Below are 68,973 nucleotides of genomic sequence, written 5' to 3'. Positions count from 1 at the left end.
TGGGAGGAAAAACTTAATTCAAAATGGTGCTAACCCAGGAATATGCTAGGAGCCCTCACGTAGGGATGATCCACTGTCCCCATCTCAAGACAGCCTGTAACGCGTTAACAACGGGGGGTTGATGTGGGACAGCCTGTAACATGGTAACAACAGGGGCTTGACGTGGGACAGCCTGTAACGTGGTAACAACGGGGGGTTGATGTGGGACAGCCTGTAACATGGTAACAACAGGGGGGGGGGGGGGTGATGTGGGACAGCCTGTAACGTGGTAACAACGGGGGGGGGGGGTGTGTGATGTGGGACAACCTGTAACGTGGTAACAACGGGAGGGGGGGGGTTGATGTGGGACAGCCTGTAACGTGGTAACAACGGGGGGTTGATGTGGGACAGCCGGGTAACGTGGTAACAACGGGGGGTTGATGTGGGACAGCCTGTAACGTGGTAACAACGGGGGGTTGATGTGGGACAGCCTGTAACGTGGTAATGATGGTTTCTGGGAGTATATGTAAACCTCCATTGATCACACCTAGGAGAACCCAGGCTCACTACCGTGTGTGTGTGTGTGTGTGTGTGTGTTCATATCAGCTTGAAACCATATCAGTTACTTACAGCACATTGTCTTCATGTCGATGGTCTACAGTGTGATGCCATTATAAACAGGATGGTTCGAGGCCCGGAATGCTGATTGGCTGACGGCCGTGGTATATCAGACTGTATACCACGGTATGACAACATGTATTTTTGCTGCTCTAATTACATTGGTAATCAGTTTATAATAGCAATAAGGTACCACTGGGTTTGTGGTATATGGCCAATATAATACAGCTGAGGGCTGTATCCAGGCACTCCAGTGTTGCGTCATGCTTAAGAACAGCCCTTAGCCATGTTATATCGGCCATATACCACACCCCCTCGGGCCTTATTGCTTAGTTATAAAATGGATAACTATCTTAGCTCCATAGATCACACTTAAGATGTGAACCTCCATCGCTCTGTGGCTAATCTTTGGGTTGAGCCCTCAGCCCTTCACACTCAACTTTTTGTTGTTTGCTGCAGTAGAGCAGGAAATGTGTCTGTCCTCTCAGCAGGACAGGCAGCAGGAGAGGTGAGGTAAGGGGGACAGAAGTGTGTGTGAAAGCCAGTGGTCCAGTTTCTGTTTGATCTCTGACAGACAGCAGAGGGGTTTATGAAGCTCATGGGGTGATGGCTCCTGATGTCCTGTGTCTTTTATCTGTCATGGACAGCAGGCTACCAAATGGCTCTCACACAGAGGTAGATGTGGTCGACACACACAGTCGTCATTGTACTAAACACAACTTGTCCTGTGATGAGGTGCCATTGTAAGGGGGATGGCACTGCTGGATTACAGTTAAGGACAATGCAGCTACTTTTTACACACGCTCTCTCTCTCACACATTCCTATTATAGTATTCAATCTGATTCATAGTGCTCAGGACTAGATTGTACCATATTACACAACTTGATTACTAGCTGGGACCACAGTAGTTGCAGACTACCCATGTTTTATATACATACTAGTTCCTGTACTGAACAGACATGTTTAATTTAATATTCCTACATTTTATGTTGTTAGGTTTTGGTTGCAGAGCAACTCTCTGTACATGTTTTGACATTTAATCTTAAATGGGGACATACAGTTCCCTCGATTGTGAATAAACTTCGATAGGCGACAACAAGAGGTGTCGCATGTGAAAATGTCCATGACAAGCCTCCCCATATTAACTCACTGGAAATAGAATGGTTAATCTGTTAATGTACATAGATTTTGTTTGTTGATATTTAAATATAAAAGAAGAGTTAATAACCTTGGCAGTAACTGTCTCAATCAGGGCTGGGGTCAATTTCAATTGAAGGCAGTCAATTCAGGAAGTGATTTTAATTTAAAATAAGAAAATATAAAATGTTTGAAATAGCTTTTATTCCTCATTTTATTGAGAAGTCATTGACAATAGAAGCAGTTTTTTTCTAAACTTTTTAGTTATTTAAGTTAACTCCAATTCAAATTTACCTCAGCCCTGCTCTTAATGCATTGTGGTAAAGTGCGGTTGCCATATTGTGTTCTAGCTGGTGTTCAGTGTGTATGTAGACTAGTAGAGAATCTATTCCATTCGCGCTCATTGACTGTGGATCAGTACATTGACTCTAACCTATTCTGCAAAATAAATGGAAAACAAACTGGAATAATAATAATTCCTGTTTTTCCCCTGTATTCAACTCAAATACTTATTTTGTATTTATGATAGTGTTGTCGCTTCTAAAAGCATGTTCTCAAGATGTAAATGTGTAGTAGGTGATTTGAGAAAAAACAGAGTGCTTGACTACTAGGTTGGTAACTTTCTGGGCAGTACACTGAATGGAGAGCTCCCTCTGGTGGAGAATGGTCAAACCCAATATAGCCCAATCATGTGTGATATGTCCATGGTTCTCAACTTTCTGCTATTATCATATATGTTCTGGAGCCATACGACTGCACTAAAGGTTTACACTCTGAATCCTGGCCTCACGCGTTAAGTGCGTCACGGATTAGAGGCATCGCTGTTTTTAAAGGCAACGTTCCCGCGTGCGCCGAACATTGCCTTGACTGTTAACGCTGCATATGTTGGCTTAATCGGAAATAGTCTTTAAAGCCGCAATGTTTATAACCCGCGATCAGATTGAATCCCGGCCTAAATCTATAAAGAGTAAGCTAGCTCTGTAAGGTTGTGGCTGGTATGTGTATACCACAGGCGAACACGGCATAACACCAGGGTAATTTGGTACCTCATGGTCATTCCTACACACACACAAACAAACACAGAGCCCGGCTGGATGCTTCATAAACTTTGAGGACCCAGAGTTGGGAAGGAAGCATGCATCCCATAAATCAGTCTGAGAATGACGGGAATACTGAAATACCACAAACTGACCTGTTTTAAAGGACAAAAAGGGAATCAAATAAAACACATTTTCATGAATTATTCAGTATTAACATATCCATATCCTGGAGTAAGGGAGTATAGGAGAGGTATGGAGAGAGGGACGAGAGGCAGAAACGCATGTCCTGCTACCACCCCTTTGGTGTGTATAGGGAGGGGGTAAGAGAGGGAGATAGGGAAGAAAGAGGGTCTACAGCATATTTATGATGGTCTTGTATGTTCTTCCATCCATGGTGGATATAGTGACTGGTGTACCATGGTTATAAAGGAGGTCTCTGGATGCTGTATTAATGTCATCGGAGACCTAGATATCAAACAGCTACATCCTTTCCAAGTCCAGCCATGACGGAGACATGCACTGAGGTCCCTGTACTGTGAAATGTATTTACATGAAATAAGATTAAGTTACTCATGATGGTCAACTGACAGGTTGGATGGTGTATGTGAGGTGTTGCAGAGCATGCTGGGTAAGTCATGTGACCCACTGGCGTTTTACGCAACACCCGCAAAGGGGGCGTTGGGCTCCCAGATAGCATGTCACATGCCATTTCAAAAACATTAAGAATGACAAGAAATTAGCTTTAAAACTGCAATATTTTCTCTCAGCCTCATGGCAAAATAAATTAGCTTAGGGATTCTTGAAAGTCGGGACAATCCTTGTCCAGCAGGGAACCTTTTTGTTATTTGAGCTTAACATTCACATTTAGGGGAGTTTTATAAGGAAGATATTTGTTTATGGAATTTTCTAAATACTTTCAAAATTATTAATTTCCATGTCGGCTCTATGCCTGAAAAGGATCCCAATTTCCAAAAAAAAAAAAAAAAACTGGCAATAATTTAATGAAAAATGATCTTATGTAGTTTCTTGCACTAGCCCTATGTGGCTTTAAAGAATATTTCTCTAAAAGATGTGTCCGGAAATTTGGTCAACTCCTAAGCAGGGTCATCTATACCATAAGGACCCCTTATTCATGTCCTCATTACATGTAGTACAACAAGACCATTAGTGGTCTGTACAGTTGACTTTTGATAGATTTAAACAAACAATATTGAAATCACCATGGTCACAACCATGAACTGTCAGCTCCATATGCCTGATAGATTACGATAGGATATTCATTTTGGTTCAAATGTCACATTTAATTAGGTTTTAGAGTTATAAAGCAACTGAGGAGAAACTAAATTGCTACTGTGTATACCACTTGAATGAAGTACAAAAATAAACATTTTGTGAACTCCGTAAACCATCAACTTGATCTGATTTTTGTCTAAAGTCAACAGAGTGCTGAAAGATATGACAGGAATGTTGTTTCTTTTGGGGATTTTCAAATCATTTTCCAGATTTTAAAAATGTTTTGTATTTAACTTTTATTTTTAGAGGCAAAAATATGTCTGTTGAGTATCAGTTGTCAAGTCTGTCAGTGGCTTGTTAACTCCGTCACTGATGGCTAACGCCCTTATGATACATGTTTTGTTGTCAGAATATAAATATTTGAATCACTGTTCTGCACCATATGCTTAAACAATTGAAGTAATTGCTGTGTAAGACCTAATGGAAAATGTTGGCCTCATAAATGTTAATGTCCTAAATGTAGAAAAACATGCCAAAATGCTAACTATATTAGCCCTGGAGCATTATATAGTGCTATAAAACAAAACAAAAAGAAGTTTGGCGATTTGTATTACATATTTGAATAATCAAATGTTAGAATGAAACAATCAAGGCCTTTAAACACTTGTTGGATAATAATTGTAAGTGAAATGCCATGTATGGTGTCTGACAGAGTAGACATTTTATGAAAACATGTTTAAATTATTTTTTTTTTAAATAGGTTGTTCCTTTACATGGTGTGATAGCTGATACTTTGGTCTATCAAAATATATATTTAAAATGCTGTTTAAGAAAGTTGAGATTGTCCCGTCTTTCAAGAATCCCTGAGCTCTAAAACAGCAACATTTTCTCTCAGCCTCATGGCAAAATGTGTTAAATAGCATGAGATTAGCTATACAACTGCACATTTTTCTCTCTGCCCCATGACTGGGGTTGGGCGGGAGCCTTGCTCAAATCTTGCGGACTGTGCTACGCCCCTGATGTGACCCTGCTGTAAACTATGTTTTCCAGGCTCCCTGGTTCATGGTGCTTCCTGTCTCCACCACGTCCCCGAGGGCAACTGCTCTTCAGGACTTCTCTAATGTCAGCACACAGCCGGACAACACCTGCAGATGGCCTGGCCTTGTTCCTGCACAGAGACAGGGCAAGGAGAAGAGAAATCGACTTCTTATGAAAAACTGTCATTTAGCATTTCAGTCACTCAAATGTCTATCATTAACATTTCAGTCACTCAAATGTCTATCATTAACATTTCAGTCACTCAAATGTCAATCATTAACATTTCAGTCACTCAAATTTCTATCATTAACATTTCAGTCATTCAGCATTTTAGTGAATGACATTTCAGTCATTGGCTTAATGGGAAACTTAATAAAATAACTTTCAGTCATTTGGCAGATGAGTTTATCCACTGTGACTGATGCTGACAGTCGGGCCATTATGAAAACAACTTGTCTGTCTGGGCCATTGAGGCCCGCGTCCTCAGTCTCCTGCTGTATGAATGGATAAGAAGAGACACACAGGAATACATGATAAACAATTATCTTGCACAGCATTGCCTTCAGTTTGCCACAAACGGGCAGTTGTATGATAACCTAGAGAGGACCAGAGTTTGTGTGGACCCCAGAATATTGCCATGAGATGTATTGATATGAGACAGTGATATAGTGGTAAAAAAAACAGGTGGATAAACGCTCATCGCCGTTCACGGTAAATAAAGTTCACGGTAAATAAAGTTCACGGTAAAGTTAAGCTCCATATTCTTTCAATGCATTTTTCTGCCAAAGGTAGGTAAACGCTTGTGCAAAATTAAAAAGGTACGTAAACTGTGTTTTCACGCATTTACTCAACTACACCACTGGTCGTAGTACAGACTGTATGCTGGATGTACCATCTGTTACATACATGCACACACACAAGTTTACTTACACAGACACTCACCGCGCTGCTCCACTAGTACACCCAGATGCTACACTCCTGCTGCTTGGCGTCGGTGGTCTTGAGAGCCAGCAGGTTCTTCCCAGACCCCAGGCCGTCATCACAATACAGCATCCTCACACTCAGGTAGAGAGGGTGGCTCTGCAGAACTCCCTGTACAGGATCCACAACAATAATACATATTACAAACATCATCGTAACACAGACAATCAAGTAGAGAGGGTGGTGCTGGAGAAGCGTCCAACATAGGAAACGTTGCAACAATATGTTCCAACTAGAAAGGTCAACCTTTCAGTAGAAAATGTTGCGGGACGCTAAAGCATTTATAACATGGACTCAATCACTGATCCATGGAGGCCACTTTGACTCCATACTTGGACACTCCCAGTACCATCTCCTCATCTTTAGGTATTAACGGCAGCTTTCTATCTTGCTTTGGAAGGAACACACAATGTTCATGTATAGTGACTTGTCAAGGAGGACACAGAGGCTGCCTCTGCCTCACATCCCTATAACATTAATCTCCATCACCAGAATCAAACGTTATATATTTTATTTTTTTCTTGTACATTTTGCTATTTTCCTCATGACTCCTACATACTTTGTTGACTACGAACTTTCTTTACCCAACCGTGGGACAGACTGTTTGTTCCCACACTCGGGACTCTGACTCTATTGGTTACGCAGACTTTTGGCCTCCCATCCTATTCTAACCCCCTCTTTCTTGATATCTATAGTATTCTCTCAGGTATGCAATCTGGTTTCCGTTCAGGTTATGGATGTGTCACTGCTACCTTAAAGGTCCTCAATGATGTCACCATTGTCCTTGATTCTAAGCAATATTGTGCTGCTATTTTTATTGACTTGGCCAAAGCTTTTGATACGGTAGACCATTCCATTCTTGTGGGCCGGCTAAGGAGTATGGGTGTCTCTGAGGGGACTTTGGGCTGGTTTGCTAACTACCTCTCTCAAAGAGTGCAGATCTGCAAATCTGCTGTCTCAGCCACTGCCTGCCACCAAGGGAGTACCCCAAGGCTCGATCCTAGGCCCAATGCTCTTCTCAATTTACATCAACAACATAGCTCAGGCAGAAGAAAGCTCTCTCATCCATTTATATGCAGATGATACAGTCTTATACTCAGCTGGCACCTCCCTGGATTTTGTGTTAAATGCTCTCCAACAAAGCTTTCTTAGAGTCCAACAAGCTTTCTCTAAACTCAATAAATCTTCTTAGGGCTAGGCGAAATTGGAGGGTGTGCTATTCAAAAAAGAATCATAAAAATTATGGATATTAAACATTTAGGTACATACAAGTGTCTTATATCGGTTAAAAGCTTAGTCTTGTTCATCGAACTGCATTGTCTGATTTTACAATAGGCTTTACAGCGAAAGCATGCCATGCGATTGTTTGAGGACGGCGCCCCAAATCAAAATATTTTTCAACCAGCACATTTTTAATCAAGCACAGGCTTGATTAAATATTCACTTACTTTTGGACAATCTTCCTCTGATTTGCAATCCAAAGGGTCCCAGCTATAACATGCATGGTCGTTTTGTTAGATAAAATCCTTCTTTATATTAGAGGTCGACCGATTAATCGGAATGGCCGATTAATTAGGGCAGATTTCAAGTTTTCATAACAATCGGAAATCGGTATTTTTTTTTTACACCTTTATTTAACTAGGCAAGTCAGTTAAGAACACATTGTTATTTTCAGTGACGGCCTAGGAATGGTGGGTTAACTGCCTTGTTCAGGGGCAGAACAACAGATTTTAACCTTGTCAGCTCTGCGATTCAATCTTGCAACCTTATGGTTAACTAGTCCAACGCTCTAACCACCTGCCTCTCATTGCACTCCACGAGGAGCCTGCCTGTTACACGAATGCAGTAAGCCAAGGTAAGTTGCTAGCTAGCATTAAACGTATCTTAGAAAAAACAATCAATCACTAGTTATAACTACACATGGCTGATGATATTACTAGTTTATCTAGCGTGTCCTGCGTTGCATATAATCGATGCAACGCTTGGGGATGATTTAACAAAAGCGCATTTGCGAAAAAAGCACAATCGTTACACGACTGTACCTAACCATAAACACCAATGCCTTTCTTAAAATCAATACACAGAAGTATATATTTTTAAACCTGCATATTTAGCTAAAATAAATCCAGGTTAGCAGGCAATATTAACCAGGTGAAATTGTGTCACTTCTCTTGCGTTCATTGCACATAGGGTCAGGGTATATGCAACAGTTTGGGCCGCCTGGCTCTTTGCGAACTAATTTGCCAGAATTTGACATAATTATGACATAACATTGAAGGTTGTACAATGTAACAAGTATATTTAGACTTAGGGATGCCACCCGTTAGATAAAATACCAAACGGTTCCGTATTTCACTGAACGAATAAACGTTTTGTTTTCGAGATGATAGTTTCCGGATTCGACCATATTAATGACCTAAGGCTCGTATTTCTGTGTGTTATTATGTTATAGTTAAGTCTATGATTTGAGAGAGCAGTCTGGCTGAGCGATGGTAGGTACCAGCAGGCTCATAAGCATTCATTCAAACAGCACTTTCGTGCGTTTTGCCAGCAGCTCTTCGCAAGCACAGCGCTGTTTATGACTTCAAGCCTATCAGCCTAGTGGCTGGTGTAACCAATGTGAAATGGCTAGCTAGTTAGCGGGGTGCGATGTGTTCCTGGTTCGAGCCCAAGTAGGGGCGAGGAGAGGGACGGAAGCTATCCTGTTACACTGGCAATACTAAAGTGCCTATAAGAACATCCAATAGTCAAAGGTATATGAAATACAAATGGTATAGAGATAAATAGTCCTATAAATACTATATTAACTACAACCTAAAACCTCTTACCTTGAAATATTGAAGTCTCATGTTAAAAGGAACCACCAACTTTCACCAATCCACTCGTTCAACATGCAGAGAAAGGAATCCAAAAAGCTACCGCTAAACTTTGTTTAAACAAGTCAAAATACGTTTCTATTAAATCCTCAGGTACCCTAAAATGTAACTAAACTATAATATTTAATACGGAAAGATGTTGAATAGAAAAGCAAAATTAGCAGGTGCATGCCCTCTTCGTGGCGCACGCACAGACTGATTTCCAACTCTGACTCCCAGTACTAAAACTCCAAATTCTTCCTCGTTTGGGAAGAAACAAGTCTGAAACCTTGAACAAAGACTGTTGACATCTAGTGGAAGCCATAGGAATTGCAATCTGGGAGCTGGATTTGGATATGACCTTATAAGTTCCATTGGAAGAGCATGAGCTCTCCAAAAAAATTCAGGTTGGTTTTTCTTTGGATTTTCTCCTACCATATCAATTGTGTTATAGTCTCATACATTATTTTAACATTTCCACAAAGTTCAAAGTGTTTTCTATCCAATGGTACCAATTATATGCATATCCTGGCTTCTCAGCCTGAGTAACAGGTTTGGTAAGAAGAATGCCTCTCCTCCAACGTGCTTCTACACCTGCATTGCTTGCTGTTTGGGGTTTTAGGCTGGGTTTCTGTACAGCACTTTGAGATATCAGCTGATGTACGAAGGGCTATATAAAAAATACATTTGATTTGATTTGTGTTATTACTACCTCTGGGGGTTGAGAGCTTGAGGTAGTCACCTCATACAAGTACTTGAGAGTATGGCTAGACGGTGCACTGTCCTTCTCTCAGCACATATCAAAGCTGCAGGCTAAAGTTCAATCTAGACTTGATTTCCTCCATCGTAACCACTCCTCTTTCACCCCAGCTGCCAAACTTACCCTGATTCAGATGACCATCCTACCCATGCTAGATGACGGAGACATAATTTATAGATCGGCAGGTAAGGGTGCTCTCGAGTGTCTTTACCATTCGGCCATCAGATTTGCCACCAATGCTCCTTGTGACACATCCCTGCACTCTATACTCCTCTGTAAACTGGTAATCTCTGTATACCCTTCGCAAGACCCACTGGTTGATGTTTATTTATAAAACCGTCTTAGGCCTCACTCCCCCCTATCTGAGATATCTACTGCAGCCCTCATCCTCCACATACAACACCCGTTCTGCCAGTCACACACATCCCTGGGTCGCTCCCCTTTTCAGTTCGCTGCAACACTCAAACTGGACCGTTTTTTGTCCATCTCTTCATTCAGACTCACTCATGGGCACTTTACTGACAGTTGTGGCTGCTTTGCATGATGTATTGTTGTCTCTACCTTCTTGCCCTTTGTGCTGTTGTCTGTGCCCAACAATGTTTGTACCATATTTTGTGCTGCTGCCATATTGTGTTGCTACCATGTTGTTGTCATGTTTTTATGTGTTGCTGCCATGCTATGTTGTCGTCTTAGGTCTCTCTTTATGTAGTGTTTTCTCTCTTATCGTGATGTGTTATTTTTTTTATCCCCGCCCCCGTCCCCGCAGGGGGCCTTTTGGTTGGCCGTCATTGTAAATAATAATTTGTTCTTAACTGACTTGTGTAGTTAAATAAAGGTTAAATAAAAAATATATATTTAAAAAAAATACTAAGCTAGTTTATTCATCTAAATCCACAGCAGCAAACTCATAAAGCAATTGTGCACCGACCTACGGGACTCCCAATCACGGCCGGTTGTGATACAGCCTGGAATCAAACCACGGTCTGTAGTGACACCTCTAGCACCAAGATGCAGTGCCTTAGACCACTGCGCCACTTGGGAGCTCAACATCTATCCAGTCTTCAGATCAACTAAAGGGCATCATCTAGGGCTGATGGAAGGGGTAAATACACATTTTGGGGGTTTGGAATGTAGCCCAGGACAGTGTAATGTATTGTATAATTATCCACCTTGCTCTTGGTACTGATCTTACTGCTTTGGGAGCTGCTGCGATGCTTTTTGACCTTCCGGAACATTGTTCACCATGACACCAGCACTCCTCCAGCCCCCCAGCACCGTCTGGTGAAGGCAAGGACATTAGCAGCAGGTAGACTAGTGATTAGAGTGTTGGGCCAGTAACAAAAAAGTTGCTTGATCAAATGCCCGAGCTGTCAAGGTAAAAATCTATGGGACTCCCAATCACGGCCAGTTGTGATACAGCCTGGAATTGAACCAGGGTCTCTAGACCACTTGGAAGCCCCAGGGCAAGTAAAGTGAATTGGCTTGTTATCTACAGAGAATGAGACGAACCCATTCACTTAGAATATAAATTGTGAAGACAGTGATACATGTATTACTAAGTTATTAGGAGACCAACAGCTGCCACAAAGTGAACACAAACTATTCAATTACTGTATACTATCACTCCCATTACAACTCCAGAACTTTGTCCAGCTTATTCAGAAGAGGCTATGGCACACGCGCACTTTCTCTTGATCCACTAGGCTGCGCGCCTGAGCCTGAAATGATGTCTGGAGTCGGCTGGGCCTCAATGAAAAACCATTGTAAATTGCCAAACTTTGTCAATGAATGCCATGTGTAACGGAAACCCGTTGCTAGGATAAACAATTTACCCCACCCATAACCGTATCGACGTATCTGCTCAAAAAGGTTGAAATTGTCGTGTATTTTTACAGAACGTGGCAAACTGGAGAACTAAGCACAAATACACACGGCATACCTCAGTTTGGAACTTGTTCTATGCCGCTGGACTGGCTGGTCAGTTATGGCTATGTTGGGTTGTTGTTCATCAAAGTAGCAGGGCTGGGGTTCTTTCTGTGTAGGCAAAACTCGCATAGACATTTCACTTCCTTTGCAGCTCCACCCAACACCACTTTAAAGGGGAAGTCACTTAGTTACAGTTGTATCAATATTTGACACAAAGCATCAACATGAATGGATACTTCTGTTTCAGGTGCCCCCAACACGAGTCTATAGTGTGACGCTGCTTTTTATAGTGATTGAATCGAGCGCTAAAACTAAAACGTCTAATAAGCGAATGTATGTCCAGTAACTATCAATCAAAATATACAAATAGTTTTGAACGATAAGCAAATAATTTAATTATGTCGGAACAAATTATGGGATGGTTTTCTTTCTCTGTGATGCTCTTATCATAGAGGTGCAGGGCAGGAGGTGGGTATTATGGTGGTTATTACCACTTGCCATTCAAAGGATGTCCAGATGTAGTATGTTTTGCAATTAAATTAAAACTAGGTGTATAAGTAGTGTACCTGCAATTGTGCCACAAAAGTACTATGCAATAATGGGATGGCTTTCTTTCCCGGTAATGCTCTTATCATAGAGGTACAGGGCTGCAGGTGCTTATTCAAAGGGAGGAAAATCATGGTAGGTTTTCGTGGCCCTTTTAAGCATTTAACATTTTTCCATCTGAACATGTATGTTTTGTAAAGTGGGTAACACTATAGGCTAACACTTGCAGGTATAATGCTTTACAACCTGTTGCATGTTTTGTGACCCTATGACCCTACCATGTGTTACTGGGTCAGCTGAGACACCTCACAGGAGATGTAGAGGAGTTGGATACTACTGGGTCAGCTGAGACACCTCACAGGAGATGTAGGGGAGTTGGATACTACTGGGTCAGCTGAGACACCCCACAGGAGATGTAGAGGAGTTGGATACTACTGGGTCAGCTGAGACACCTCACAGGAGATGTAGAGGAGTTGGATACTACTGGGTCAGCTGAGACACCTCACAGGAGATGTAGAGGTTTTGGATACTACTGGGTCAGCTGAGACACCTCACAGGAGATGTAGAGGAGTTGGATACTACTGAATCAGTTGAGACACCTCACAGGAGATGTAGAGGAGTTGGATACTACTGGGTCAGCTGAGACACCCCACAGGAGATGTAGAGGAGTTGGATACTACTGGGTCAGCTGAGACACCCCACAGGAGATGTAGAGGAGTTGGATACTACTGGGTCAGCTGAGACACCCCACAGGAGATGTAGAGGAGTTGGATACTACTGGGTCAGCTGAGACACCTCACAGGAGATGTAGAGGAGTTGGATACTACTGGGTCAGCTGAGACACCTCACAGGAGATGTAGAGGAGTTGGATACTACTGGGTCAGCTGAGACACCTCACAGGAGATGTAGAGGAGTTGGATACTACTGGGTCAGCTGAGACACCTCACAGGAGATGTAGAGGAGTTGGATACTACTGGGTCAGCTGAGACACCTCACAGGAGATGTAGAGGAGTTGGATACTACTGGGTCAGCTGAGACACCTCACAGGAGATGTAGAGGAGTTGGATACTACTGGGTCAGCTGAGACACCTCACAGGAGATGTAGAGGAGTTGGATACTACTGGGTCAGCTGAGACACCTCACAGGAGATGTAGAGGAGTTGGATACTACTGGGTCAGCTGAGACACCCCACAGGAGATGTAGAAGAGTTGGATACTACTGGGTCAGCTGAGACACCTCACAGGAGATGTAGAGGAGTTGGATACTACTGGGTCAGCTGAGACACCTCACAGGAGATGTAGAGGAGTTGGATACTACTGGGTCAGCTGAGACACCTCACAGGAGATGTAGAGGAGTTGGATACTACTGGGTCAGCTGAGACACCTCACAGGAGATGTAGAGGAGTTGGATACTACTGGGTCAGCTGAGACACCTCACAGGAGATGTAGAGGAGTTGGATACTACTGGGTCAGCTGAGACACCTCACAGGAGATGTAGAGGAGTTGGATACTACTGGGTCAGCTGAGACACATCACAGGAGATGTAGAGGAGTTGGATACTACTGGGTCAGCTGAGACACCTCACAGGAGATGTAGGGGAGTTGGATACTACTGGGTCAGTTGAGACACCCCACAGGAGATGTAGAGGAGTTGGATACTACTGGGTCAGCTGAGACACCTCACAGGAGATGTAGAGGAGTTGGATACTACTGGGTCAGCTGAGACACCTCACAGGAGATGTAGAGGAGTTGGATACTACTGGGTCAGCTGAGACACCTCACAGGAGATGTAGAGGAGTTGGATACTACTGGGTCAGCTGAGACACCTCACAGGAGATGTAGAGGAGTTGGAAACTACTGGGTCAGCTGAAACACCTCACAGGAGATGTAGAGGAGTTGGATACTACTGGGTCAGCTGAGACACCTCACAGGAGATGTAGAGGAGTTGGATACTACTGGGTCAGCTGAGACACCTCACAGGAGATGTAGGGGAGTTGGATACTACTGGGTCAGCTGAGACACCCCACAGGAGATGTAGAGGAGTTGGATACTACTGGGTCAGCTGAGACACCTCACAGGAGATGTAGAGGAGTTGGATACTACTGGGTCAGCTGAGACACCTCACAGGAGATGTAGAGGTTTTGGATACTACTGGGTCAGCTGAGACACCTCACAGGAGATGTAGAGGAGTTGGATACTACTGAATCAGTTGAGACACCTCACAGGAGATGTAGAGGAGTTGGATACTACTGGGTCAGCTGAGACACCCCACAGGAGATGTAGAGGAGTTGGATACTACTGGGTCAGCTGAGACACCCCACAGGAGATGTAGAGGAGTTGGATACTACTGGGTCAGCTGAGACACCCCACAGGAGATGTAGAGGAGTTGGATACTACTGGGTCAGCTGAGACACCTCACAGGAGATGTAGAGGAGTTGGATACTACTGGGTCAGCTGAGACACCTCACAGGAGATGTAGAGGAGTTGGATACTACTGGGTCAGCTGAGACACCTCACAGGAGATGTAGAGGAGTTGGATACTACTGGGTCAGCTGAGACACCTCACAGGAGATGTAGAGGAGTTGGATACTACTGGGTCAGCTGAGACACCTCACAGGAGATGTAGAGGAGTTGGATACTACTGGGTCAGCTGAGACACCTCACAGGAGATGTAGAGGAGTTGGATACTACTGGGTCAGCTGAGACACCTCACAGGAGATGTAGAGGAGTTGGATACTACTGGGTCAGCTGAGACACCTCACAGGAGATGTAGAGGAGTTGGATACTACTGGGTCAGCTGAGACACCCCACAGGAGATGTAGAAGAGTTGGATACTACTGGGTCAGCTGAGACACCTCACAGGAGATGTAGAGGAGTTGGATACTACTGGGTCAGCTGAGACACCTCACAGGAGATGTAGAGGAGTTGGATACTACTGGGTCAGCTGAGACACCTCACAGGAGATGTAGAGGAGTTGGATACTACTGGGTCAGCTGAGACACCTCACAGGAGATGTAGAGGAGTTGGATACTACTGGGTCAGCTGAGACACCTCACAGGAGATGTAGAGGAGTTGGATACTACTGGGTCAGCTGAGACACCTCACAGGAGATGTAGAGGAGTTGGATACTACTGGGTCAGCTGAGACACATCACAGGAGATGTAGAGGAGTTGGATACTACTGGGTCAGCTGAGACACCTCACAGGAGATGTAGGGGAGTTGGATACTACTGGGTCAGTTGAGACACCCCACAGGAGATGTAGAGGAGTTGGATACTACTGGGTCAGCTGAGACACCTCACAGGAGATGTAGAGGAGTTGGATACTACTGGGTCAGCTGAGACACCTCACAGGAGATGTAGAGGAGTTGGATACTACTGGGTCAGCTGAGACACCTCACAGGAGATGTAGAGGAGTTGGATACTACTGGGTCAGCTGAGACACCTCACAGGAGATGTAGAGGAGTTGGAAACTACTGGGTCAGCTGAAACACCTCACAGGAGATGTAGAGGAGTTGGATACTACTGGGTCAGCTGAGACACCTCACAGGAGATGTAGAGGAGTTGGATACTACTGGGTCAGCTGAAACACCTCACAGGAGATGTAGAGGAGTTGGATACTACAGAAAAGACACATTTACAATTTAGTCATTTAGCAGATGGTCTTATCCAGAACAGTTAGTGCATTAATCTTAAAATCAAAATCAAATCATCAAATCAAATTTTATTTGTCACATACACATGGTTAGCAGATGTTAATGCGAGTGTAGCGAAATGCTTGTGCTTCTAGTTCCGACAATGCAGTAATAACAAGTAATCTAACTAACAATTCCAAAACTACTGTCTTGTACACAGTGTAAGGGGATAAAGAATATGTACATAAGGATATATGAATGAGTGATGGTACAGAGCAGCATAGGCAAGATACAGTAGATGGTATCGGGTACAGTATGTACAAATGAGATGAGTATGTAAACAAAGTGGCATAGTATAGTATAAAGTGGCTAGTGATACATGTATTACATAAGGATACCGTCGATGATATAGAGTAAAGTATATACGTATGCGTATGAGATGAATAATGTAGGGTAAGTAACATTTATATAAGGTAGCATTGTTTAAAGTGGCTAGTGATATATTTACATCATTTCCCATCAATTCCCATTATTAAAGTGGCTGGAGTTGAGTCAGTGTCAGTGTGTTGGCAGCAGCCACTCAGTGTTAGTGGTGGCTGTTTAACAGTCTGATGGCCTTGAGATAGAAGCTGTTTTTCAGTCTCTCGGTCCCAGCTTTGATGCACCTGTACTGACCTCGCCTTCTGGATGATAGCGGGGTGAACAGGCAGTGGCTCGGGTGGTTGATGTCCTTGATGATCTTTATGGCCTTCCTGTGACATCGGGTGGTGTAGGTGTCCTGGAGGGCAGGTAGTTTGCCCCCGGTGATGCGTTGTGCAGACCTCACTACCCTCTGGAGAGCCTTACGGTTGAGGGTGGTGCAGTTGCCATACCAGGCGGTGATACAGCCCGCCAGGATGCTCTCGATTGTGCATCTGTAGAAGTTTGTGAGTGCTTTTGGTGACAAGCCGAATTTCTTCAGCCTCCTGAGGTTGAAGAGGCGCTGCTGCGCCTTCTTCACGATGCTGTCTGTGTGAGTGGACCAATTCAGTTTGTCTGTGATGTGTATGCCGAGGAACTTAAAACTTGCTACCCTCTCCACTACTGTTCCATCGATGTGGATAGGGGGGTGTTCCCTCTGCTGTTTCCTGAAGTCCACAATCATCTCCTTAGTTTTGTTGACGTTGAGTGTGAGGTTGTTTTCCTGACACCACACTCCGAGGGCCCTCACCTCCTCCCTGTAGGCCGTCTCATCGTTGTTGGTAATCAAGCCTACCACTGTTGTGTCGTCCGCAAACTTGATGATTGAGTTGGAGGCGTGCGTGGCCACGCAGTCGTGGGTGAACAGGGAGTACAGGAGAGGGCTCAGAACGCAACCTTGTGGGGCCCCAGTGTTGAGGATCAGCGGGGAGGAGATGTTGTTGCCTACCCTCACCACCTGGGGGCGGCCCGTCAGGAAGTCCAGTACCCAGTTGCACAGGGCGGGGTCGAGACCCAGGGTCTCGAGCTTGATGACGAGCTTGGAGGGTACTATGGTGTTGTCTTAAGACAGCTATGTGGGACACCACATATCACAGTCATAGTAAGTACATTTTGTCGCAATAAAGTAGCAAAGTCAGAGCTTATGTGTGTGTGTGTGTGTGTGTGGGGGGGTTAAAGTGTGAGTGTTAATTCTCAAAAAGCATTGTTTTGTTTTTTCTTCAAAAACATGCCCCTGGTGCATGAGGTTGGCATGGTAATGGTGGAGGTAAACAGGCATTATTTTGCAATCTGGGCCTTGTACATTTGGCACCAAACAGAAGAAAATGGACTGGAACATGGAGAGATGACCTTTTCTGTTGCAAATGTGAGTGGACCTCCAACACAACAGTAGTGATTGCATCATCATACATGTCATAACGGGTTAGCAATCCACTAGAAACATGGATAAAAAACTGCTGTTTCTCAACAATCTCACACATCACAGTTGTTCACTGGGCCAAAAATCTTCTCCAGCAGGTGGCATTGTTTTGTATCTTTCGCTCATCAAGCGAGGAGTTTTTGGATGGAAGTCAATGAGAGAGTGTTGGAATTGGTCAACAATATATATTCAGCAAAAACTCAGCAAAAAAAGAAATGTCTTCTCACTGTCAACTGTGTTTATTTTCAGCAAACTTAACATGTGTAAATATTTGTATGAACACAACAAGATTAACAACTGAGACAAACTGAACAAGTTCCACAGACATGTGACTAACAGAAATGGAATAATGTGTCCCTGAACAAAGGGGGGGGGGGGTCAAAATCAAAAGTACCAGTCAGTATCTGGTGTGACCATCAGCTAGCTACATTAAGTTCTGCAGTGCATCTCCTCCTCATGGACTGCACCAGATTTGCCAGTTCTTGCCGTGAGATGTTACCCCACTCTTCCACCAAGGCACCTGCAAGTTACCAGACATTTCTGTGAGGAATGGCCCTAGCCCTCACCCTCCGATCCAACAGGTCCCAGACATGCTCAATTGGATTGAGATCCGGGCTCTTTCGCTAGCCGTGGCAGAACACTGACATTCCTGTCTTGCAGGAAATCACATACAGAACGAGCAGTATGGCTGGTGGCATTGTCATGCTGGAAGGTCATGTCAGGTTGAGCCTGCAGGGCGGGAACCACGTGCCCATAGGCAACGTTGTTTCCGGTGATGTCTGGTGAGGACCTGCCTTACAACAGGCCTACAACCCCTCAGTCCAGCCTCTCTCAGCCTATTGCAGACAGTCTGAGCACTGATGGAGGGATTGTGCGTTCCTAGTGTAACTCGGGCAGTTATTGTTGCCATCCTGTACCTGCCCCGCAGGTGTGATGTTCGGATGTACTGATCCTGTGCAGGTGTTGTTAAACGTGGTCTGCCACTGCGAGAACAATCAGCTGTCCGTCCTGTCTCCGTCTCCCTGTAGCGCTGTCTTAGGCATCTCACAGTACCGATATTGCAATTTATTGCCCTGGCCACAACTGCAGTCCTCATGCCTCCTTGCAGCATGCCTAAGGCACGTTCACGCAGATGAGCAGGGATCCTGGGCATCTTTCTTTTGGTGTTTTTCAGAGTCAGTAGAAAGTCCTCTTTAGTGTCCTAACTTTTCATAACTGTGACCTTAATTGCCTACCGTCTGTAAGCTGTTCGTGTCTTAATGACCGTTCCACAGGTGCATGTTCATTAATTGTTTATGGTTCATTGAACAAGCATGGGAAACAGTGTTTAAACCCTTTACCATGAAGATCTGTGAAGTTATTTTGATATTTACGAATGATCTTTGAAAGACAGGGTCCTGAAAAAGGGACGTTTCTTTTTTGCTGAGTTTATATATTTTATTCTGATTTTTGAGGAGGTGCTGCAACACCCTCAGCGTGCCTACTTCCTGAGGCTATGCCTAGTTCCGACTAGCACGGGGCAATAACAAATTATTGATCACGTACACATACAGTGCCTGCGAAAGTATTCGGCCCCCTTGAACTTTGCGACCTTTTGCCACATTTCAGGCTTCAAACATAAAGATATAAAACTGTATTTTTTTGTGAAGAATCAACAACAAGTGGGACACAATCATGAAGTGGAACAACATTTATTGGATATTTCAAACTTTTTTAACAAATCAAAAACTGAAAAATTGGGCGTGCAAAATTATTCAGCCCCCTTAAGTTAATACTTTGTAGCGCCACCTTTTGCTGCGATTACAGCTGTAAGTCGCTTGGGGTATGTCTCTATCAGTTTTGCACATCGAGAGACTGACATTTTTTCCCATTCCTCCTTGCAAAACAGCTCGAGCTCAGTGAGGTTGGATGGAGAGCATTTGTGAACAGCAGTTTTCAGTTCTTTCCACAGATTCTCGATTGGATTCAGGTCTGGACTTTGTCTTGGCCATTCTAATACCTGGATATGTTTATTTTTGAACCATTCCATTGTAGATTTTGCTTTATGTTTTGGATCATTGTCTTGTTGGAAGACAAATCTCCGTCCCAGTCTCAGGTCTTTTGCAGACTCCATCAGGTTTTCTTCCAGAATGGTCCTGTATTTGGCTCCATCCATCTTCCCATCAATTTTAACCATCTTCCCTGTCCCTGCTGAAGAAAAGCAGGCCCAAACCATGATGCTGCCACCACCATGTTTGACAGTGGGGATGGTGTGTTCAGGCTGATGAGCTGTGTTGCTTTTACGCCAAACATAACGTTTTGCATTGTTGCCAAAAAGTTCAATTTTGGTTTCATCTGACCAGAGCACCTTCTTCCACATGTTTGGTGTGTCTCCCAGGTGGCTTGTGGCAAACTTTAAACAACACTTTTTATGGATATCTTTAATAAATGGCTTTCTTCTTGCCACACTTCCATAAAGGCCAGATTTGTGCAATATACGACTGATTGTTGTCCTATGGACAGAGTCTCCCACATCAGCTGTAGATCTCTGCAGTTCATCCAGAGTGATCATGGGCCTCTTGGCTGCATCTCTGATCAGTCTTCTCCTTGTATGAGCTGAAAGTTTAGAGGGACGGCTAGGTCTTGATAGATTTGCAGTGGTCTGATACTCCTTCCATTTCAATATTATCGCTTGCACAGTGCTCCTTGGGATGTTTAAAGCTTGGGAAATATTTTTGTATCCAAATCCGGCTTTAAACTTCTCCACAACAGTATCTCGGACCTGCCTGGTGTGTTCCTTGTTCTTCATGATGCTCTCTGCGCTTTTAACGGACCTCTGAGACTATCACAGTGCAGGTGCATTTATACGGAGACTTGATTACACACAGGTGGATTGTATTTATCATCATTAGTCATTTAGGTCAACATTGGATCATTCAGAGATCCTCACTGAACTTCTGGAGAGAGTTTGCTGCACTGAAAGTAAAGGGGCTGAATAATTTTGCACGCCCAATTTTTCAGTTTTTGATTTGTTAAAAAAGTTTGAAATATCCAATAAATGTCGTTCCACTTCATGATTGTGTCCCACTTGTTGTTGATTCTTCACAAGAAAATACAGTTTTATATCTTTATGTTTGAAGCCTGAAACGTGGCAAAAAGTCGCAAAGTTCAAAGGGGCCGAAAACTTTCGCAAGGCACTGTATTTATCTGATTTTATTGCGGGTGTAGCGAATAGCTTGTGCACCCCGAAAGGTTAAAGAACACACCAGGTCCACTACATACAAAAGTATGTGGACACCTGCTCAACGAATATCTCATTGGAGTTGGTCCCCCCCCCCCTTTGCTGTTATATTAGCCTCCATTCTTCTGGGAAGGCTTTCCTCTAGAAATTGTAACATTGCTGTGGGGACTTGCTTCCATTCATCCATAAAAGCATTAGAGAGGTCGGGCACTGATGTTGGGCGATTAGGCCTGGCTCGCTGTCGGCGTTCCAATTCACCACAAAAGTGTTTGATTCGGGTTGATGTCAGGGCTCTGTGCAGGCTAGTCAAGTTCTTCCTCGCCAATCTCGACAAACCATTTCTGTATGGACCTCGCTTTGTGCATGGGGGCATTGTCATGCTGAAACAGGAAAGGGGCCTTCCCCAAACTGTTACCACAAAGTTGGAAGCACAGAATTGTCTAAAATGTCATTGTATGCTGTAGCGTTAAGATTTCCCTTCACTGGAACTAAGGGGCCTTGCCCGAACTATGAAAAACAGCCCCAAACCATTATTCCTCCTCCACAAAACTTTACAGTTGGCACTATGCATTGGGGCAGGTTGCAGTCTCCTAGCAGCCACCAAACCCAGATTCATACATCAGATTGCCAGATGGTGAAGCATGATTCATCACTCCAAAGAACGCATTTCCACTTTTCCAGGGTCCAATGGCGACAAGTTTTACACCACTACAGCGGACACTTGGCATTGTGCATGGTGATCTTAGGCTTGTGTGCGGCTGCTCGGCCATGGAAAACCATTTCATGAAACTTCCGTAGAACAGTTCTTGTGCTGACGTTGCTTCCAGACGCAGTTTGGATCCCCATTAGCCGACGCCAATGGCGACAGCTAGTCTTACTGGGGTCCAACACATACTGGGGCCTCAAACAGATGTTGCATTTTGAGGATGAATGCTGTAGTGTCTGTGTTGCTGATGGACTTTATTTTTAACCCCCCCCCCCCCCCCCATTTCGGTCTTGTCTCATCGCTGATTCTCCCCAACAGGCTTGGGAGGCAAAGGTTGAGTCATGCGTTCTCCGAAACATGACCCACCAAACCACACTTTTGAGAAGGGCAACCAGTTTGTGGCCCAGCACCTGTAGAAGCTCCTGGAGGGCACGGTGTATGAGCTGCCCTTCATCCTGCCTTACTGGGGAGACGTAGACCCTGCTGTGTACCAAGTGAGAGTGGAAGGGCAGAGAGATGAACCATCCGGTCCACCGATGGGAAGGGATCGGTTCTATAAGGGTAGTAGGGGCTGGTAATGTGGTAGGCCAGGGGGTACAGGCCTGAAAGGAGTGAAATCGGTCTTCATGCCATTACAAAATGGAAATGTATAACACATTAAAAAAACATGTTTAGATTTCCTGAGACCTGTGTTGAAATGCACAATAAATATATATTTAAAATAATGTTATTCTTGTTTCACTGTAAGAATGAGGGCACATTTCAAGTTGGTGTACACATTTATTAGCATAGAGGCATTTATTTATTCATCCAGATAATTTAATACACCCTGAAAATGAAACATAGGAGACAGGAAGAATACGTGATTCAAGGAGTTTCCCCCTCACATCTCCTACAGAGCTAATACTATGGACTTAGGTACATGCTAAAGATGTATCCAGACCATACTAGTCCAAAGTCATAGCAAAGCTGCAGAATGCCCTTGACCCACAAGCAAGACACATATTCCCCCTTTCATCAGAATGAACATATAGAAGTACTTATTGCCTAATATACAGGAAACGGTGAACAGACAATATAAAACAATATTTTAGCGTAACCTTCCACAAGCCGATATGTATTCATTTATCATTGGCACACGAATACTCCAACACCAAGTGGTGCTTAGGACAACACTTCCCATGCCAGCTAACAGGCAACATTAGTAAACATGAGTTCCAGCTGGGTGATAGACATATTCCCTTTGCTTACAGGACATACAGTGCCATCAGAAAGTATTCACACCCCTGGACTTTTTCCAGGTTTTGTTATGTTACAGCCTGAATTTAAAATGGATTCAATTGAATGTCATCACTGGCCTACACACAAGTTAAAAAATATATATTTTACAAATTAATGAAATGAAAAGCTGAAATGTCTTGAGTCAATACGTACTCAATCTGTTATGGCAAGCCTAAATAAGTTCAGGAGTAAAAATGTGCATAAGTCACATAAGTGGCATGTGCAACATGATTTTTCAATGACTACGTCATCGCTGACGGATTCAACCACAAAGATCAGGGAGGTTTTCCAAAAAAAGGGCACCTATTGGTAGATGGGTAAAAATAAAAAAGCAGATATTGAATATACTTTTGAGCATGGTGATGTTATTAATTACACTTTGGATGGAGTATCAATACATCCAGTCACTACAAAGATACAGGTATCCTCCCTAACTCAGTTGCTGGAGAGGAAGGAAACAACTCAGGGATTTCACCATGAGGCCAATGGTGACTTTATAACAGTTAAGAGTTTAATGGCTGTGATAAGAGAAAACTGAAGATGACAACAACATTGTAGTTACTCCACAATACTAACCTAATAGACAGAGTGCAAAGAAGCCTGTACAGAATAAAAACATTCCAAAACATGCATCCTGTTTGCAACAAGACACCAAAATAATAATGCAAATAAATGTGATAAAGCAATTAACACTTCGTATTCAGGACAAGAAGTTGTTTGGAGTACCACGCTCCATATTTTCAAGCATAGTGATGGCTGCATCATGTTATGGGTATGCTTGTAATCGTTAAGGACTTCAGGATTTTAAAAAATGGAATGGAGTGACGCACAGGCAAAATCCTAGAGAAAAACCTGGTTTAGTCTACTTTCCCACAGACACTGGGAAATGAATTTACCTTTCAGCAAGACAATAACCTAAAACACAAGGTCAAGTCTACACTGGAGTTGCTTACCAAGAAGACTGAATGCTCCTGAGTGACCGAAAATCTATGGCAAGACCTAAAAATGGTTGTCTAGGAATGAACAACCACCAATTTGACAGAGCTTGAAGAATTAAAAAAAAGAATAATACATTTTTAAAAATGGGTAAATGTTGCAGAATCCAGGTGTGGAAAGCTGTTAAAGACTCACAGCTTTAATCGCTACCAACGTTGATTCTAACATGTATTGACTCAGGGGGTTGAATACTTATTCAAGATATTAGTATTTGATTTTTCAATCATTTTTTTCTTTGGACAATGGCAATTAAACCTTTTGAATCACACTTTGTAACAACAAAATGTGGAAAAGGTGAATACTTTCTGAAGCCACTGTATAACTAGAGAAATGAGGCGAGATATAAAACAAAAATAATTAACTTACGAAATAAGGCACTAGTCTTTTTTTCAGATAAAAAAATCAGAAGTTGGTCTACAAACATCTGACTGCATAGAATGTCTGCACTGCTCTAACAGTCCCTCATCATCCAATGTGTTGAGTAAATTGTCAAATAAATGACTTGCATGAATTGCAAACTTCAGGTTGAAGATGAAAAGGTTAATAGCCCATTGTACCAGCATAAGGCAATACACAAATATCAAAACGGTTCATCATTATTTCACTACAAATGAAACAGAACCAATACTTCAGTGGAGACATACAGTAGAACAGATACATTAATGTTCGGTAGGCCAAGGTCCGATGAAGCGCTCCGATTTGACCAAGTATCCAGCCCAGCCTAACTACTAGCTTCGTTTACACAGGCAGCCCAATTCTGATCTTTTGCTCAATTATGGGCAAAATATCTGATCGGTCAAAATACCAATTATTGTCAAAAGATCAGAAATAGACTGCCCGCGTAAACACAGCCTGACACTCAGTGCCCGTTTGGTTGCAATTACTAGAAAAGAATGCCTTCCTCTGCAACATTAGAAACTTTTTAACAATACCCTTTGGCATCCATTTCACAGCTGAGTGACTTTGTTGATAGTAGTAGTTATGTTAGGCATCACCCAAAATAATTCCCAAAATTTCAAACAGATGAAGTTCAAACTTGGAAGACAAACCATGGTGATAAGGAGGACTAGAAACATATTCACAACCAATTAACAATGTAAAAAACACGGAATATCAGAAATAAAGGCAAATAATTAAAAACATTGTCTTACTGACGTGACAATGGAAAGATAACATTAACAAGGTCCAATGCAGTCATTTTTAACAATTTCTGGTTAACAAATAAAGCTGCAATATATTCGTTTTTTGGGCAACCCGACCAAATTTACATAGATACAGTGCCTTGCGAAAGTATTCGGCCCCCTTGAACTTTGCGACCTTTTGCCACAATTCTTCAGCAGGGACAGGGAAGATGGTTAAAATTGATGGGAAGATGGATGGAGCCAAATACAGGACCATTCTGGAAGAAAACCTGTTGGAGTCTGCAAAACACCTGAGACTTGGACGGAGATTTGTCTTCCAACAAGACAATGATCCAAAACATAAAGCAAAATCTACAATGGAATGGTTCAAAAATAAACATATCCAGGTGTTAGAATGGCCAAGTCAAAGTCCAGACCTGAATCCAATCGAGAATCTGTGGAAAGAACTGAAAACTGCTGTTCACAAATGCTCTCCATCCAACCTCACTGAGCTCGAGCTGTTTTGCAAGGAGGAATGGGAAAAAATGTCAGTCTCTCGATGTGCAAAACTGATAGAGACATACCCCAAGCGACTTACAGCTGTAATCGCAGCAAAAGGTGGCGCTACAAAGTATTAACTGAAGGGGGCTGAATAATTTTGCACGCCCAATTTTTCAGTTTTTGATTTGTTAAAAAAGTTTGAAATATCCAATAAATGTCATTCCACTTCATGATTGTGTCCCACTTGATGTTGATTCTTCACAAAAAAATACAGTTTTATATCTTTATGTTTGAAGCCTGAAATGTGGCAAAAGGTCGCAAAGTTCAAGGGGGCCGAATACTTTCGCAGGCACTGTATGTGTGTTACAATTCTGTCATAATTGAAAGCAAGTCTAAGAAGCAGTAGATCTGTCCTAGGTGCACTATTTCTATGCTCCCTGTTCTTAAGTTTCATTTTTGCGTCCTACTTCCGGTTCTGTACACCAGCTTCAAATAAAATACTTTGGGCAGTGGTGTAAAGTAAAAAATACTTGAAAGTACTACTTAAGTAGTTTTTTGGGGGGGGGTATCTGTACTCCACAATTTATATTTGACAACTTTTACTTTACTACATTCCTAAAGAAATGTACTTTTTTACTCCATACACTTTCCCTGACACCCAAAAGTACTTGCTTATCAAGAGAACATCCCTGGTCATCCCTACTACCTCTGATCTGACGGACTCACTAAACACATGCTTCATTTGTAAATGATGTGTGCACCTGGCTATCCGTGTAAAAAACGTCAATAATAAAAATAACAATCCTAAAAAACGGTGCCCTGTGCTTTGCTTAATATAAGGAATTTGAAACTATTTACTTTTAATACTTAAGAATTTTGCTAGGACTGTCTGGGTGTGGTCTGAGTAGGGAGGAGAAAACTGAAAACTAGCTGTTGGCGGAGAGGCTTGGAACTCTTCCTTATTGGACTATTAACTAATTATCTGCCAGGCAGGCCAAAAATCCCACCAAAACAGGCTGACACTTCAGGCTCTCTTTTTAAACAGCTCTCACACTAAAAAGGATATCATCATTTTCAAAATATTATTCTAACCTAATACATATAAAACTGCACTGGGCCTTTAAATGTTTAAACACATTTTTTTTTTTCCAGTTATTTGACCTTAGCATGATTCCTTTTAACACTGGCACTCTAACCCACTCACATGCGTAACCAATAGCCGTAGAGTCGCTGCAGTGGTAAATCAACTGGCCCAGCTGTCAATCAACCCATTCTGACAGCTGTTAGTCAAGTCATTCAAAATAACAACTCCAAAGACTGTCTGGCCTGTATCGGTCTGTCTGGCCTGTATCGGACTGTCTGGCCTGTATCAGACTGTCTGGCCTGTATCGGAGTGAGTGGTGCCAAATAAAGCACTTGGCTTTGACTCTTGAAACTAACAAGGCACTATTTATTTCTTCCCCACAACACACACACATCATTCAGTATCTAGGCTATTCTAAACTGCAGTCACTTGCATCAGAGCACTACTACTCACAAACACCTGTTTTGGTTGTATGGGAGTCTTCCAAATTGACCTTATAAAATCTAGGATGTAGCTAACCCCACAGTGCTTTATTTAAGAGCTCTACTAGAAACGGTGTTGTTCTATGAACCCCAACCAGTGCTGTGTAACCAGTATTCCAGTCCCTTCTAGGAGTGGATGTTTGTGTGTACTATAACAGTGTGTTTGTACTATAACAGTGTGTGGGTACTATAGTTTAGTCATGTATGCATGATTCTTCTATATGTGGTGTGTCTGTATGCATGCATCTATCTATGTTCCCTCGTGTAAAACACGTGTGTTTGCATGTACATGCCCATGGCTGTGTGTATGTGAGTATATATACAAACATGTTCCCTCAGCACTGGAACTCTTTACTGTTCACCATACAGGTTTGCCTCGAGGTGGGGCTTGTCGTGGCTGCCCGACCACGGCGTGCTCCGCTCTGCCGTCAGGTCCTCGTAAGACGACTTGGTGGCGTTGGAGCCTCCGGGTGGAGGGAAATCGTCTTCATCCGGGTCGAGGTGAGAATCGCAGCTGGGATCCTCCTGTATGGTGGCCATCCGCGGGCCCTCCCCCACCACGAACACCCCACTTCCCGGGCCAGGGCCAGAAGCCAAGCCTGGGGCACTGATGCTGCCTGAGGCAGGTGGGCCCGTTGGGGGTAGAGAAGGGAGGGAGTGGAGAAGAATCCGAGTGCCGGAAGAGGAGGTTGGAGGCGTAGGTGGCTTGATGACGACGACAGAGGCCGTCTCGAGGCTGCTCAGCATCTCTGCTTTCTGAGGGGGGACAGGAGGACAGCAGGGTCAGGTTTGTGTTTGACTAATCCACTGCCTGACTATATCCTTTTGAACTCAATTCAGTTGATCTTTAATGGTCTGGTCACACCATTACAACTGAATAGCCAAAAACAAACAACTCAGACACTCTGGCTCCAAACAAGGTCTACACTCTGCCTTTTATAAAGACAACACGACTCTTCTCCTCACATACATCGCGCATCCTTGTGACATGCCGGCAGCGTGCACCCTGGCCCCACCCCCCCAAACCCACTCCCCTAAAAGGTGGAGCTGTACCAAATACAGGTACCTTCACCATCCGCTGCAGTTCCGCGAGGGGCCAAGGCTTTGGGGGGGGGGCAGAACAGCTCATTGTAACGGAATTATCTCAGTTTACTATTATTTATCCTTTATTTCACCAGGGAAGTCATATTGAGATTTATTTTTCAAGTGAGCCCTGTGAGGCCATCAGACGTACTACCTTCTGGATCTCATTCATGCCGCTTCTGGGCCAACTACAGCCCAGTTTCAAATTCATTCCTAAACTCTTGCCCCTAGGCACTTCGTGTAAATGTGAAAAGATTCAATGGGTAATAGCATATGGTTCTCACGCCAACTTGCTCTCTTACAGACTTGGTGGAATCTTCACCCCATACTGCTTACAACTATGAAGTCCTTTAAGATCTAGGGGATCCGGGCTAGAGTCAGGCTCAACAGGGGGATCTGGGATAGGGTCAGGGTTAGGCTAGGGCTGTTGCAGTGGCCGTATTACAGACACCCCGGCAGTCATGAGTCATGACTGCAGTAAAATTTGACGTGACCGTTGAGTCATGGTGATATCCTCTTATCCACTCTGGACATGTATTGGTAGTACCCAACTCACTAATGATCATCAGGTCGCTAATGGCCTGGTACTCAGGACTCTATTGTCCCTCTAACCACTCTGACATCAATGTAATACAATCGAAAATCACAACAAACATCATCAAAACACTGCTTTTAAAACTCAACTTACTGTGATTGATCAATTTGAAGAAAGTTCAACAACAGTTTGAAAACGAATGGAAAACATGGTCGTTGTGGATGTTGTTTTAAAGCCTATTAAAGCCTAACACAACTAAAATGGACAGCACTTTCTAAGGGGATGACTAAATCAAAACATGCAAATGGAACGTGACGGAACTCAAATATCCCAGTTACTATTATTTATCCTTTATTTCAACATGTAAAGTGTTGGTCCCATGTTTCATGAGCTGAAATAAAAGATCTTAGAAATGTTCCATACACACAAAAAGCTCATTTTTCTCCAATTTTGTGATCAAATTTGTTTACATCCCTGTTAGTGAGCATTTCTCCTTTGTGAAGATAATCCATCCACCTGACAGGTGGCATATCAAGAAGCTGATTAAATAGCGTGTTGGGGACAATAAAAAGCCACTCTAAACTGTGCAGTTTTGTCACAACACAATGCCACATATCTCAAGTTGAGGGACAGTGCACTTGGCATGCTGACTGTAGGAATGTCCACAAGAGCTGTTTCCAGATAATTGAATGTTAATTTTTCTACAATAAGCTGCCTTCAAAGTCGTTTTAGAGAATTTGGCAGTACGTCCAACCGGCCTCACAACCACGTGTATCCATGCCAGCCCAGGACCTCCACATCTGGCTTCTTCACCTGCAGAATCGTCTGAGACCAGCCACCTGGACAGCTGATAAAACTGAGGAGTATTTCTGTCTGTAATAAAGACCTTATGTGGGTGGGCCTAGCTCCCAAGTGTGGTGGGCTATCTCATGAATCTGATGTATTTAGGTGAGCGGACACCTGGGGCGATCGATTTGTGAGTTGCCCTTTGTGCCCACTCCCATACCCTAGAAGTGCTTATTTCTTAGTGACTAATTTGTATACAGGTAGACCAGAAAAGCCACATCCCTAATTGGCTGTTTTTAATTTTGAAATTCTACCTACACACTGAAAAAAGCTGTAAAGCCAAAACGTCTTGTGTACATTATCCTTGATGCAGTGAAAATAACAAAATTTTATTGGTCAGGGAGGTGACCAAGAACCCGATGGTCCCTTTGACAGAGCACCAGAATTCCTCTGTGGAGATGAGAGAACCTTCCAGAAGGACAACCATCTCTGCAGCACTACACCAATCAGGCCTTTATGGTAGAGAGGCCAGACAGAAGCCACTCCTCAAATCAAATCAAATGTATTTGTCACATACACATGGTTAGCAGATGTTAATGCAAGTGTAGCGAAATGCTTGTGCTTCTAGTTCCTACAATGCAGTAATAACCAACGAGTAATCTAACAATTCCAAAACTACTACCTTATACACACACACACACACACACACACACACACGTGTAAAGGGATAAAGAATATGTACATAAAGATATGAATGAGTGATGGTACAGAACGGCATAGGCAAGATGCAGTAGATGGTATCGAGTACAGTATAATGTAGGATATGTAAACAAAGTGGCATAGTGATACATGTATTACATAAAGATGCCTTTATTTAACCAGTTAAGAATAAATTCTTATTTTCAATGACGGCCTGTAAGTGGGTTAATTGCCTGTTCAGACAGATTTGTACGACAGATTTGTACCTTGTCAGCTCGGGGGTTTGAACTTGCAACCTTCTGGTTACTAGTCCAACACTCTAACCACTAGGCTACCCTGCCTCCCCAGATGATATAGAGTACAGTATATACATATATGAGATGAGTAATGTAGAGTATGTAAACATTATATTAAGTAGCATTGTTTAAAGTGGCTAGTGATATATTTGTTTTCCTCAGTAAAAGGCACATGACAGCCCGCTTGGAGTTTGCCTAAAGGCACATAAAGACTCTCAGACCATGAGAAACAAGATTATCTGGTCCGATGAAACCAAGACTAGGAAACTAGTCAGGATCGAGGCAAAGATGAACGGAGCAAAGTACAGAGAGATCCTTAATAAAGTCCTGAGCACTCTGGAGCAGGTTCTTAGACTGGGGCGAAGGTTCACCTTCCAACAGGTCAACAAGCCTAAGCACACAACCAAGACAACGCAGGAGTGGCTTCGGGACAAGTCTCTGAATGTCCTTGAGTGGCCCAGCCAGAGCCCGGACTGGAACCGGATAGAACATCTCTGGAGATTTGAAAATAGCTGTGCAGCAACGCTCCCCATCCAACCTGACAGAGCTGGAGAGGATCTGCAGAGAAGAATGGGAGAAACTTCCCAAATACAGGTGTGCCAAGCTTGTAGTGTTAGTTCGCCACTATGGCCTATTTATTGCCTTACCCCCCTAATCTTACTTAATTTGCGCACACTGTATATAGACTTTTCTACTGTGGTATTGACTGTACGTTTGTTTATCCCATGTGTATCTCTGTGTTGTTGTTTGTGTCGCACTTCTTTGCTTTATCTTGGCCAGGTCGCAGTTGTAAATGAGAACTTGTTCTCAACTGGCCTACCTGGTTAAATAAAGGTGAAATAAATCAAATAAATAAAAATACCCAAGAAGACTCAAGGCTGTAATCGCTGCCAAAGGTGCTTCAATAAAGTACTGAGTAAAGGGTCTGAATACTTATGTAAATGTAATATTTCCATTTTTTTTTTTTTATGTTTAAAATGTTTGTGCTTTGACATTATTGTGTGTAAATCGATGAGGGAATAAAATGATTTAATACATTCTAGAATAAGGCTGTAACGTAACAAATTGTGGAAAAAGTCAAGGGGTCTGAATACTTTCCAAATGCACTGTAGAAAAGAGGAGAATATATTATTTCTAATGCTGTTAACTTCTAATATTGAGCAAATTACACACTCACTGGCGTTTGACATAGGCTTTGAAAAAGCAGCCACGTGTACTAGGCATGGCAAATGCCTTGGCTGATGGTAAGCTTTCTTGACTTACGACTCTATTTAATCCGTATCGCGCCAGTTCAGCTTTACAGCATGATTGAAAGGCAATGTTCCTTCGTTAGACTGCATTCACGGTAAACGCTGCATATGTCGGCTCAAATCGGAAATTACATTTACATTTCTGTCATGCAATCTGTAGTCCTTAAAAACATCTTGCCAAAACATGGCCGACCTTTGACTAACCAGCTAAATGGCTGCTATTAAAAAAAATGTGTTTTCAGTTACCTATCTACATAAAAAGGCTGTTAGTTTACAATTACTTTTCTAATTCTAATGTGGGGAGGTCAAAATAATAAATCTACCAAATCTATGAATTACTTCTCCTTGCCGTTCACCTGAAAAGACCTGCTAACAAAAGACCTTGCTAACATATGATGATGGTCCCTGGGTCTCCGGTTTGCCTGGACAGGGGTCCCTGGTCAAGAAAAGACAACATGCTCTGTAGTAGTCTGAGTTCTCTAAAAGGGATAGTGGGTTATAGTGAGTGCGACTTCAAAGTTCAAACCTAGAACATGTGGACAGTGGTGAACATGGGAGGGCATAGGACTTATGTTGGGGAAGTTCATGGCATAGTCATGACAGACTTACGCTGGGGAAGTTCATGTTTTAGTCATTTTAGTCATGACATGACAGACTTACGCTGGGCTTGGTGTTCTCATACGCCTTCTCCAGATTTTTATCCTACAGAAATGAAACAGAAAGCATGCCATTAGTGTATCAGCAACAGACATTAATGTGTCTTAAATCAACCATGTGGTGGGCTTCAAATATTATTATACAACATGCCAATATGAAGACCCTTTTATCCAAAACGACTTAGTATCATCTGTGCATACATTTCACTTATCGGTGGTCCTGGGAATCGAACCCACTATCCTGGCGTTGCAAGCGCCATGCTCCACCAGTTGAGCAACAGAGGACAACATGTAAAGACAGACATGCTCAGTAAGGCGTCTCACCACACAGTGCACCAGGATACTGAGAGGGATCCAGAAAATCAGAGAGAACACCACCACTGAGGCCACGATGTTGTCTGCCAGGAACTTCCCTACAAGAGGGAGACAGAGAGAAAAAGACAAACTCCAACCAGCCTTTCAAATAAACTCCAAGCTAGTCCAACTGGACCTCCAAGCTAGTCTAACGCCAACATTGCATCCCAACTCACCGAAAGTGTTGATGTCCAGCTTGTCGATGAAATCCCACAACCTCTCGATCACATCCTGGACTTGCTTCATGCATTTGCCCTGAAACAAACAGACAAATCAGTATATCATAATTGTCAGCCAATTGAAATAGAACGTGGTAACACTCCCTGTAGGACCAATACCATCTATTCAAAACATTCTCTTCGTGTAAAAATTTATTTTAAAATGTATTTATTGACGTGAAATGTGTTGAAACTCTGAATACAGGCCGAGTCCATTCAGTGTGAGTAGAGGTGAAAGGTCAATGCTAATGGAAGAGGTCAGTCACTCACGCCCTCATCACAGAAGCCCACGGTGCAGGGTTTCCCCTTGCGCAGGTACAGGAAGTTCTGGTCCTTTTTGACGAAGGGAGTGCAGGTGCCATTTTTGTCCCGGCAGCAGACCTTACACGAATTGACCAGCTCTGGGAGAGTAAAGGGAGGTCAGTTTAGGTTCAAAGACAACCTGGTGCTATACTATTATCTGTATCTTTCTCCAAATGTCCTTTACAGTGCCTTAATATCCCTTGACTTATTCCACATTTTGTTGTGTTACTGCCTGAATTCAACATTTATGAAATTGATTATTTTTCCCTTACCCATCTACACACAATACCCCATAATTGTCACGCCCTGGTCGAGGTATTTTGTGTTTATCTTCATTTATTTGGTCAGGCCAGGGTGTGGCATGGGTTTTTGTATGTGGTGTGTTTTGTCCTGGGGTTTTGTTAGGTTTTTGGGTTTGTGGTTTAGTGGGGTTCTCTAGCAAAGTCTATGGCTGTCTGAATTGGTTCTCAATCAGAGGCAGGTGATTATCGTTGTCTCTGATTGGGAGACATATTTAGTCAGCCATATTCTTTGAGTGTTTTGTGGGTGATTGTTCCTGTCACAAGATAGGCTGTATAGGTTTTTGCGTTACGTTTGTTGTTTTGTATTTGTTAGTTTGTTCTTCTTCATTAAAGAACATGAGTAACCACCACGCTGCATTTTGGTCCGCTCCTCTTTCTACCGAAGAAAGCCGTTACAATAATGAAATGTTAGCACATGTATTAAATTAAATACAGAAATATCTCATTTACATAAGTATTCACAACACTACAAACTGAGCTCTGGTGCATACAATTTCCTTTGATCATCCTTGAAATGTCACTACAACTTGATAGTAGTCCACCTGTGGCCAATTAATTTGTTTGGACATGATTGAGAAAGGTGTTTCTATCTATACAAGGTGTCAGAGCAGAAAGTCCAAGGAACTGTTCTGTCACGTTCTGACCTTTATTTCCTTTGTTTTGTCTTTATTTAGTATGGTCAGGGCGTGAGTTGGGGTGGGCAGTCTGTTTCTATGTTTTTTCTATTTCTGTGTTTGGCCTGATATGGTTCTCAATCAGAGGAAGCTGTTGATCATTGTCCCTGATTGAGAACCATATTTAGGTAGCCGGCTTTATGCATCTGGTCTCCAGTGTGTCTCCTCGGGCCCGCATACATGGCACCAGCCTTACGCATGGTGTCCCCGGTTCGCCAGCACAGCCCGGTCGGGCTACTGGGAGCATTCAACCAGGTAAGGTTGGGCAGGCTCGGTGCTCAAGAGCTCCAGTGCGCCTGCACGGTCCGGTCTATCCAGTGCCACCTCCACGTACCAGCCCTCCGGTGGCAGCCCCCCGCACCAGGCTGTCTCTCCTAATTCTGCCTACAGGGTCTCCCGCCTGTCCGGCGTCGCCAGAGCCTCCCGCCTATTTCTGTGTTTGGCCTGATATGGTTCTCAATCAGAGGCAGCTGTTGATCGTTGTACCTGATTGAGAACCATATTTAGGTAGCCTGGGTTTCACTGTTGGTTTGTGGGTGTTTGTTTCCTGTGTCAGTGTTTGTCGCCACACGGTACTGTTTCGGTTTGGTTATGTCACGTATTTGTTTATTGTTTTTGTATTTCATAGTGTTCAGTGCTTTTCTTATTAAAATCGTCATGAACACTTAACGCGCCGCATCTTGGTCCGATCCTTACTCCTCTTCAGTCGAATAGGAGGAAATCTGCCGTTACATGTTTTTAAATCTCAGAGAGAGAATTGTGATGAGGCATATCTGGGGAAGGGTATGAAACTACTTCTAGAATGTTGAAAGTTTCCAAGAGCACAGTGGTCTCCATCATTGGGAAAGTAAAACATATGGAACTACCCAGACTGATTAGAGCTGGCCATCTGACCAAACTGAGCCTCTGGGCAAGAAGGACCTTGGTCATGGAGGGGACCAAGAACCCAAGTACTGACAGTACTAATTGACTGAGATGGGAGAACCTGCCAGAAGGACAACAGTCTGTCCAGCCCTCCACCAATCTGAAAGAGCGGCCAGACGGAAGCCAGTCCTAAAAAAAGAAGCACATGACAGCACGCCTGGAGTTTGCAAAAAGTCACGTGAAAGACTCAGAGCACAAGGCAAAAATGAAAAATGTAATTCTCTGGCCTGAATGCAAAGCCAGGTGCTGCTCATCGCATGTCTAAAACCATCCCTACCATGAAGTATGGTGCTGGCAGCATCATACTATGGGAAAGCTTTTCGGTGGCAGAGACTGGGAGACTGGTAAGGATAGAACAACCTTCGACTGTGGCAAAGATTTACATTCCAACAGGACATTGACCCCAAGCATACAGCCAAAGCAGCTGGAATGGCTTCAGAACAAGAATGTGAAAGTCCTTAAGAGGCACAGCCAAAGGCCAGACTTGAAAATATGTGGAAAGACTTGAAGATTGCTGTTCACTGCCACTCTCCATCTAACATAACAGTGCTTGAGAAAATCTGCCAAGAATAAATGGGAGAGAAGACCCAAATACAGATGTGCAAAGCTGATAGACATACCCAAGACGACTCAAAGCTGATGCAGACATACCCAAGACGACTCAAAGCTGATGCAGACATACCCAAGACGACTCAAAGCTGATGCAGACATACCCAAGACGACTCAAAGCTGATGCAGACATACCCAAGACGACTCAAAGCTGATGCAGACATACCCAAGACGACTCAAAGCTGATGCAGACATACCCAAGACGACTCAAAGCTGTAACCACCGCTAAAGGTGCTTCTATCAAGTATTAACTCAGGGGTGTCCAGAAACTCAAATGTCCAGACATTTCTTTAAACATGTTTTCACTTTGTCATTATGGGGTATTGTGTGAGGGTGGGTGAGAAAAAATAAATTGAATCCATTTTTAATTCTGTCTGTAACACTACAAAATGTGGAATAAGTCAAGGGGTATGAATACTTTCTGAAGGCACTGTACAGTATATTGGCAGAAATCAAATTTAAGGCTTTGCGTTTCGAACATTAATTTAAACTTGAAGCCTCAAATCAAATAAAGAACAAAACCTTTAATGCAAAGATATTGGGTCCACCCATAGAGATAGAAATACAACTAGAGAGGCTCTATGAGTATACCATGGTACTGTACAGTGGTGTATGTGAGAGGGTTGTACCATTACAAGCACAGGGCTGCAGGTTCTGCACAGCCTCACAGAAGGTCATGCACTCCCCGTCGCTGCACCTCCCACTGTCCACACAGATGGTATTGTCTGGAGCGTTGTCTGGGTTTGGGCACTCACTGCTCTTACCTAAGGTTTTGAGAAGGCGGCGGGGAGAGAGAACATCAAAGAAATTGAGATTCTCCCTCAGGGAGTCAGTCAAATACCCAAACTGATGTCTCAACAGCAAGACCTGGAGACCTAGCCAGCTAGAGGATGTTGATCCAAAATATCACTTACATAGCAGATAATGGTTAGTTGTCCGGTTGAATAAGAGTATATTTATTTTTCTTTAAACAGGGGTGAGTCCCATTGAGAACAACATATTTTACTAGGGAGCCCTGTATACAAAGCATCAATGATCAATAAAAAAATAAATAAATTGGTCTGTTTAGTCGTGGCTATCCTGTGTATGAACAGTAGGGGAGGCTTACCTGTGCAGAGGGACATGCCCTTACAGGTGGCGTTGATTGGCTCCTGGCACGGCTTGCCTGCCTGCTGAAACTTGCAGTTCTTACAGCATGGACTGTTCCTGTCACTGGATGTACCCGGACATAGAACACAATAACTTCAGTTTCCATGTGGGGGATGTCACTAAGCATCATCATAGTAGTGTGAATGCACTGGCATGGTGATGATAGAGAGGAATGTTACTGGATAGTATGTTCAATGCAGCCATTTTTTTTATCTCAATATCAAATCCTTTCTGGGTAACAATAAAGTACTTTACTGTGATTATTTTCAATTAAAATGGTTAAAAAGAAATATGTAAAAAATGTAAATAGCTTCTTAGCAAAGTGCAATTTCTCAAGCAAGAATTTTGCTAGAACTGTCTGGGAGTGGTCTGAGTGGGGAGGGGAAAACTGAAAACAACCTGTAATTGGCAGAGTGGTTTGGAACTCTCTCTTATTGGTCTATTAACTAATTTACCGCCTGGTGGTGTCACCAGGCAGGCAAAAACTGCCAAAAGAGGCTGAAATTTCAGGCTGTCTTTTCAAACAGCTTTTACACTAAAACGGCTTCATGGTCATTTTCACAGTATTATTCCAACCAGTGTGAAAATGTACATAAAACACAGGAAGGAAAAAATTATAATAATCACATTTTTGAGAGCACTGGGCCTTTAAACACACACAAAATAACTGCAATGTCAGTTTACTTTATTAGTTTACTGTATATTACGAAATTGACATGATTCTGTATGTAACCATGTTGTAACTCCTACATGACACTGCAAACTAAATTTCCCCAAGGGGACAATAAAGTCAGCCAGTAAGTAAAGAAAGGCAGGAATTCACTGAAGCCTTTGTAAATGTCATCCTGCCGTATGAATTACTGCACTCAGAGGTGACCATTTTGGGCCGTGTGTGGCGGGTTTCTACCTGCACTGGGACTCGGGCCTGAACTTGCAGTCGGCGGAGCAGCACTGGTCGTCGTTGAGGTGCAGCAGGCCCGGGTCGCACTCCTCCCCTTCCTCAACGCGCAAGTTCCCACACACCTTGCTGTTCCTCTCCTTGAAGCAGATGGGAGCCTTGAGGCGCAGCGTCTTCCCTATGGAGATCTTACTGCAGTTGGAGAAACGCTGTGGGGAGAAGACAAATATAAAGGAAGGAAGGAAGGAAAGAATATAAGGTAAATGTCATGCGAGCATATACGAGTCATTTGACAGAAGATTTGAAGCACACAAGAGCATTACCTTGTTATTGTAGTGGTCCCCGCTCACAGCGATGGGGTACATGACAAACTTGCCCCCGTGGTCGTCGCTAGGGGCGCAGTAGTGCATGCTGTCAGGGTCGTGCTCAGCTCCAAAGTTGTGGCCCAGCTCATGGGTTGTCACCAAATCTGCTTCCTGGTGATGGGAGAAAAAAAAAGAAAAAAACTTAATGCTTGGAAACCATATATTGACCTTCAACAATTAATAAAGAAATGACATATCTATTATCTTTGGGATATAAAAGCATGTAGAATATCTGAGGAGCAGTGACTTGAAGAGGGTCTTGTAAGGTCTAAGTCATTAATATTAGTGATGCATACGGCTGCCTACTCAATCCATGACCCAACACAATGTGCCCCACAGGTTATTCTATCCATGTGTCATTAGACAACATCTCAAACCATCATCTTGACTGAGTACTGCCCATCATCTGACCTATGACCTATGACCCAGAAAGATGTCATGAATTATGCAATACAGGGAGTTGTTGAGTCCTGGTTCTAGTTTATTCGATAGAGGGTGCAGAAGCCATAGAAATAGCATGGCTGGATTCAGATACACAATGAGGAACCTACCTTGGTTAGAATGGTTTTGCCATAATTCTTAGTGCTGGTTAAACCAGTGTTGAGGAAACTGGGGTTCTTAACGGAACTAGATGGAAAGAAAGCTGCAGAAAACAAAACAAGAAATCAGACTAGAAATATAGGAGCAATCTCTTGAGAATCTATCACACCATTATCAACACACTAATCATAGTTATTTGATCAGAATTGAGAGGACCTCTGTGAGAGGCTAAGCCTTACGTTTAGGGCAGAGGCCCCCCATAGCCTGGGCTTTAGAAGGTGCCACGTAAGCCAAGCCCAGTGTCCCCTCATCAAAGTCCTGATAGGTGAACAGGTGGGCAAGGCACACAGTGCTAGCATTGTCCGCTATGTCCGTGCTAAATTGCTGCAGAGAAAAGAGGTATTCAAAAAATTAATGAGAAGAAAATACTAGTCATTACAAGCCAAAAGTATCCCCAGGGTGAGAGTGTTTGTCAATCATGTTTAGGCCCGTTCAAGTAAATGTTATTGAAGATTCTACAACAAAGTTTATACAGTGACCCCCCAAAAAATGTGTCTTCTTGTATTCCCTACCTACAGACAACAGAACACTGTACAGGCTACACTAATGGCATCTGAGTAGATTAGAGTCAGTAGCAGTGTCTCACTTCCAGCAGTTTCTTGACGTCCCACACCTCCTTGCCTTGGATGGGGCTTCCCTTCATGTTGTAGTGGGTCCAGTCCGGCCCAGCCTGGCCAAGCGGCGCTCTGGTCGGCTCCTTGTTGATGATGATCTACAACCAGGACATTACAACTTCTTAAACCCAATTAAGGTTACAGCACGTACTACAGTAATGCTCTCCCCATAATGCTCTGCACAAGATATTATGGTCTGGAGAAGATATGGATCATAGACCGCCACATTTATTCAGTGAGGCGGTGGTTTCGTAGTAGACGCAGTGTTGCCATTCATTCCCACACAAAGAGCTTCCACGGTCTGCTCCAAAAATAATTTTCCAATTTCAATTAGGGTACTACAGTTATGCTCAGCTTACTTTCTTAACCCAGCACTGACACATAACACATTGAGCTATGGTGTCACTAGTGATATGGAATGATTGGCATGGAAATGACAACGCGCCAAATATTTGCTTACAACTACTACCAACTCACACACACAGCTAACAAATAGTCCCACCTGTTGGATCTGAACACCGTATCCTGTAAACTCGTCATCCCAGGTTGTGTTCCTGTACATGTCGTCCACTCTGTCAATCAACTCAATCTGGGGGAAACAGACAGTATTAGCACAAACCCAGATGATGCCTGCTCCTGGACAGTGGTTTGTTGCAGCACTACACAATTCCAAATGGACCTCATGGCTCTACTTTCAGGCACTTCATGAAGGTCTAAAACACATCTCAAACTCCTCCCTTGTACTTGATTGATGAATTAAAGGTCACTAATTAGTATAGAACTCCTCTCACCTGCTTGTTTAAGTCTTAATTGAAAGGAAAAAACAAAAACTAGAAGACACTAGAGCTAGGGGATGCCCTAGCCAGTCCTGTCTGGTCCAGCAACGGTGGGTTTGTGCCCATAGGCAATGATGTTGCCGGTGATGTCTGTTGAGGACCTGCCTTACAACAGGCCTACAAGCCCTCAGTCCAGCCTCTCTCAGCCTATTGTAGACAGTCTGAGCACTGATGAAGGGATTGTGCGTTCCTGGTGTAACTCGGGCAGTTGTTGTTGCCATCCTGTACCTGCCCCGCAGGTGTGATGTTCAGATGTACCGATCCTGTGCAGGTGTTGTTACACGTGGTCTGCCACTGCGAGAATGATCAGCTGTCCGTCCCGTCTCCGTGTAGCGCTGTCTTTGGCATCTCACAGTATGGACATTGCAATTTATTGCCCTGGCCACATCCGCAGTCCTCATGCCTCCTCGCAGCATGCCTAAGGTATGTTCACGCAGATGAGCAGGGACCCTGGGCATCTTTCTTTTGGTGTTTTTCAGAGTCAGTAGAAAGGCCTCTTTAGTGTCCTAACTTTTCATAACTGTGACCTTAATTGCCTACCATCTGTAAGCTGTTCATGTCTTAACGACCGTTCCACAGGTGCATGTTCATTAATTGTTTATGGTTCATTGAACAAGCATGGGAAACAGTGTTAAATGAAGTTCTGTGAAGTTATTTGGATTTTTATGAATTATCTTTGGAAGACAGGGTCCTGAAAAAGGGACGTTTCTTTTTCTGCCGAGTTTAGTATGGATATAGTTAGTATGCCAAAAACTTTCCCGCATGTCGTACTAAAATACGAAGTATACAAGCAGTGGACACTATTTCTGTGCTTTTAGGGCCAATAATGCAATTGCTCAGAAAATTAGTGTAGCGTCACAACATTTTCAGATTTTAAGAAAATATGCAGCCGAAGACCGACAAGAGCGGGTACAAATTCATTGCTTTAAAGAATGACAAATGTTAAGAAAATATTGTTATTTGACTTTTCAAATAACTTACGTTACACCTTATGTTAGCTACGCTAGGCTTACGAACCGCATGTTAGTTAGCTAGCTACTTAAAGTTAGTTGGCTACTAATGAATCAAACTTGCCAGTATACAGTATTAACTATATGCTATCTAACTACTCAACGTTTATTGACTTGATTATTCACATTCTTAGCCGTATAGTTGTTGTGCATTCTGAATGGATATGGTTGATGAAGTCGTAAGATGTCTAGCTAGTAATTTGTTATGCTAACAAGCTAGCATGATGTTCCATAGCAACAGCATCAACTTCCGGTAGGCAGACAAAGCGCTAGTACACTCAACTGAAAGGATATTGTTCATTTACAGTATACTAAAATGAACAAATAGTATATACTCATTAAGTACGTAGTATACAGTATGTTAGTATGGGTATTCAAACACAGTTTAAGCCTTCCATGGAATGAGTTTGAAACCCCTGGTCTAAAAGCATTGAGTAGGTATGGCACAGGAGGTTGGTGGCACCTTAATTGGGGAGAACAGGCTCGTATCGTGTAAGGAGCGGAATGGTATCAAGTACATTAAACATGGTTTCCAGGTATTTGATGCTGTTCCATTTGCGCGGTTCCGGCCATTATAATGAGCCATCCTGTGAGGCATAATGATAGATTGCTAATAGCTCCACCTTAGGCTCGATGAAAATTTGACCACATGACTTCAACCTATCCGATCTCAGATTTACCTACCATACACCCGAGTGTACAAAACATTAGGAACACCATCCTAATGTTGAGTTGCACCCCCTTTTGCCCTCAAAACATCCTCAATTCGTAGGGACATGGCCAGTACAAGGTGTCGAAAGCATTCAACAGGGATGCTGGCCCATGTTGACTCTAATACTTCCCACAGTTGTGTCAAGTTGGCTGGATGTCCTTTGAGTAGTTGGACCATTTTTGACACACGAGAAACTGTTGAGCGCGAAAGCCCCAGCAGCGTTGCAGTTCTTGACACACTCAAACCGGTGTGCCTGGCACCTACTACCATACCTCATTCAAAAGACACTTATAAATCTTTTGTCTTGCCCATTCACCCTCTGAATAGCACACATACACAATCCATGTCTCAATTGTCTCAAGGATTAAAAATCTAATTGAAATAAATTAAGTAAGCCCAAATCTATGGATTCCACAACTGGGAATACAGATATGCATCTTTTGGTCACAGATACCTTAAAAATAAATAAATAGGGCTCAGGATCTCATCACGGTATCTTTGTGCATTCAAATTGCCATCAAAAAAATGCAATTGTGTTCGTTTTCCGTAGCTTATGCCTGCCCATATCATAGCCCCACCGCTCTGTTCAATATGTTGACACCAGAAAACCACTCACCCACACAACGCCATTCACGTGGTCTGCGGTTGTAAGGGCCTGTTGGATGTACTGGCAAATTCTCAAAAACAACTTACGGCTTACGGTAGAGAAATTAACTATTTTATCTGGCAACAGCTCTGGTGGACATTCCTCCAGTCAGCATGCCAATAGCACGCTCCCTCAAAACTTGAGACATCTGTGGCATTTTATTGTGTGATAAAATTGCAATTTTTAGAGAGTGGCATTTTATTGTCCCCAGCACAAGGTGCACCTGTAATGATCATGCTGTTTAAATCAGCTTCTTGATATGCCACACCTATTATGTGGATTATCTTGGACCAACACTTTACATGTTGTGTTTATATTTTTGTTAAGTATATATTTTTTCCAATATAATTTTTATTCTTTAGAATTTTCCCTTAACACTACCACCCTTTCCCTAATTGGAGTAAACTAGCGGGAAACAATAGTTAGGCGTCTATTTCCTGCTTATACATACATTTTACAGACACAGTATATTTTACAATAGTGCTACCAAATACTAATTGAGTGTATGTAAACTTCTGACCCACTGGGAATGTGATGAAAGAAATAAAAGCTGAAATAAATCATTCTCTCTATTATTATTCTGACATTTCACATTACTAAAATAAAAGTGGTGATCCTAACTGACCTAAGACAGGGAATTTTTACTAAGATTAAATGTCAGGAATAGTGAAAAACTCAGTTTAAATGTATTTGGCTAAGGTGTATGTAAACTTCCGACTTCAACTGTGTATGTATGTATGTATGTATGTATGTATGTATGTATAAGTACATTATATTGGTTGCAAGAAGTATGTATAATAATTTAAATTAAAAACAAAATTTTGAATCAGCCGTCGTTTTGTGTATCAGCTCATAAATCATGTGCCATTGAATCGGTACATCAAAAAATCTCCTCCCAACTATTTTGCAACCTGTATGGTGCAGCTGTATTTCCACACTATGAGGTTGGAATAATACTGTGACTTTTTTGAAAATTATGATAATGTCCTGTTAGTTTAAGAGCAGTTTGAAGAGAATGCCTGAAATTTCAACCTGTTTTGGTGACATCACCAGGCAATAACTTAGTTAATAGACCAATAAGAAAGAGTTCCCAACATTGTTGTTAAGTCATATATTAGGGTTCAGATGGACCTGCAAACTATATTGTTAGGGGATCTGAAAAACCATGATCAGTCAATGGGAAATATCCTTAGTGTTGCGTAAAGTATTTATTTTTAAAGCAATAATCGGTAGAAATGTTACAAATAGGGAGGTTCAGGAGCCTCGTAAGACATCACAGTAAAATGGAGGGATGTATCGCACAAGGAAATTGCTAAATGGCGTTATACTGTGAAAGATGGGTTAATCTGTGGACACCGGAGGGTTGGAGTTATACTGTGAAAGATGGGTTAATCTGTGGACATGGGAGGGTTGGCGTTATACTGGGAAAAATGGGTTAATCTGTGGACATGGGGGGATTGGAGTTATACTGGGAAAAATGGGTTAATCTGTGGACATGGGAGGGTTGGAGTTATACTGGGAAAAATGGGTTAATCTGTGGACATGGGAGGGCTGGAGTTATACTGTGAAAGATGGGTTAATCTGTGGACATGGGAGGGTTGGCGTTAAGATCACAATGAATGGTGGATTGGCCGCTGTGGGTGAAAATCCAGCACTTGAAAAAAAGAGGAAAATAGGAATATATGTGTAATTATTTAACTACATACAGTGGGGCAAAAAAGTATTTAGTCAGCCACCAATTGTGCAAGTTATCCCACTTAAAAAGATGAGAGGCCTGTAATTTTCATCATAGGCACACCTCAACTATGACAGACAAAATGAGGGGGAAAAAATCCAGAAGATCACATTGTAGGATTTTATGAATTTATTTGCAAATTATGGTGGAAAATAAGTATTTGGTCAATAACAAAAGTTTATCTCAACACTTTGTTATTTACCCTTTGTTGGCAATGACAGAGGTCAAACGTTTTCTGTAAGTCTTCACAAGGTTTTCACACACTGTTGCTGGTATTTTGGCCCATTCATCCATGCAGATCTCCTCTAGAGCAGTGATGTTTTGGGGCTGTAGCTGGGCAACACGGTCTTTCAACTCCATCCAAAGATTTTCTATGGGGTTAAGATCTGGAGACTGGCTAGGCCACTCCAGGACCTTGAAATGCTTCTTACGAAGCCACTCCTTTGTTGCCCGGGCGGTGTGTTTGGGGTCATTGTCAGGCTGAAAGACCCAGCCACGTTTCATCTTCAATGCCCTTGCTGATGGAAGGAGGTTTTCACTCAAAATCTCACGATACATGGCCCCATTCATTCTTTCCTTTACACGGATCAGTCGTCCTGGTCCCTTTGCAGAAAAACAGCCCCAAAGCATGATGTTTCTACCCCCATGCTTCACAGTAGGTATGGTGTTCTTTGGATGCAACTCAGCATTCTTTGTCCTCCAAACACAACGAGTTGAGTTTTTACCAAAAAGTTCTATTTTGGTTTCATCTGACATTCTCCCAATCTTCTTCTGGATCATCCAAATGCTCTCTAGCAAACTTCAGACGGGCCTGGACATGTACTGGCTTAAGCAGGGGGACACTGCAGGATTTGAGTCCCTGGCTGCGTAGTGTGTTACTGATGGTAGGCTTTGTTACTTTGGTCCCAGCTCTCTGCAGATCATTCACTAGGTCCCCCCGTGTGGTTCTGGGATTTTTGCTCACAGTTCTTGTGATCACTTTGACCCCACGGAGTGAGATCTTGCGTGGAGCCCCAGATCGAGGGAGATTATCAGTGGTCTTATATGTCTTCCATTTCCTGATAATTGCTCCCACAGTTGATTTCTTCAAACCAAGCTGCTTACCTATTGCAGATTCAGTCTTCCCAGTCTGGTGCAGGTCTACAATTTTGTTTCTGGTGTCCTTTGACAGCTCTTTGGTCTTGGCCATAGTGGAATTTGGAGAGTGACTGTTTGAGGTTGTGGACAGGTGTCTTTTATACTGATAACAAGTTCAAACAGGTGCCATTAATACAGGTAACGAGTGGAGGACAGAGGAGCCTCTTAAAAGAAGAAGTTACAGGTCTGTGAGAGCCAGAAATCTTGCTTGTTTGTAGGTGACCAAGTACTTATTTTCCACCATAATTTGCAAATAAATTCATAAAAATCCTACAATGTGATTTTCTGGATTTTTTTCTCATTTTGTCTGTCATAGTTGAAGTGTACCTATAATGAAAATTACAGGCCTCTCTCATCTTTTTAAGTGGGAGAACTTGCACAATTGGTGGCTGACTAAATACTTTTTTGCCCCACTGTTTAATGTGTACATGAAGTATTGTTGTCCCTTAGTTTACTATAATCAGGGTAGGGATGGTAGGAGGAAAGTATAAATAAATAAAAAGGGGATTAGAAATTATACAAAACAATTACATTGATAGAACCCACAATCTGCAATATTAAATCTTTATTTGGTACATAATAGGCACTTACTATAGTAATTTTTTTATTTAACCTCTTGAGATGGGAATAACTGTTTTTTATTACTTTGTTCTCATCATGGCAGAATGTTAAAATTAGGTGAAATAAAACCTTTTTTCCCATCAAATTACACCACCCAAAAGGGACTAATTTCGTGGAATGCAGATTTTTTCGCATCTTTCGAATTTCGGAAGAGGAAAGGACATTTGGCCCATAGACTTGCCTAGAAACTGGCTGCAAGTTTCCCTTTAGAGGGGTAAATACTTCGCTAGTCTCGTTAGTATCCTTTCTAACACGTCGCCCAGGAGAACTTAAAAATCGAACATCCGACACAATAATGCAAGATTTTAGATCTGGGTATCTGAGATTAGTTTGGGACTCTCACCAGGTAGTTGAGTGTAATGCTCTCCTCTCCGCGGCCCATGTGTTTGAAGAAGCGGTAGTCGGCCACCAGGGCTAGAGGACAGGTGTTCTTCTTGTGGTTGTGGGTCACTCTCTTCTCTCTGTGGAGGGAATCTATGATGGGAGGAAGGAAGGAGAGGAGGAGAGAAACACTGTAAGAAGTCACAGCTGGGAGAATGAGTGAATGAGGCCAGCCCTTAAGTTCCAACTGTTCGGTGCCCTTGTATTCACATTCCGTTTGCCTATGAACTGATTTCATGCAGTATACTATACAGTGGCAAGAAAAGGTATGTGAACCCTTTGGAATTACCTGGATTTCTGAATAAATTAGTCAAAGAAATTTGATTTGATCTTCATATAAGTCACAACAATAGACAAACACAGTGTGCTTAAACTAATAACACAGAAATTATTGTATTTTTCTTGTCTATATTGAATACATTATTTAAACATTCACAATGTAGGTTGGAAAAGGTATGTGAACCCCGAGGCTAATGACTTCTCCAAAAGATCATTGGAGTCAGGAGACAGCTAACCTGGAGTCCAATCAATGAGACGAGATTGGAGATGTTGGTTAGAGCTACCCTGCCCTTTAAAAAAATATATATATACAAAAAAAAAAATGGAGTTTGCTAGTCAGTCACAAGAAGCATTGCCTGATGTGAACCATGCCTCGAACAAAGGAGATCTCAGAATAATTTTTGTTGACTTGCATAAATCTGGAAAGGGTTATGAAGGGTTTAAACGAAGGCCTAATACCTTTAAAAAGGTTAATAAATTGTGTTATGATAAACTGTAAGGCCTCTTCAAGGAGACCTGTGTGTGTGTGTGTGTGTGTGTGTGTATTAACACCTGTTTTGAGTGTTGTGCCCTTCAGACACTATCAGAAGGCGGAAACCGCCTACATTCATACTCCTCCTGTCTGGGCCCCACCTGGCTGAGGTTCTGAGAATATGACTGGTTTCCCGAGAACACAAGGCTGCCGCAGGCCTGATGAAAACAGTCACCTGTCAGAAGATGCTTGGACTCGTTCACTTTGTTATGCCTCCATTCTTGTGATGAAAGGTCAAGTTTCGGTCAAACCCAATTCTGAGCTTTTAATTGCTTACCAGATGGTTGCTGCTGTCAGGGGAAGGTTAGATTTATTAAAATGTTGTTGCCAGGGAAACTAACACAAGGAGGACTGGGAGAGGCTATATGAGTTACAGGATGTCTTAAGACACTTTGCAGAACCTGGGGAGAGCTATCATATACTGTACTCTGTACCAACTTCTGCCTACAATTGTATTACTAAAATATCATTTTAATACTTAAACAGAGTCTGTGTTTCCTTTCTACTACCAATTTATAAGTTTGACAATTATATAGACCTGACCATCTGTTGAAGAAATTGACCAATAGTTACAAAAGTATCTCTAAAAGCCTTGATGTTCATCAGTCCATGGTAAGACAAATTGTCTATAAATGGAGAAAGTTCAGCACTGTTGCTACTCTCCTTAGGAGTGGTCGTCCTGCAAAGATGACTGCAAGAGCACAGAGCAGAATGCTCAATGAGGTTAAGAAGAATCCAAGAGTGTCAGCTAAAGACTTACAGAAATCTCTGAAACATGCTAACATCTCTGACAAGTCTACAATATGTAAAACACTAAACAAGAATGGTGTTCATGGGAGGACACCACGGAAGAAGCCACTGCTGTCAAAAAAAAACATTGCTGCACATCTGAAGTTCGCAAAAGAGCACCTGGATGTTCCACAGCGCTTCTGGCAAAATATTCTGTAGACAGATTAAACTAAAGTTGAGTTGTTTGGAAGGAACACACAACACGTGGAGAAAAAAAAAAGGCACAGCACACCAACATAAAAACCTAATCCCAACTGTAAAGTATGGTGGAGGGAGCATCATGGTTTGGGGCTGCTTTGCTACTTCAGGGCCTGGACAGCTTGCTATTGTCGACGGAAAAATGTATTCCCAAGTTTATCAAGACATTTTGGAGGAGAATGTTTGGCTGCCAATCTGTCTGCCAATTGATGCTCAACAGAAGTTGGGTGATGCAACAGGACAATGACCCGAGACAGAAGTAAATCAACAACAAAGTCCTGACCTCAATTTAAAATGCGGTGGCATGACCTCGAGAGTGGTTCACACCAGACATCCTAAGAATATTGCTGAACTGAAACAGTTTTGTAAAGATGAATGGACCAAAATTCCTCCTGACCATTGTGCAGGTCTGATCCGCAACTACAGAAAACATTTGGTTAAAGTTATTGCTGCCAAAGGAGGGTCAACCAGTTATTAAATCCAAGGTTTCACATACTTTTTCCAACCTACACTGTTTATACGGTGTGTTCAATAAAAACAAGAAAACGTCAAATAGTTTGTGTTACTAGTTTAAGCAGACTGTTAGTCTTTTGTTGTGACTTAGATGAAGATCATATCAAATTGTATGACCAATTTATGCAGAAATCCAGGTAATTCCAAAGGGTTCACATACTTTTTCTTGACACTATTTGTTCAGAAGCGTAAAATTAAAAATGTAAGATATAGGCCCAGCTGATGAATTCTTTACTATAGAGTAATTTTCAGAACTGTCAGATTTCCAACTTTGTGTTTAGTCAAATGAATCAACACCACTTATTCTATGAGGAGGAAGACTGGCTGTGTGGCTTGTAGGATTCATCATTACAAGAATCTGTAAACATAATAGCAAAGCACTACTTTCGGAATAAACATTTTTATTAACCCTTATTTGAAATGCACAGGTTATTCCATCTGTAGAATAATAGCTTCTGCTCAGCTCAGAAGCCACACTGTACAGCATGTGTCAATTCAAACTAACTATGTTAATTCCCTTCCGACTACATCCATTTGGAGTGGGCCTGGTGTATCATACGTAGTGTGTCTTAGGCTACACATCACAGTCAACAGCCCCCCCACAAAGACAAGTCAATCATGTGCTCTCCTTCCCTCCACAATACCTCAGATTCTTCTGTAGAGAACCACAGCATGTGGGTGTACTCACTATGGCTTCCCCTCCGTGTATTACATACAACAGCTCTCATGAATTCTAATGCTTCTGTGGAGATCATTCACCTCATTTTCCACACAGTTTTTTTGAAGAGGACATTGTCTTGAGTGCCTTCAGATTTCCCCCAGGTCATTGTCATTCTAATGAACTTTACATTTTACAGGCAGCACAAAGGAATCAGAGCTTTATATAACACCCTGTTGCCAGCCTATGGAACATAGGGTTTAAACATTAAAGGGTTTTTATTCATTGTGAGGCTGTGTGGGGACAAGATAGATTGGGTGCCCACCTACCTACTACCTCTTCTCCTCAAGGAATCATCTTCCTCCCTTTCCCTACCTCCTCACACTAAGGTTGTATAAGGTAGCTTCTAATGTTTGACTCCTACACACTTTTGCACACCACACACACAAGCACTCGGTCTATGCGTATGAAACATGCATAAATGGGGTGTCTCCTACTCTGTATATAGGCCTATACTGTCGAACACACACACACACACTCCATACCCTCCCGTGCCTCTCCACCTCTGGCGGCCTCTGGTAGCAGGTCTTGGGCCCCAGCGTGGATGTATCCACACACCTTGGGCGAGGCCAGGCGACTGAGGTTCCGGATGTCCTCAGAGCGATATACCAACAGACGGCCATCGGGGGGCACCTCGGTGAACCTCCAAAGGGGCTGAGGAGAGAGGGAAGAGGGGGATGGAGAGAAAGAGGAATAAGAGAGAGAAAAAGAAAGAGAGAGCGAGAGAGGATGAAGGAGTAGCAGAAGTAGGATTGGTTAGATAAAGTATTCTACCAAAACAAAGGCTAGCGCTGGTTTATTCAGCTGATAGTTTTATCTCTTTTTCCCAGCAACTGTTTTAAGACACTTTTTCTGGCCTAATTTAAACCAAGGGGTTGGAACCGGAATTATTTTCCAATTGTTTCATTCTGAACAGAACCACTTTTTTTCCCGTTCCACTGTTCCTACCAGCAAAATAAAGTTCTGAACCGGTTGGATCTCAAAAAGTACTGGTTTATATCGATCCTTTGACTTCCTTTTTAAACCTGTGAAGTCAACCGTTTTTTTACATTTAGCTCATTATATTACTTCACCAATCAGTGCGGATAGAGCAGGCAAGCTAGTTGTTTACATGCGTGATGGACATGCGTGTAGCCAATGTATGCCATTTTCCGGGTGGGGAGAGAGGGTTAAGGAGTAGGATTGAAGTGCTGGGCATCTTATGACATGCATTATCTGAATTAGGTCCACAGAATTATACCTAGGAGGGGCGGCTTCTGTGGAGGAACTTTGAATGTCCTTGGAGCTAGCTCGCTAACAAGCGTGAGCTAGCTAGCTAAAAAGCTTGTATGTGCAGAGCGGAACCAGAATTTAAAAAACACGTCTTACCTTTTTGTAGTTAATAAATCCAACGTGAAACGTGATAACTGGCCTATAGTATCCTTAAATAGTGTTAAACAAGTTAACCCATTATTCTCTAGCTATTTAAAAAATATCTCTCCTATCTTCTAAATGACGGTTGCAATGTCAGTACAGTAGACTGTTTTGGAGGGGGGAAGGGCAGGTAGCCTAAACACACAGACATTGGCAAAGATTTTCAGCTTGCAGGTGGACACTGGAATACGCTTTTGAGTGAAAGAGCTTTGCATAGGAACTTTGTTGCTTTTTTTATGTGGGACAAAACAAAAAATGCCTGGAATGTAAAATAACATTATTAACCGGTTCCCATGCTTTTAAAATAATGGTTCCATTCCGGAACAGTATGGATCACTCTCGTTCCAGGTTCCGTTTCAGTTCCTTGAAAAATATTATTTTCCGTTTTTCTGTTCTGTTCCCTGAACCAGTTCCAACCCCTGCTTTAAAAACTTTAAAGCAATGCTCCTGTTTTGAGATTTACCTCTACGTTGTACTCTGTCTCCTCTGTCAGGATGTGGGCCGAGAACTCGTCCCCGTCTATGTGTGCCTGAACACGGGAGTGCTCCTCGCCTACACACATACGATTTTAAGGTATTCTTCTCAGTACTCACTCTCTCACACACACAGAAATGGAAGCACACACACAAAATATTCCATATAAAACCAACAAAACAAATACCCTCCAGACTCACCTACAAGATGTCCAGTAAAGTAGTTCTGCAGCTGAACATCATAGCGGTCTTCCTTCCCTTGCTTATCTACAAACACAGCTTTGAAGTCCTCAGTGAACAAGTCTGTGTTAGTTGTCAAGTAAAGCTTAAAATGTCTGCGGAAAAAAAATCAATTACAGTTTGATGGATAGAAACATGAGGAATGTACATATTCTGGTTTATTGAGGGTACAGATAACATTTTAACTTTGCCAATGGTCTGTTTCAATTGTACTGAAAATCCATGCACTCTAGTCATTAGGCCATGGCAATGATAAAAAGCCATTCCAGTAACAATGTAAAAACACATAGGAGTAGGACTTAGCAGGGAGGACTAGAACCTCTGAGAAAAGTTACAGATAATTGAGACAGTGATAGTCTATTTCTCCAACCCCTAACGTCATATGATCTTTCCTAAGCACTGGGCGGCATCAGAATGATATGAAACCATTGAACATCAACTTGTTTTGCTTGCTTTTGAATGTTACATGAGTGGGTGGAAGCACCTCATTGAGTATAATGGAGTATTAGCTGTTTTTCCCTTACATTTTAGTCATTTAGCAGACGCTCTTAGCTTACGATGTAGAAGTCCCATATTTTTTTTAACCTTTATTTAACTAGGCAAGTCAGTTAAGAACAATTTCTTATTTTCAATGACGGCCTAGGAACAGTGAGTTAACTGCCTGTTCAGGGGCAGAACGACAGATTTGTACCTTCCCAGCTCAGGGATTTGAACTTGCAAACATTTAGTTTACTAGTCCAACTCTCTAACCACTAGGCTACCCTGTTTGTGTGTGTGCTTCCATTTCTGTGTGCATGTGTGTGTGTGTGTGTGTGTGAGTATTGAGAAGAATACCTTAAAATCGTGTGTAGCCTAGAGACTTTGTGCCACCTACCTCTTGAGGGCACTGAAGCTGACAATGCGCTCCAGCTGGGACTCTGTGTGGACGTCCCTCTTCCTGAGTGAGTGCTGCTGGAGGCCGGACACGGGCAGCACCTCAAAGTCAGACAGCAATGAGCTCAGAGCCTCTGGAATAAGGGAAGAGTCATATGAGGAGAGTGAGAGGGCCAGTCCTATGTAGCTCAGTTGGTAGAGCGTGGCGCTTGCAACGGTAGGATAGTAGGTTCAATTTCCGGGACCACTTTTACATAAAACTTATGCATGCATGACTGTATGTCGCTTTGCATAAAAGCATCTGCTAAATGGCATGTTATCTCTATATCAGTACCAGAAAAAAGTTTGGACACACCTACTCATTCAAGGGTTTTTCTTTATTTTTACTATTTTCTACATTGTAGAATGATCGTGAAGACATCAAAACTATGAAATAACATATATGAAATCATATATTAATCAAAAAACTTGTTAAACAAATCAAAATATATTATATTTGAGATTATTCAAAAGTTGCCACCCTTTGTGTAACCGATGTGAAATGGCTAGCTTGTTAGCGGGGTGACGGCTAATAGCATTTCAATCGGTGACGTCACTCGCTCTGAGACCTTGAAGTAGTTGTTCCCTTTGCTCTGCGCGATAGGTAACGATGCTTCGAGTGTGGTTGTTGTCGATGTGTGCAGAGGGTCCCTGGTTTGAGCCCAGGTAGGGGTGAGGAGAGGGACGGAAGCTATACAGTTACATTTGCACACTCTTTGCAGTCTCTCAACCAGCTTCATAAGGTAGTCACCTGAAATGCGTTTCAATTAACAGTTGTGCCTTGTTAAAAGTTCCTTTGTGGGACTATCATTTGTTTTTCAACAGGACAATGACCCAACACACCTCCAGGCTGTGTAAGAACTATTTGACCAAGGAGGAGAGTGATGGAGTGTTGCATCAGATGACCTGACCTCCACAATCACCCGACCTCAACCCAATTTAGATAGTTTGGGATTGGTTGGACCGCAGAGTGAAGGAAAAGCAGCCAACAATTGCTCAGCATATTTGGAAACTCCGTCAAGACTGTTGGAAAAGTATTCCAGGTGAAGCTGGTTGAGAGAATGCCAAGTGTGCAAAGCTGTCATCAAGGCAAATGGTGGCTACTTTGAAAAATCTCAAATATATTTTGATTTATTTAACACTTTTTTGGTTACTCATTGATTCCATGTGTGTTATTTCATAGTTTTGATCTTTGGACACACCTACTCATTCAAGGGTTTTTGTTAATTTTTACTATTTCTACATTGTACAATAATAATGATGACAAACTATGAAATAACATATATGGAATCATGTAGTAACCAAAAAAAAAATTAAAGTGTTGAATAAATCAAAATATATTTTATATTTGACATTCTTCAAAGTAGCCACCCTTTACTTTGATGACAGCTTTGCACACACTTGGCATTCTCTCAAACAGCTTCACCTGGAATGCTTTTCCAATAGTCTTGAAGGAGTTCCCACATATGCTGAGCACTTGTTGGATGCTTTTCCAACCTGACAGGTTGCATCACTGACTGGTATGGCAACTGCTCGGCCTACGTCCGCAAGGCACTACAGAGGGTACATCACCGGGGCCAAGCTTCCTGCCACCCAGGACCTCTATACCAGGTGGTGTTAGAGGAAGGCCCTAAAAATTGTCAAAGACTCCAGCCACCCTAGTCATGTTCTCTCTGCTACAGCACGGCAAGCGGTACCGGAGTGCCAAGTCTAGGTTCAAGAGGCTTCTGAACAGATTCTACCCCCAAGCCATAAGACTCCTGAACACCTAATCAAATTGCTACCCAGACAATTTACATTGTCCCCTCCCCTCCTCTTTTACCCTGCTGCTACTACTCTCTGTTATTATCTATGCATAGTCACTTTAATAACTCTACCTACATGTACATATTACCACAATTACCTCGACTAACATATTGCAGCAATACGACCATGAAGACCTGATTCACGCAGTCTCCTCTGAACAATTGATGTTGAGCTGTGCCTGTTACTTGAACTCAGTGAAGAACTGATTTGTTCTGCAATTCTATTTGGGCAGTAAACTCTAATGAACTTGTCCTCTGCAGCAGAGGTAACTCTGGGTCTTCCTTTCCTGCGGTGATCCTCATGAGAGCCAATTTAATTGTAGTGCTTGATGGTTTTTACGACTGCACTTGAAGAAATTCAAGTGTCTTAAATTAATTCATGTCTTAAATTAATGATGGACTGTCATTTCTCTTTGCTTATTTGAGCTGTTCTTGCCATAATATGGACTTGATCTTTTACCAAATAGGGCTATCTTCTGTATACCACCCCTACTTGTCACAACACAACTGATTGGCTCAAATGCATTAAGGAAAGAACTTCCACAAATTAACTTTTAACAAGGCACACCTGTTAATTGAAATGCATTCCAGGTGGCTACCTCATGAAGCTGGTTAAGAGAATGCCAAAAGTTTCCAATCCTGTCATCGAGGCAACGGATGGCTACTTGAACAATCTCAAAAATAAAATATATTTTCATTTGTTTAACACTAATTTGGTAACTACATGATTCCATGTGTCATTTCATAGTTTTGATGTCTTCACTATTATTCTACAATGTAGAAAATAGTCAAAATAAAGAAAAACCCTGGAATGAGTAGGTGTTTCCAAACTTTTGACTGGTACTGAACACACACACACACACACACACACACACACACACACACACACACACACACACACACACACACACACACACACACACACACACACACACACACACACACACACACACACACGACTGAACTCCCTCAATGTAACTCCAATAAAGGGAAAATGGTAACATTCAATATCATTGGTACAGTGGTCACCAACCCTTGTCCCAATGAGCTTCAAATGTGTAGGCTTTGGTTCTAACCCAGCAGTAACACACCTGATTCATGTATTAATCATGGTCTTCCTGATTAGCTGAATCAGATGTGTTAGTGCTGGAACAAAACCCTGGTTTATTTTTAGTGACCTCTGCAGTAGCCTATACTCTACTCGCTCTGTGGCAAATAATATTGGATTGATGCAGCACTGAGTAACAGTTAGTAGTCTAAAATACATTTTTACCATGAATCTTTCAGACGATTCAGCCAAAATGGAACAGCCAAAATTGAAGTTTCTCACTTCCTCTTGAAAGCTGTCATGTAGCTAGTTCCTTCCTGTCTAAAGGGCTCTACACAGTCTATGAAACAGATCCAACAGAGCGTAGTTCTACATACTTTTGCGAGGCTGAATTTTGTGTAGACTGAAATCCCTGTGGAGAGCCTTTAATGACACACAGCCTACAAATAGATTGTCAACACTGTCTTTGTGGGGTTAGTCAGAGCATTACACCTTCCTAATTAAAACAAATTGAGCATGGTTTAAATTTTAACTAGGTACTTAATTGACATCCTCAGCCTGTGACAATTTCAAGCTATGGGCCTATATGGGCGGCAGGTACCCTAGTGGTTAGAGCTTTGGGCCAGTAACTGAAAGGTTGCTTGATCGAATCCCCGAGCTGACAAGGTAAAAATATGTAATTCTGTCCCTGAGCAAGGAAGTTAACCCACTGTTCTTAGGCCGTCATTGTAAATTAGAATTTGTTCTTAACTAGACATAAATACCAATCTTAATTTAACAAATTATTTCAGGGGTGGCCAACACCGGAAAGCTATGCGTACACGTTTGTTGTTTCAGCACATCACTACAGGTTATGTAAAACATTGAATTGCGATCTTGCTAGATAAGATTGGGAACACATGTATTATTCAATCCATGAGGTTGCGCAGGTATTTGTTCCTGCCAGTGCCATACATCTGTAGCTAGTTAACTAACAAAATATTTCAGTTGAATCACAAGATGTGATGAGACTAGAATTGAAGATCACTGCTCTGGCACCACTGGAAAAGGAATAGCCACCCTGTCTTGATTCATTTGAAAGCACACAGTTGATGCACGTCAGTCACTACGATGCTGAATACCAGACATTCCATCTAGCTAGATAGCGAGTAAGATTTTCTTCGGGACTTGCTAACAACATTAGCTGTCTAGTTACCTAACAAACGAGTTATCTAGCGAACACTATCGTCAAACTTTAGCAATTGAAGATGTAGCTAACTAACAGCCTAATTTGCATACATTTGACTGACAGCTTGCTCCTCTAGAACATGTATGCTAGCCACTAGCTAGGTTAACGTTACTCACCGAACTCTGTGTCATTTTCCCGTATTTCTTCCTCAGTGGCCCTTGATTTAATCGCACAATTGACCCAACAAGGAGCCAAAAAGGTCACAAGTACCAGATACTTCATCATGACGTTAAAAGCGCTTACTCCACCTGTGTCATTATTGCAAGTTGTTGTTGAATAATGTCAACACAGGAACCGTTAACCAGGCTAGGCAGAGCAGGTGTAGCACCGAGGTAAAATTAGTTTTATGTTGGATATTCTGGTTCTCTCGTCAATGACTGTTGTACCAATCATGCCATCACTGGTGTAGTTGAAGATATTGGCAGATATAGGCCATATACCCCCTTACTATTCCTGTGAGCATTTGCGTGTACTCACTTCTTAATCCTCACTGATAGTACCAAAGTCCTGTAGTTGAGGTATTCTCTGTTTCAATTAATAAGGCTGATTGAACAGATCAGAACGTTTAGCTTAAATGTTGATAAACTATTATTTCTTCGCATTTTAGGCGCAGCAATATACAGACGGTGTGCTTTTGCAAGAATGTTCCAAAATGCAATTTGCGGGAAAATGCTGTTCTAAAATGTGCACCGGGTGTCATGGATAGAGATGGAAATATCCGTTAGAAATTTTGAAAGAGGGCGGATTTAAATATGCAACTACTATCATGGGTTGCTAAAAGGACTATGATAATGCCTTTGGCTGCTAGACAATGAAAGAAAGTTGAAAGAAAAATCAATAGAATAGGAGAAAGCATATGAGTCTTTCTACAAATAATTTCCTCCATGTTTCTATGGTGGGGTTTTGTCTATAGGCTACTTTCAAGTAAGGTAAGACATGCCTCATATGAAGTAAAATGTTCAGGTTTCAAACAAATAAGGAATATAAAAATATAGCAATGCCAATGATAGACCCAACCATTTTCTGGTAGATGGAAAGGCTTTCCCAAAAACCTTCTCTATTAAATGTTAACTACCGTAGCTACAAAGTAGCCTACGCCAATCTGTCAGTGACAGTGATTATTTGCATCAATCCGGTAGCCTAGCCATTTATTTTGCAAACTCCATCTCATGTGCTACAGAAACACTGCTAACCAAACAACAGTGCTAGATGCCTACACACTTCAATTAACTACACAAAAAAATAGATTTTTCCAGACATCAAAAGTGGTCTCCTGTGGTCTCCTCTTGTGTCTGAGCCTTTGAATTGCGACTCTACTTTGTCTCTATACTGACGCTTAGCTTGATTGATTGCCTTGCGGAGGGAATAGCTACACTGTTTGCATTCAGTCATGTTTCCGGTCACCTTGCCCTGGTTAAAAGCAGTGGTTCGCGCGAAACTGAAACTTTCAGTTTGCTGCCATCAATCCACGGTTTCTGGTTTGTGAATGTTTTAATAGTTGCTATGGGTACGACATCGCCGATGCACTTGCTAATAAACCCGCTCACCGAATCAGCGTATTCATCAATGTTGTTGTTTGACGCAATGTGGAACATATCCCAATTATCACATGATCGAAGCAATCTTGAAGTGTGGAATCAAATTGGTCGGACCAGCGTTGAACAGACCTGAGCGCAGGAGTTTCCTGTTTTAGTCTCTGTCTATAGGCAGGGAGCAACAAAATGGAGTCGTGGTCAACATGGATATTATGCTAATTGCCTCAGGTGACAATCATGCTCAAGTCAGAGGCCATATTGTGTAAATGAAGAGTTGTCACTTAAATCAATGGTGAATAATTAGTTAAAAGTTATGTCCCTTGTGAAGATAATACCCAAGGTCAGGTTATAACCTCAGTCACAAGATCCAGGGCCTTTTGTTCTAAAGCAAACAGATCACGACCATTTCGAATCCCACCGTACCTTCTCCACTATGCAATCTGGTTTCAGAGCTGGTCATGGGTGCACCTCTGCCACGCTCAAGGCCCTAAACAATATCATAACCGCCATTGATAAAAGACAGTACTGTGCAGCCGTCTTCATCGACCTGGCCAAGGCTTTCGGCTCTGTCAATCACCACATTCTTATCGGCAGACTCAATAGCCTTTGCTTCTCATGACTGCCTCGCGTGGTTCACCATCTACTTCTCAGAGTTCAGTGTGTCAAATTGGAGGGCCTGTTGTCCGGACCTCTGGCAGTCTCTATGGGGGTGCCACAGGGTTCAATTCTCGGGCCAACTTTTTTCTCTGTATGTATGTATGTATGTATGTATGTATGTATGTATGTATATATATATATCTCAATGATGTCGTTCTTGCTGCTGATGACTCTCTGATCCTCCTCTATGCAGACGACACCATTCTGTATACATCTGGCCCTTCTTTGGACACTGTGCTAACAAACCTCCAAACGAGCTTCAACGCCATACAACACTCCCTCTGTGGCCTCCAACTGCTTTTAAACGCTAATAAAACAAAGTGCATGGTCTTCAACTGATTGCTGCCCGCACCCTTCTGCCCGACTAGCATCACTACTCTGGACGGTGCTGACCTAGAACAAATACCTAGGTGTCTGGTTAGACTGTAAACTCCTTCTAGACTCACATTAAGCATCTCCAATCCAAAATTAAATCTAGAATCGGCTTCCTATTTTGCAACAACGCCTCCTTCACTCATGCTGCCAAACATACCCTCGTAAAACTGACTATCCTACCGATCCTTGACTTCGGCGATGTAATTTACAAATTAGCCCCCAACACTCTACTCAGCAAACTGGATGTGGTCTATCACAGTGGATGTGGTCTTCACTCATGCTGCCAAACATACCCTCGTAAAACTGACTATCCTACCGATCCTTGACTTCGGCGATGTAATTTACAAATTAGCCCCCAACACTCTACTCAGCAAACTGGATGTGGTCTATCACAGTGCCATCCGTTTTGTCACCAAAGCCCCATATACTACCCACCACTGCGACCTGTATGCTCTCGTTGGCTGGCCCTCACTACATATCCGTCGCCAAACCCACTGGCTCCAAGTCTATGCTAGGTAAAGCCTCACCTTATCTCAGCTCACTGGTCACCATAGCAACACCCAGTAGCACGCGCTCCAGCAGGTATATTGCACTGGTCATCCCCAAAGCTAACACTTTCTTTGGCCTCCTTTCCTTCCAGTTCTCTGCTGCCAATGACTGGAACGAATTGTAACCATCTCTGAAGTTTGGAATCTGTACCCTTCCTCTACACATAGCCAATGGAGTGTAGTGCAACTGGGGAACACACGCATTCAAGCACACACACACAGCACAAGGATTCCCCCACTTTATCATGTACATTGATTGTATAAAACATTAGGAACACCTGCTGTTTCCTTGTCATAGACTGACCAGGTGAATTCAGGTGAAAGATATGATCCCTTATTGATGCCACTTGTTAAATTCACTTCAATAAGTGTAGTTGAAGGGGAGGAGACAAGTAAATTAGGGTTTTTAAGACTTGAGACAATTGAGACATGGATTGTGTATGTCTGCCATTCAGAGGGTGAATAACAAAAGATTTAAGTGCCTTTGAACGGGATATGGTAGTAGGTGCCAGGCGCACCGGTTTGAGTGCGTCAAGAAATGCAACGCTGCTGGGTTTTTTACACTCAACAGTTTCCTGTGTGTCAAGAATGGTCGCCAAAAGACATCCAGCCATCTTGACACAACTGTGGGAAGCATTGGAGTGAACATGGGCCAGCATCTCTGTGGACTGAAGGAGTGAATTAGCTGGCTCTTGGTTTTACTGTGCAGTCATTGTTTTTGAATGCCTCTAAATAACGCCTGTTCCTATGAGACAGTGATCGTTGTAAAATCATCCATGTGATTGTTCTATGAGGCTGGTTCACTGTAAGTATTTCATTCTTCTAAAGAGAACTGAAAACATTCACGTTTAATCTAAAGTTAAAATCCCCTGAAACATATTGTGGACAAATACATTCCATTTGGTGGGGTCAGTAATTCCCTTTGATTAGGCTACAACCAGGAGCACAAGCCATTGTAATAAAAGTCAGTTTTACTGATTGTGTTCATGAGCCATCCTCCCCCTCTCTCTCACTTTATTTCTCTCTCTCTCACACACACTTTTCCTCACTCTCTGGTTCTAAATGCTGATTTGCAGATGGACCTAATCACTGCATGTGGTGTAACAGCTAGAGTGAATGGGTCAGTCCATTAATCACCCTCCTCCTCCCACCCCACCAATCTGCTCTTTAACACTTTAAAGTGGCACTCCAGTCTCCTTTTCACCTCTTAACACCGGATTTACTTAAAATGTACATCTCAATAGGTGGTCTAGGTAAGTCATGACATCACAAGTGGAGGGGTGGGCCTTTCCTCTTTTGTTCTCTATTGCTCCTCAGCAAGGGGGAGGCCGATGACATCACGACTTCCCCTCAGACGAACTCTTTGAATGCCCTACTCCTTGAACTTTGTAGTTGTGTCTAAAGAACACAACTTTACCCTTTGGTGTGTGTAGTTTACTGTATTTATACATAGGATATCACTTTCCAACATTAAAGTTCAAAAAGTGCTGGAGGATGTCTTAAGTCTGAAAAATACAATTTTAGAACATAAACAAAGATGAAGATTGAAACAAAAAAATCTGTGGATTTTTCTCCATCCTCCTGATTCAGAATATATAATTTTCCTAGTCATGGCCCGCTTTGTGTGAGGGCTATTGAAGATTGAAAGCCGTGTAATTTTCTCCACCATCCCGATTCAGAATATATCATATTCATAGGCATGGCTTGCTTGGTTGGTTCAATAGCTAATGACGAGAGAAGCCGAACATCCAGTATAAAACTAATTTTACCTAGGTCAAGCAAGTTTGCTTAGCAGTCCTTGTTCGCGCTAGACATTTTAACCAAAATTATTCCGATTGCGACTTAAGTTATATTCGCAAGCCTTAGATATATAGCTCAAACTTTGAAATGCCTAATAATATATTGTAGATTAACACATTTGAAGTTACACTCAGTCATTTAATTAGCAATGGCTGCTTTCTGCACCCGGAAGTTTTAAAAAAACGTAAAAGGAAAAAAAGCAACATCTGAGAAAAATATATAAAAAAAGATTTTTTTGTACAAATATTTCATATTGAACAAAATTATACTGGTAGACATTTAGGACATGGAATAACTGCATACCATACTCATTCATTTAAATGCGGTAGGTCTATAGCCTGCAGAGGTTCTCCTTTCCACTAGTGGAATGGGTGTCTTAACTCTTCTCAAAATTAATCAATCACGTGATATTTGCCCGCCCCCCCCCACAATATTGTAGTGTTTTCCTACATGAACGCTGGTCCTGGGTTATATATCTAGCCGTGTCAGCAAATCGTTTTCTATACAATTTGATAAAGGGTTGAAAGCAGCACACATTAAAAAGAAACAGCACAAGCCTAAATTCCCTTTAAGAAAGATCCTATCTTGAGATGGGTTTATAAAATTTCATTTTTATTCATGTTACATAGCTGAAACATAGGGCATTAACATTTCCACGAGGCTTTTGGGAACTACAATCGATGATTAGCAAAAACATAGTGGTCCAAATCTCTAATGACAAATCACTGGACTAACCAAACACCCTTGTTAATTAACACGTGCACAAACCTGCATTGAAAAGTACTAAATTGGACATTTGGATTTGGTGTGTATAGCGCATTGTTTCCCATTCCAGTGTACTATTCAATTACATGCATGTAGGAGTATTTATTTTTGTTTTGGTCTTCAGAAAGCCCCCCACTTCTCTTCAACCAGACATGCTTTATTGTGAATGTTGTAACCAGAGGGGAGCGAGGAAAAACATTTTCAGAACCAATGGAAATCACCTGGCTGTGATACTTGGTGCCAGCTCATTGACTGACCCTCCCTGCAACAAGGAACAATTACACTTGTTCACATTGGATGTCAGCAGCTGTAACCATACAGGATAACCGTGTGGAGGACGTCACAGCAGCTGTAACCATACAGGATAACCGCGTGGAGGACGTCAGCAGCTGTAACCATACAAGATAACCGCGTGGAGGACGTCACAGCAGCTGTAACCATACAAGATAACCGTGTGGAGGATGTCACAGCAGCTGTAACCATACAGGATAACCGTGTGGAGGACGTCAGCAGCTGTAACCATACAGGATAACCGTGTGGAGGACGTCACAGCAGCTGTAACCATACAGGATAACCGTGTGGAGGACGTCACAGCAGCTGTAACCATACAGGATAACCGTGTGGAGGACGTCACAGCAGCTGTAACCATACAAGATAACCGTGTGGAGGACGTCACAGCAGCTGTAACCATACAGGATAACCGTGTGGAGGACGTCACAGCAGCTGTAACCATACAGGATAACTGTGTAGAGGACGTCACAGCAGCTGTAACCATACAGGATAACCGTGGAGGACGTCACAGCAGCTGTAACCATACAAGATAACCGTGTGGAGGACGTCACAGCAGCTGTAACCATACAGGATAACCGTGTGGAGGACGTCAGCAGCTGTAACCATACAGGATAACCATGTGGAGGATGTCACAGCAGCTGTAACCATACAGGATAACCGTGTGGAGGACGTCAGCAGCTGTAACCATACAGGATAACCGTGTGGAGGATGTCAGCAGCTGTAACCATACAAGATAACCGTGTGGAGGATGTCAGCAGCTGTAACCATACAGGATAACCATGTGGAGAAATAGAGAACAAGCCTATGGAGGGTGAGGGAACAATTCATTAAATTTGCTTAACAAACACCCCTGTTCTAACATCTGAACTCCCCTTGTGTTTTGATGGGACTAAGATTCAGTAGCTCAGCAAAAAGCCCTAGAATGTCTTATTTCTTCCTCTAATTTGGACTAAAACATTGATAAAAAGAAGCTATTAATACTTTTCTAACAGGAGAAACTGCACGTATGGAAGGTCAGGACAAACAAACCATGGAATGGAGGTTTCACCCCCCCCCCCCCCCCCCCCCCCCCCCAATCAATATTTTTCTTTCTTTTATTTGCACAAAAGCTGCAGCTTGAAAAGTCAAATTATTTTGGAATTTCCACATGCAGCTTTTGTTCAGTAATGGGTTTCATTGCTAAAAGACTTTAAGTGGAGCAATACAGGAATGGAGATGTGTAAAAAGGTTTTTTTTTTGAGAGAGAGATGAGTTTCAGTTCTCGTTCTCTCCGGCTTCGCCGGCTTCTCCAGCCTCGCCTTCCTCAGGTGCGTTGTCGGATGTCCATAACTGAAAAGAGACACATTGACGTTAAACACATCTTAGTTTACTTCCTCTACTAACAACTCATTACCCACGCTGACAGTCTTCCTCCAACTATACATTATCATTATTGTACAGTCTTCATATTTAACAAAATTAAACTTGTAACAGTCTAAGCATTGTTTGACTAAAATGAGGAACATGGGGAGAGCAGAGAGGGAAGGGTACTAACTGTCAGGTTGTCTCTGAGCAGCTGCATGATGAGAGTGCTGTCTTTGTATGACTCCTCGTTCAGTTTGTCCAGCTCTGCAATGGCATCATCAAATGCCTGGAGACACAAAAAGCACACTTATTACATGGCAAGTTTAAAAGAATCGCTGTACAAAATCCAAGCTACCATCAAGTAAACCCTCTGCTTGTCCAGCACAGATATAAAGTAATGTACTTGATCTCCCATTGTAATAACTTTTCCCAGAAGAAACATTATTCGCCCATTCACATACTTGTTAACAATTCAATCAAACACACCACTTAACATTCCCTTTCATTTGTTCTGACATGGAACAAGCAGATAAGTATGGGGACTTAGTTACAGATGTTAAAGCAAACAGGGGAGAGGCGCAGGACTGACCTGTTTGGCCAGTGAGCAGGCTTTCTCTGGAGAGTTGAGGATCTCGTAGAAGAAGACTGAGAAGTTGAGGGCCAGGCCCAGGCGGATGGGATGTGTGGGGTCCATCTCCTTCTTGCTGATGTCAAATGCCTGCTGGTACGCCTCCTGAGAGTGCTCTATAGTTGCTGGGGTGGTAAAAAGATCAGAATGGACTTTATTGGAGGCAATGATACAGTATTGCACCCTATCTGACTTATTTGGATTACAATCAAGTGTAACAATGACAGAAGCCTGATAACCTTGTTAGCTAAATTCACTCTATAGTGATTAAGACACAGGAGAGTGGACTATGACAGCTAGTGGCTGCTAGGTTGAAGACTACAAATGCAGTATTGGACAATTCTGACTGTGGTACATTCTCAGCAATAAGCAACTCGCAGTTGAGCGGCACATTTATTTCCTTTTTCCTGGACCCATTTGAATTGCACATGCTAATAACAGTCTAAAATAGGGCATAGAGCTCTCTACAGTGGGAGTCTGAGGCCAATAAAGTCAGTAAAACCTGGTTAGATGTCATCCCCCCCAAAAAGTATTTTATTCTGTATATTTAAAAATATATATTTTTTGTACTGATCTTGAATATCGCTTGGTTACACCTAAAATGTAGGACTATTGCTTGAAAATCGCAACATGGCAAATACTTTTGCTGCATTCAGTTCAATTTCATTGCAATCTCACCTGTTTTGTCATCCCCAGAGGCGACTTCGGCAAGGTATCTATAGTAGTCGCCCTTCATCTTAAGATAGAAGACTTTGCTTTCAGCATTTGTGGAGTTCTCAATTAAATATTTATTCAGCAGTTCCTGTGGGAAGGAAACACAGATGTATAATTTGTTCACACTGCATAAACCTTCCATTTGACAGTCAATGTTTCCTTTAAGTTGTGTTTGTGTAACCCCATTTCAAAATCTTCAAACCTACTGACTGGCTAAAGAAGTTCGCTTATGATTGGCTGAGACAACATCCACCCAAACATGACCATGCGAGTGGAGTTCCCATCATATCCAGAGTTCCTAACCAAAACCCTCCCACACCAGTGGTGGGCAGATAAGTGAAGTCACAGACAGCAACTAGCCTCAATCTTTCCATTACAACTGAGATGAAACCAACAAAAACTGGATTAGCAGCAGCATTAGTGACTGTACTGGACCAAGGAGGTGTATCAATAAGGACCACAGGATTCAAAGTTGAATATAAACAATTGTATAAAGATGTGGTTGAAAAATCCTGACCAGGCTAGTTGTCACTTGATGAACAAGCAGATAGATAGATAGATAGATAGAAATAATGACATCGTGTGATGTCCATTCAGCAATGTGCCCACACAAGGGCACGTTATAAGACTGCCGTGGTCACACCGAGTGGAGTGGACAGCCTGGACACCTCTGCATCATTAATCAAGCCTGTTCTGTCCCCACCAAGAGCCTAGCTGTGCATATGGACACGCAGCAATAGGTCAAGTACAAGCAGGGAGGGAGCCAGCATGTTGCACTGCGACAAGTCATTCCAACTTGTCCACAAATAGGCCATCCCTACTGCAGGTTCCAGACCATCTTTTGCCCTAGATTCATCCAGGCTTCTTTCGTACCAACGTCCCTCACTGCTCTGTCTTAGTGGCACAGCGACTCTCGGAAGCAAAACCAACAGCTGAATGCAAGTAGTATCACTTGTAAGCTACATCTTCGATATCACTCACAGGGTCTCCAAAGCACCAATATTTAAACCCAACAGCAGCAGAAACTCCACTATTACTGCAGACCAGTTCTATGCAACGCACTAAATAGACTGTAGAGGGTACAGGTAAGATAGTAGGTGCCCCACACACGCCATGTGAGATTCAATCCAATGCATGTTTCCTTCTGTAAGGGAAAATTATCAGGTCCTGACATTGAGTTCTGGAACCTTAAATCCCCAGTTAGCTAGCGTGAAGGAGCCTAACCATCCAGTGGCCAACTCATCAGGATCTCGAAGGGCCGGATTGCTGCCTGATTACAGCTTTACTGCTAATCTGTGTCAGTGAGACCAAGGGTTTAAGGTCACCGTAACTGGTTTCAAATACCAGATTAAACAAGTTCACCGCAGATGAGGCTGTCCACCCGGCCCAGCCCCCACCTACTCCAACCACTCCCAACCCCCCACCTACTCCAACCACTCCCAACCCCCCACCTACTCCAACCACTCCCAACCCCCCACCTACTCCAACCACTCCCAACCCCCCACCTACTCCAACCACTCCCAACCCCCACTTACTCCAACCACTCCCAACCCCCCACCTACTCCAACCACTCCCAACCCCCCACCTACTCCAACCACTCCCAACCCCCACTTACTCCAACCACTCCCAACCCCAACTTACTCCAACCACTCCCAACCCCCCACCTACTCCAACCACTCCCAACCCCCCACCTACTCCAACCACTCCCAACCCCCCACCTACTCCAACCACTCCCAACCCCCCACCTACTCCAACCACTCCCAACCCCCCACCTACTCCAACCACTCCCAACCCCCCACCTACTCCAACCACTCCCAACCCCAACTTACTCCAACCACTCCCAACCCCCCACCTACTCCAACCACTCCCAACCCCCCACCTACTCCAACCACTCCCAACCCCCACTTACTCCAACCACTCCCAACCCCCACTTACTCCAACCACTCCCAACCCCCCACCTACTCCAACCACTCCCAACCCCCCACCTACTCCAACCACTCCCAACCCCCACTTACTCCAACCACTCCCAACCCCCACTTACTCCAACCACTCCCAACCCCAACTTACTCCAACCACTCCCAACCCCAACTTACTCCAACCACTCCCAAACGACCTAGCCCCCACTTACTCCAACCACTCCCACCCGGCCTAGCCCCCACTTACTCCAACCACTCCCACCCGGCCTAGCCCCCACCTACTCCAACCACTCCCAACCGACCCAGCCCCCACTTACTCCAACCACTCCCAACCCCCCACATACTCCAACCACTCCCAACCCCCACTTACTCCAACCACTCCCAACCCCCACTTACTCCAACCACTCCCAACCCCGACTTACTCCAACCACTCCCAACCCCGACTTACTCCAACCACTCCCAACCCCGACTTACTCCAACCACTCCCAACCGACCCATCCCCCACTTACTCCAACCACTCCCAACCCCCACTTACTCCAACCACTCCCAACCCCCCACTTACTCCAACCACTCCCAGCCCCCACTTACTCCAACCACTCCCAAACGGCCCAGCCCCCACTTACTCCAACCCAGTCCCCGCTTACACCAACCACTCCCAACCGACCTACTTACAGACAGATTAGTCGAGACGACACATGGCACACTCAAAATGTCAAGCATTCCTTCCCATTCGTCTCCCTGGCTGCAAATGAGTGGAGGGGAAGCGGCTTGGATTTTTACAATGCGTTCAGTTCACACGGCGCTTCAGTTTCACTCAGACCACAGAGTAGTCTATTACAGGTACCAAACGGAAGGAAACAGGGATGAATTACCTGAACATGTCCAATAAGAAATGCTTGTTCTCGGTTTTCGTTGTAAAACGTTTTGCTACGGTGTGCCTTAATGGATAGGACACAGGCAAGAGCACTGTGCTCCATAAAACCCAGTGCCCCATATCCCCTATGTGGCCATGATATAGGCATAGGCCTACCAAGAGCTGGTGGCGAAATTCTCCAGGGTTTGACAAATTGCAGTATCGCACTCCTCAAACCAATGGATTGCAATTTGCAGCTGTGCTCTTGTGTTGGAGATGAGTGTATCCTGAACATCCGGATAGGCATATTTTTGTGTGATTCTGTCAAGACTACTATGTGAATCTGGCTGGGTTTTCAATTATCTTCACGAAAAATGTGGGCCATCGCCATGACAACCTAAATGGTTTGACTTTGAAAAATGTGTCTTGCCAAGGTTATATCCACAGGCGAAGAGACGACCAGCCTGGATGGTTTTGTAATTGGGCCCTGTTCCGTCTTACCTATGGCTGAAACTGGAGCGCTGAAAACAGCCTGCACCATTCTCAGTCAACATTGCTTAAATCAACAATAAGTTAACAGATTCTGACCACGATCGCCTGTAGTCGCTTACAAACTACATTTGCCAACAGATTGAGGTGGTTATTAGGGGCAACTACTCAGCGTGCATGAACTAGTCCTATAAAGTATGACTAGGCCAGGGTTTTCATCAGGAAAATGTGGCACCGGACATTTGACCGGCAGCATTTTAAATTGACCTGACCCTTATGGATTGGGTGAGTAACCTAATTAGGGTGTCCACCCACAGTGCTCAGAATGAGAATTTGTACCTTAATCGAAATGTGATTAACAGAACATGCAACTCGAGGTTACAAAGGCACGCGTCCTTCTTACCGAATTTCGATTTGCTCCTTGAAGATGTTACAATAAGTGTCCACATTTACTTTTCCTCAGCCAACATGAGTAAAGAACAGCAACATCACTAGCCTATGT

At 42.9% G+C, this 68,973-nt stretch overlaps 2 protein-coding genes across 3 annotated transcripts in view; both read right to left on the bottom strand.

Annotated features, from left to right (window-relative positions):
• Positions 1-22,310: 22,310 nt before the first annotated feature.
• LOC139375363 (disintegrin and metalloproteinase domain-containing protein 17-like) lies at positions 22,311-56,890 on the bottom strand. The gene is made up of 19 exons (XM_071117076.1): positions 56,673-56,890; positions 52,438-52,570; positions 51,525-51,658; positions 51,314-51,402; positions 49,923-50,091; positions 46,371-46,501; positions 39,833-39,919; positions 39,303-39,428; positions 38,896-39,040; positions 38,668-38,759; positions 38,075-38,227; positions 37,761-37,960; positions 36,813-36,916; positions 36,334-36,468; positions 33,163-33,293; positions 32,851-32,929; positions 32,645-32,733; positions 32,325-32,366; positions 22,311-27,771 (listed from the first exon to the last, which is right to left on the bottom strand). Exons 1-19 carry the CDS (start codon positions 56,779-56,781, stop codon positions 27,367-27,369), a joined length of 2,553 nt encoding a protein of 850 aa, XP_070973177.1. The 5' UTR covers positions 56,782-56,890; the 3' UTR covers positions 22,311-27,366.
• A 5,172-nt stretch (positions 56,891-62,062) lies between these two features.
• The window catches only part of LOC139375362 (14-3-3 protein zeta-like), a 15,547-nt gene continuing 8,636 nt past the window's right edge, over positions 62,063-68,973 (bottom strand). For both annotated transcript variants that reach the window (XM_071117074.1, XM_071117075.1), the window contains exons 3-6: positions 65,178-65,301; positions 64,461-64,624; positions 64,062-64,157; positions 62,063-63,856 (exon numbers count right to left, since the gene is read on the bottom strand). In XM_071117074.1, coding sequence (XP_070973175.1) covers positions 63,782-63,856; positions 64,062-64,157; positions 64,461-64,624; positions 65,178-65,301 — 459 coding nt within the window. In that variant the 3' untranslated portion in view covers positions 62,063-63,781. The remainder of the gene's footprint in view (positions 63,857-64,061; positions 64,158-64,460; positions 64,625-65,177; positions 65,302-68,973) is intronic.

The sequence above is a fragment of the Oncorhynchus clarkii genome, chromosome 19 (assembly GCF_045791955.1).
Source record: "Oncorhynchus clarkii lewisi isolate Uvic-CL-2024 chromosome 19, UVic_Ocla_1.0, whole genome shotgun sequence".
Classification (NCBI taxonomy): Eukaryota; Metazoa; Chordata; class Actinopteri; order Salmoniformes; family Salmonidae; genus Oncorhynchus; species Oncorhynchus clarkii.
Note: the sequence above shows the minus strand (reverse complement) of the source record. Positions and strands in the feature narration are given on the sequence as shown.

Coding starts and splice junctions, on each gene's coding strand:
- LOC139375363 (XM_071117076.1), bottom strand. CDS start 56,781: ATGATGAAGTATCTGGTACTTGTGACCTTTTTGGCTCCTTGTTGGGTC. Junction 52,571..56,672: donor GGAAAATGACACAGAGTTCG/GTGAGTAACGTT, acceptor CCCTTATTCCAG/AGGCTCTGAGCTCATTGCTG. Junction 38,228..38,667: donor GCAAAACCATTCTAACCAAG/GTAGGTTCCTCA, acceptor TCCCATCACCAG/GAAGCAGATTTGGTGACAAC.